We start from the raw sequence: 72,089 nt of genomic DNA on the forward strand, positions 1-72,089 counted from the left end.
GGTCTTCGCTATTCAAACTTGTTTGACCGCACAGTGTCGTATAATGGTGCATAGTTGCTCTATGCTTTCAACAACTCAGTATGGCATGTTAATGTTATACCCCGTCGAAAGTAGTAAATGGAATAGCATATGATTCTCCAGTTCATCAGTAGGATGTGCTATTTTGTTTTGAGTCATCTGGCAACATACTACTGTGGTGCTGTGGTGTGGAGACTCAGTGTGTACTAGGACTGTTAACAAGTACCTGCAAGCAAACAAAAAATTAAGTATGTAACTTTATTTTTTGGGATAATGCTTGAAACCTTATGACTAATCATTGTAAATGTTGTATATGAACTAAGTATATTCTAAACAAAAGAAAAAGATGCACCATGAAGGAATTACCTGAATGGGATGGAAATTGGTAGATGTGATGTAGGCGTAAACACAAAGAAATGATTACAATTTCAAGAAAGCTGTGTGATTTAGTCAAGAGAACGAGCTTCACAAATTGAGAAAGTCAATAACGTGTTGGTCCACCTTCGGCCCTTATGGAAGCAATTACTCACAATGGCATTGATTGATAGAGTTCTTGGATGTTCAACTGGTGTATTAGATTGTCAAAAATCCCAAGCTGGTTAGAGGGCCCTGGCCGTAATGCTCCAAACTTCTCAATTGCAGAGAGATCCAGCGACTTTGCTACCAAAGGTAGGGTTTAGCAAGCATGAAGACAAGCAGTAGGCGCACATGCTGTGTTTGGCTGTGCATTGTCTTGCTGGAGTCCAGGTATAGGATAACCTACCATGAAGGACAATAAAACAGAGCATAGAATATCATCGAAATACCACTGTGCTGTAAGGTTGCTGCAGATGACAGCCAATGGGTCCTGCCATGAAAAGAAAGGCACCATAGACCATCACTCCTGGTTGTCAGGCTGTGTGGTGGGCAACAGTTAAGTTGGTATCCATCACTGTCCACGTTGTCTCCAGACATGTCTTCACTGGCCATCAAGTCAAATTCAAAGTGGGATATCTGGTGAAAAAAATATAAATCGTTTTATTATTTTTGTTTTGTTGCCTATTTTTTCAATAGGTTCTTTTATTTATTAGTCCAAATTTTGTCACTGAACACAATTCTACTCCAGTCATTGAGAGTCCAGGCCAAATGTGGCTGACACTATTGCAAATGGGCTGGTTGGTGTACGGAGGACAACGGCAGTCACTGCCAGGGGCGATGTGAGCTCAACCCCCCTTTCTATGAGCCGCCTATTAATGGTCCCTGTAGTCACTGAAACACCACTTGCACATTGAATCGATGATAATGATAAATCTGAGGCTCTGACTGGCTCTGACCTCTCAGTCTTCACGTTCTCTCATCTCTCTAAGTTGACCATTTCCTTCTTCACACTATGTCTGACCATGATTCACCCATTCCTGTCAACATTGTCGAATAATGGCATTGCTCCTATTCAAATATCAATCAATTTCCCCATTATTTCACCCACATTCTCTGAGCGCGACTACACATCCACTCTCTAATACTGTCTGTAAGGCGTAGTTACCGTCCAAGTACACAGAACAAAATTTGCAAAGACTTTATGCTCTGGTACTGATATGTCCCCTGTTCACTAACCTGGCCATCTGTGTGGTGAAATCGCTCTGCATCATCACACATTCATCCATCGGCTGCCAGACTTTATAGTTGTGTGTTTTTCACTGATACCTGTATCAGTATCAATGTGTCACCCACTTGCATAACTCCTTCACAGTGCAACATTTTTTTGCCTTAGAGTGTATTACTGCTACTGTTGCTGCTACGATTTCTGGTGCTGGTGGTGGTGGTGCTGATGGTGGTGGTGGTGGTGGTGGTGGTTGTTCTCCAGGTGGTGGCTCCTGATGGTGGCTGCTATCTCTTCTACACCTGGAACACAACAGTAGTTGATTTTTTCAGCCACAGCTAATAGTCCATCACTTCCAGCCATCCTTCATCCCAGCATTACATGACATGTGATCAACAGGAAGAGCAGAGCATGTAAGGGAGGAACACTGAGCCACAGGACTTTGATTATTGGTGCATACTTCCTTGGCTGCCACATCCGCTAATTCATTTACCAGAATTCTCATATAGTGATATCCAGCACAGCACCACCTTCTTTTCCAGCCTTTGTCTATGGAGAAGTTATAGCTGTTCAGGTTTTACTTATGTGTTTGGTATGGTTATTCCATGGGTTTAAGAGCACATTGGGAGTCAAAGCAGATAAGGAATTTCTCAGCATATGTCCCATCCGCTCCAGAGCAATCAAGATTGCGTCCAATACTACGTCAAGTACAGTAAAGTTGGGATGTAAACGAATCCTGGAAACCACACAGTAGCCAAGATACTCATCTTACATAAACACACCTCTGCCTATTGCCATATAATTGTGGTGCCAATGTAAAATATCATTAATTATTGAGTTAAACATATACCCTGTCGTATTTCAATAACTTAAAATTACTCTGGGTCTCTTCGATAAATGGGGTGACAATCTACTATAGCCCTGAGAATTGTCAAATGCCATTCTACTAGGCCATGCTTTGTATGACTCCCAAATGGCCTCATTGCTGGGAATGATTTGTGGAAATTGCTTCCACAGCTTAGAGAGAAGCAGTTTCATATACCAGCAATTCTGAAACAGTGGAGAACCTAGATGCCTCATGCACCACACTGTTCCCATAACAAAGGTTACTATGTAGTGCGAGCTAACATCCCAAAGATGTTCGGGCTCACATGCGGTTCCTCTTCATCGAAATGTTTTGGCTCGAACTTGTCTAGGGGTTGCACCACATTTGCCGCATTACACGCCCTAAATTAGACACTGTGACCCTTTGATTAAATTGTCTGGCTGATGGCAAGTTTGCGAAATACAAAGTTAACACAACATATAATAACAGTAATAATAATATCGGGAACTAAATTAATGACCCATAAATGATGTAGGCCACACAGTTGTGATTTTGTTAGAATAATGTTTATTCAGAAAGCAAACTAATAGCAAAAGTGGTCATATTTAGGGTTACTCTTACACTCGAGTGCACAACCATTTGACATAGTTCAATCATTCACAATCTCATCGCAAAATACAAGTTAAACAAAAGTTAAGAGTTCACACCAGGCCTGCTCACCGCTCAGAGACTAGCCCCGCGATACCACACAACACGAAATTTTCTAAGTCGTTTAGCTTCCTAGCTGCCTAGAGACTGACTGTCCGCTTTCAGGTCTCAGTCTGAACTGTACCCTTTGGTGTCTCCATCCAAACCGTCTGCTTTTGCGTCTGCCCCAGCACTGTCCCTCCGCCCGTCCCCAGCCACGTTTCCGGTGTGCCGAGCATTGTCGCTCAACTGACTAGCACAGTTCCCTTTCCTTAAGCTGTCCATCTGATCGACTACAGCTTATTCTACATTATTTTACATTTTAACATATTTAAATAATCAAAGCTTGACCACTTTCATGTTGTAAATAAAGTAACAATAATATCCATTACATAATAAATGTTAAATTCTTTTACATAAACCCAATACAATTTCCTTCTTAGCTTTGAATGCCATGGCCAGTATCCTTGCACCAATGTGTTTTCTGATAAATAAATAAGGTACAAAAGTAGCTATTATGCACTAAACTTTACAACAAATATTCTATTACCTAATGATTCAATAAGGTGTCATGCCATCATCGTTAAATGTGTTTTGTGAGGAGGAAATGATGATCTGATGCTTAACTAAAATACTGATAATTTAAATTTACTATATATTTTAAACAAATAAAGTTACAGAGTTTATATTTACAACATTTGTCATTTTAATGATGCGCTTCTATATGAAATGTTGATCACTAAGATCGACCAAAGTGTTCACATTTTAGCATTTAGGTCTTTGTTAAAAAACTTGTTAATTTCACTTTAACAGTAAATCCTAAACAATTATAGATATGATCAATATTCAAGTTTTATTGGGATCACCATGAAATTTTATGAAGGATGGTAGATTAAAGTTACTGTGACTTCAGTCCCTGCACTACTACAGAATTAAATATGTTCCATAAATGTTTCCCTTTATGGGCGATCTTAGGTCCGCCATATTTAACACTGTTACACCTCCCTGGCCACAGACGCCTTCTATTGGGTTTCCATATGACGTAGATTCTTGTCTGTCTCACTCAAACACTACAGCGCTTAGGCCTCAATAGACAACAGACACCTGTGAGTTTCCCCATCTCGTGGTGAATCTGCACCCTTTGTGACACACGGTCCTGGACGACGGAGTTCATTTCACAATTACTTTAGGCTGATTCTTTTGGCCATATATATAAATGAGAGCGCACTGCTTGTTAACTAACAGTAGCCATCTCCAGCAGAGTCAGGTTGCCAATTACGAATCAACACCTACTGAATCCATGCTGCTAACAGCTAATGATCTCCCTGGTCTCTAGGTTTGAGACCAAGCACCAGCTAACTGTATGCTCCATGGACTTTCCATAAATAATTGAGGTAACACTTTGATAACTACTGGGGCATATTTGGTCCCTTTCTAGTTTGACGAGGAGGATCAAAACCGTCTCCATTGGAGATTTGTTCTATTGTCATACTCTATTAAAAATTCCAAGAAGAATTTCGTTTCATTTCTCTCCAAGTTGCCACCGGTTGTTATTAATTTCATCACGAACATGTGCACTATCACTAGTCTCAGATAGAACTAAACATACCTCCCACATAGAGAAGAGGCAGTTACTGCACTTGAAATTTAACCCATCCCTTTCCTTGATCCCGTAGGGTGACAGAATACCAGATTCAGCTTGGCAGTAGCAGCAGTCTAGGCAAACAGTGGTACCATTTAGTATGTGATGCCTGTGGTGTAATTTGGAAAAACCCCTCCTTCATTACATCTGCCAGAGATGACCTACCATACTTTCTAAAAATCCACATAATGGTTCACACAATTAAGACAATGTATTCTTGATATGATGTCTTTTAACTTTCCTTATAATACAGCATGATTTGATTGTTGCTACCTGAAAGACTATAAGGTTGTACATAGTAGATCAACAATTGCACAAAACAATTAACCTGATGCTGATTACTGATTGGCACTCCTCATTTCATCAAGGTACAAGCCACTTATTTAAATGGCTTGAAGACTTGCAATGAGTGCATTGACAGTTTCATATATCAGTATCCTAAACGGGTCCACCTGTTCCTGGATGGTCTCAATGTTCAAAAAGAGCCACCTGGCTCTACTGTGTCCTGTTAGCATTGCTGAGAATCCTCTTTGGTGTCTTACTTTCAGGAATTGCTTGGTCTGTCAGCTGTATCCAGACGATGAAATGGTGTCTGAAGTGCAAATTATGCTGAGTAGTGTACGTGAGTACAGGAGGGTTATTGGTTTAGAATGATCCTGCACTGAAATACATGCTCTGCTCTGTGTTAAGAAGCATAATACTTCTGAGGGTTTAAGGCTCTCAATAACTCAGCTTCTCAGGACAGGTAATGGTGGGACCCTATAGCATATTACAAACATTAAAGATCCCACATAGGAGGAATGGACTGGAGAGCTGTGCAGTAAGGTCCCTGAGAGCATGTTGAGTTAAATATTCATTAGAAGGCAGGTATAGGAAGCTGAATGGCCTGTCATGGACAGTCTATGGAGGTCTGAATTGGAAACTGCTTTATTACAGAGGGCGCAGTATCACATCATAAGTATGGCACATGAAGTGTTGCAGCAACTGCTTGCTGGTTGATGTTGATGAGGAGAGGCAAGGAGTGGAATTTGTCACAGACCAATATGTCCATGCTATCTTTATTTCTCATGACAGTGAGGTTGTTACTTTTGAGGGGGCTGTATTCCCTAGCAAAAGGTATACCAGTAACTGTAAATGTATCTCTTAGAGACATAGGCATGAAAACATTCCCTGTACTAATAGTTTCCGTTCTTTTACCTCTGTCTTCCACCCATTCAGATTCCACTGAAGTGCAGGAGCTATTTTATCTGTAAGACTTCCCTATATCAGTCTTTTTTTCTTGCTGCCAATATTACAGATATATGTAAATCAGGGCATTTGATTAAGAATTGGTTGGTTCTTTCCAGTATCCTTCATTTTCCAATACTTCTGTGAGTGGGTCCTCCACAGATTTCTATGTAAAACAGCTATGTGATGGAGTGATAATTTTCAGCTTGACCTTCACTGTTTTTGTTTATTCACATGTAGTTTACCTTTTGATGACTGTACTGCTCTGGACGAGTGTTTTGGGATCCTGCTTACTGTACTCCATGCCACAATTTTACGTGGTGCACCTTGCTTTGAAGTGTTCTTGGTACTTTTCATCACTGACTTAATTGTTATTGGAGCAAAATTATTAGTTGCTCTGCAACTACACTTGAAGGGACATGTGTTTCTGTGTCTGAGTAGACATAGCAAGTTCTGCAATTGAAATCATAGCCACTGTGGTGAAGGATCTCATAAATGGAGGTGGCTGAATTGATTTGCTTAATGTATTCATTTCAGTGTAAGGCATCCATTTGGTGACTAATCTCATGCATCCTCTTTCCCTCTTATAATATTTTGAAATTTCATTTCCATGTAATGTGCTCTTCCAAGCAACTGATGCACGATTCTAGAACTGAGCACATTACTTACACTTCCTGAACTGCCTTGCCACATCTACAACACATTTATTTTACAGAAAGTCCTTCTGCCTTGTGCAACCCTTGCTTCTACATGTTTTGCATCTTCCTTATTTAACTATTCTACTTCCCAGATAGCAAAATTCATTTGCCTCTTCCAGAATCTCTTATCCATGTTTCAGATTTTGCCATCCAACATGTGCACCCGCTTTATGTAAGTGCTTATATTTCTGTGGCCAGAGTTAACACAAAGATTCTCTGGCAGTAGACCTGTGTCACACTGTAAAATAACTGTCACTAGATGATGAAATGATACATAATCATAGTGCAAAACACAGTGCTCTAATGTTTAAAATCTGTAGAATTCAGAACAGTCTTACACTGCAATGTGTTTTTTTTTATTTTATGACCAGTTTTGATCTATGTGATCATCATAAGATATGTCTGTCTTTCTAAACTAGTAAATAAAACATAAAAAATTGTATCCAAAGGAGGCACAATCAAAACATATAAAAACATAATAAAACCAAGATAAACACAAATGACCTACAGTGTACCGTCACCATCAGTAAGTTACTAGTTTAGAAAACATACATATCTGATGATGATCACACAAATCAAAACCAGTCATAAAACAAAGGAAAAATATTTTGGGGTCAAAGACTGTACTGAAGTCTACAAATTTTGTCACTTGATGGATGTTTAAACTCATTGTATTTGCTTTCATTTTGTTTATCTACAATGAATGCTATCAATTTGGTTTTCTGTTCATAACAAACAACTTCCACTTCAAAAAATTCGTATACTAGCATTGTTGCAGTTTCACTACGTTGTATTAGAATGACCAAGGTGCCATTTCTTACCTATTTCACACATTTCAATGTTGCAACTGCACTCTAAAACAAAAAAATAAATGACAATGCACTTAAAAGGAATTATCCGAATGGGACGAGAATCAGTATGTGTACAGACAAACAAATGATTACAATTTCAGAAAGAAATTGGATGGTTTATTCAAAAGAAAGAGGTTCAAAACTTAGCAATTTATTAATGTGTTACTCTCACTCTGGTCCTTATGGAAGCAGTTATTTGGCTTGACATTGACTGATAGAGTTATTCAATGTCATCCTGAGGGATATCATGTCAAATTCTGTCCAGATGGTGTGTTAGATCATCAAACTCACAAGATTGTTGGAGGGTTCTGAACTGGGGAGAGACCCAGTGACCTTGCTGGCCAAGATAAGGTTTGGCAAGCATGAAGACAAGCAGTAAGAACTCTCCCCCTGTACGAGTAGGCATTATGTTACTGAAAAGGATGCCTATGATGACTTGTTATCAAGGGCAACAAAACAGGGCACAGAATATCACTGACGTACCACTGTGCTGTAGAGGGACTATGGATGATGTCCAAAGGGATGCTGCTATGAAAAGAAATGGCACTATAGACCATCACTCTGGGTTATCAGGCCATAGGTTGGGATACAGTCAGGCTGGTATCCCACCACTGACCAGCGCATCTCTAGACACATCTTCGCTGTTCATTAGGGCTCACTTGGATGTGGGACTCCTAACTGAAGACAACTGTACTCCAGTCAGTGAGGTTCCGGGCTGAAGATGTGGTTGCTGACGCCCTGGAGAGTAGTGGGACACCAACCTGATTGCCGCATGCCATATGGTCTACCAACCAATAGTGATGGTCTGGGGTGCCATTTCTTCTCATAGCAGTCCCCCTTTGGTGGTAATCCATGGCACACTTATAGCACAGTGGTACATCAATGATATTGTATGCCTCATTCTGTGCCCTTCATAACAAGCCATTCTGGGCTTATATTTTGGTAAGATAGTGCCCACCTGCACATGGCAATAGTTTCTACTGCTTGTCTTTGTGCTTGCCAAACCCTACTTTGACAAACAAGGTCACCAGATCTATCTCCAATTGAACACTTGTGCAACATTATGGGTAGGGCCCTCCAAATAACACAGGTTTATTACCATCTAATGTGCCAATTGGGCAAATTTGCCACGATAACCCTCAGGAGCACATCCAACAACTCAATCAACCCAAATAACTGCCAGCATATGAGCCAGAGGTGGACCAATGCATTATTGACTTGCTCAATTTGTGAAGTTCTTTCTCTTGTACAAATCATTTAGTTTTTCTAAAATTTAAGTCTTTTCTTTGTCTGTACACATAAATCACATTTACCAGTTTCCATTTCCTTTGGATAATTCCTTCACAGTATATCATATTCGTTTTCTTAAAGTGTATCTGTTCCAATGCTTTTTGAATATACAATAGACAGATAAATTCAAATGTGCTTTCCACTCACTCTTTTTGTTATAATAAACACGGGTTGTATAAAGGGACATATACTGAAAGCCGGTTTTTAATTTTAAAAAAAGTCATGGTATCATAAGAGGTCTCAAATGGACTGGCTAGTGTACTCCGTAAATGTTTTGTAAGAACCCCATGATACGGATGTTTAAGTGAAGATCTACATTCTCTGTTATACTCAAAGTGTTCCACCATTATTCCAGATTATGGTCACCATAGCAGGTGCACAATTAATGAGGGCTGGTGATGCTGACCTGCCCCGAATTCAGAAAAACCCAGTTCACTAGACCTGAAGCATGTGCCATAACGCATCTCTCAGGAGTCATGTGTAGCTTGCTCTGCTCTTCCTTCTAACCTTGATTCCACGGTCCTAATATTTTCATAGCACGAGTTATATTTTATGTTGGTTGGTTGGTTGATTGATTTGGGGGAGGGGACCAAATGGCGAGGTCATCAGTCCCATCACATTAGAGAAGGAAGTCAGCCATGCCCTTTCAAAGGAACCATCCCAGCAATTGCCTGAAGCAATTTAAGTGATTTAGAGAAATTATGGAAAGCCTAAATCAGGATGACTGGATACTGGTTTGAACCATTGTTCTACCAAATGTGAGTCCAGTGCGCTAACCACTGCACCACCTTGCTCGGTGGGATTTTATGTGCTTGGTATATTAGAACCCATATTGTTTGTCACAGGGTAAGTAACTCCATGCTATAATTTGATCATGTAATCTCTACTTTTCTTGCCTCTTATAATACTATTAAAAATATAACAACTTTGTATCTTATCGTGTTGTAAAAATAGTCTTACGTGCATCTTTAAATAGATACTGTGCACAAAATCACAGTTAATCTGCACTAAGCAATCATCAGGTAATGTTCATGAAGTGAATCTGCTTCCTAAATTCATTATATAAAGTTCCATGTCAGTCAGTCTAAGTGGCGCATTCACTGAGTTAGATTCAGTCAAGACAGTTTACATCCAGCTCTCATCATGTAAAATTTCATGTCAGTACTATCTCTAGTCCAAAGTATAGATTTCTTGTATTTATCATCACTTACCTAATTAATTTGTTGGATGATACTGATTGTATGCGAATGAAGTATTTATATTTATCCAGCACCTGTTGACCATGACGGAAAAGTTAGGAGGCAGTCAGGTATGGAGTCCCATGGTTTCAGGAGAGAGCTGTCATGTTTTCGGCTAGTACCATGAATACATGTCAGACGTCTCTCATTGCTATTGTATTTTCAATGCTCTGCAGTATCTAGACGGATATATCTGGCCCCCACAGCTCGAATGTCAACTCTGTCCCAGTGCCAGTATATCAGAGCCCGGTTACAACAGTTTTACACCAGCTTGCCTGAGAAGAGGATACAGCGGCTTTATGGCACACTTCCAAACTGAGTCAGTGCATGCATTCAGGCCAGATGGAGTGCCACATCAGTGAGCTCATACTGCCAAGCTCTCTATAAATTTGACTCAATTTCGTAATCACTGAAATAACATCAGTTACTCTCTCCACCTTTCCTCCTCCACTCCTGGGTACTTTACTTTTTTTGTTTGGCAGTGTACACTTGATATTGTGGTGATGAGTGAAGGTGACAACTACTTTCTTAAAATGGACACACGGCCACATAATGCAAGTAACAAAAATAACTATAACAAAAAATAAACCCTCCAACTGACAATAAATGTAACAAGTAAAAACCAGTCTAAAAATAAAATAAAACAAACTCTTTAACTTAATATGGGAATAAAATGAATTCTTCTTCTTTTATGCCTTATTCTCTGTCTCTCTTGGGGTCCATCCTCCTAGTCTTGTTATTCCATCCTGGTCGTATTTTCAATGTACAGTTACAATGTTTTCAGTTCGTTCTTTAGGTTCCTAATCCATGTACTCGGTGGATGTCTGGGGACTCTTTCCAGTTATTTTATGCCAAGCACTGTTCTTGTTATATGGTTAGGTTCACAGCGCATGATGTGTCTGCACCAGCATAGGCAGTAACCTAGTTCCTGTATTCAAGCATTGGTCTCCCACTATGATTTTTAGCCACCACACTTCTTGATATTACCAATTTGGTGATTCCTTAATGCCTAAGGATGTGTCCTATCAATCCATCCCTTGGAATTTCCTGGCAGATTAAAACCATTTGGTGGACTGCAACTCACACATGGGATCTTTGCCTTTCATGAGCAAGTGTTTTATTTACTGAGCTATGACCTGCTCTCACAGCTTTACTTCCACCAGTACCTCATTTCATATCTTCCGAAGAGTGTGGCTAAAGAATGTGTCTGCAATATCCTTTCTTCTACGAGTTCCAGTCCTGTTAGGTATGCAGGAGAACTTCTGTGACAGTATGGAAGGTAGCAGATGAAGTACTGGCCTCAGTAAAGCTGTGAGGGCAGGCTGTGAGTTATCCTTGTATAGCTCAATCAATAGAGCATTTGCCTGCAAAAATCAAGGCCCCATATTTGTGTCCTGGCCAGTTTTAATCTTCTAGGAAGTTTCAAATCAGAGCACACTCCACTGCAAAGTAAAAATTCATCCTGGACACCTATCCCTTGTTTTAGTCAAGTTCTGATAAAATGTTTCATTCTTCCCAATTTGATTTAGTAATCTCCATTAAATATTACTGAATATAAAACTGTACACTATTTGAATGAATGATTTATTTCACTGCAACTATTTTTGCGTGTATGCCCATTGTTAGATAGTAGTGCGGATTTCTTGGCTGAAGATGGCACTCAGCCCAAAATCAATGATAGTGAAATACATTACTCATTCAAAAAATGGGGCTGATAGTAGCTTTTTCTTTTTAGTGGAGGTTATGAAAACAGCTGTGATATTCCCAATCATCATGGACATTTTCATTAACTGATCTCCCCATATGGTTCTCGGCTTCTTCTATAAAATCTGATGGACAAACATAAACACAGTACAAGCGAGTTCACGTAAAAAAATATGGACCAAGTTTATAAACTATTCTCTGGGCTTTTAGTTTGTGATCTTGTATTTTTATTCGCTATAATTACACCTTGGTACAACATAAAAAGCAGTCACAACATACGGGGTAATAGTTTCTGTTTATGAAATTGTACGCTCCCCTCAATACTTTCAACTGGCTACTATTCGGTAGAGTTTACAGACAAATTTTATATAAACAAAGACAGTAAAATTACAGAAATGGTTAACAGTATTCTTCATCAGTCAGAAGCGTAACAGGGAATGGAACAATATCTTGCAGCACATACCCACCATCACATCATATTTTAACTTGCAGATGGTACACAAATTGAATGACTGACTAATTTTGAAGGGTTACTTAAAATGAGTGCATGGATATAAATTTTCACTAATTTGTAAAATACAGTTTCATATTTTGAAACAATTACTACTTTTCTGTGGTATGTATTTTCTCCTCCGTATTTTTTCCATGAAACTAATGTTTCCTAATGTGGTATGCTATGTATGTGTCTATAAATTGCTATCTGTAATTGCTTGTTTATCAGGTTGGGTGGAGAGGGGATCAAGCAGGAGTAGAGGTAGGAAATGTGCAGCAGACTTTTTGCTCATGAACACCAAACCTTGGAACATCACTAATGTTAGAAAGGAGAAAGTACTGTAGTCAAAAGAGAGGGGTAGGGCTCCACTTGCAGGAGAAGTTAAGGTGAGTATCAGCTCACCAGCTTTTTCAAGCTGGGTACAGAGCTCAGTCAAGTGACAGAATACTGACGGCCTCTGTGTGAAGATTTTACGACAGGTAATCATGTACTACTAGTGGGCGGGACAGGGAAAAGCTTGAAGATGGACAGTGCTCACAAACAGGTGTTGATCTAAATAAGATAGTCTCGTTAATTGAAATCACAAATGTTTGGCTTGAGCTGTTACAGTGCCCTGGTCATCATAGAAAATTTTTCATATTTTTCAATGAATATTTCTCAGGTACTGCAAAGAAGCTGCAAAAAAATCCCTAAAACAACTGTACCACCAACAATGAATTACACAGCCAGCACAATGATGCACAATAATGCATCCAGTAACAACAAAGCGTGGAGTCAAGAAGACAACACAGAAATTAGAAACATAAGAAGTTGCAGACCTAGATGAGGTGCTAATCAATGCACAAAACATGGATATTATTTTCAAACTGCACAAAAGGGTTTTAAGAATATTAGCTAAATGTAGCACTGACGTTTATTGTAAAGACATGTTTTAAAAATGGGTATCCTTACTGTACCAAGTGAGCTCAGTTACCAATCTGTTACGCACATCAGGAGAAACACTTGCAGCACTGTCACAAATAGTTCAGTATGTGATTATGCAGCAAGAGTCCATTTGGACTTACATTTACCAAAAGAAGAACAACCAAAAAACTCAATACAGCAGTTTCTATCTGGGATTAACATTGCACAATAATTTGCCCAAGATAATGACATAACTACAGAAAACCTGGAATAGAATAATAACAAAGAAAGTGTTGAGTGGTAAACAAGCAAATTACAAATATTCACATTACCAGTACCAGTTTCAGAATAATATTGCAATCTGCAGATCTGATAATAAATCCACAAACACTTTCATCATGGTGACCAAATTCTAGTTGTGTGTATACTGAACATTATAAAAAGCTATAAAATATGCATCATAGTGTCATAACAAAAGTATCTCCTTTACCTTGTAACATTACACTCCATATTTTGTTGGCATACTTTGTTTGTTTTTGCGTGTGTGTGTAATTCTATAGCTATCACTGTAAAATGATCTTTATACATTATTTAAGATACCACACTATATTCAGTGCTAATGATTCCTGCGGCAGGAAAAATTACTTAGTAAAGCTTCTTATTATTTAATATAGCTTCACTATTACTTAATATAGCTTAAGTTTTCCTTGATCTGCAGTCACAGAAGTTAACTTCAATAGTGAACATTGTTCTTTCCTCTTCAATGATGTTAAAACTAATTTTTACTTTATTTTTCATTATTTTTAGCTGCAGTACAGACTGTCTAATAAACAATTTAGTATTTTACAAGAAACTTGTTACTGTAGCTGCTAATCTGAATGTATGTGTTGTTCTTAATTAAATGGATCTGTTTAACTAAATTTTGGTTGAGTCTCAACACACATGAAGCTGCATTTTAAATAAATATGATTTAAATGTTTTAATGTTATGTTATAAGCTCACTCATTGCGTTTTGTTTTCCTGCATAAACACAGGTACCTTGAAAAATAAATTTCTTCAAAACTTTAGGAGCTGAGGAGGTAATGTTGCGTTAAAAATTTTCAGTAAATAAATTTTATGGATCACAAATATATTTTTAACAGTAGCTTCTAAATCACTACATTATATCTCATTGCTTTTATGATACACACACACACATATAGATATATATATATATATAATTTCACATTAAGAGCATCAACTATAACAATTTTTAAATTGTGTTACCATAACATATAGTGACTTTAGAAATACTTACAAACTGACAAAATAGTTAGCTTCGACAGTTTCTTGGAATACTGGTTACTCTAAACTAAGGTCACTAGCATTACCATCATCATCATCATCTTTCTGTTGCCTTATAATTGCAGGTACACATGATTTGTCAGGAAGCATGCCGTGCTGAAGAAGAAAACTCTCGACGTCTTCCATAAAAAAATCATCGCCTAACTCCTCACTGACACGCACAAAGTTTCCTACCAACTGGCCACCTTTATAAACCAATAATGCAGGCACTCCATTGATTTTGAAACGTTTGCTGACACCAGCAGCTGATCCAATAACTTTGCAAAATTTAACATTCGCATATTCCTGGCATAAATTCAAAAGACAGCCATTCATTGCTTCACATGCTGGTACGTGGTCTTCATATATATGGACGACGATAGTGACAGATTTATGTTCTTTATCTATTGCATCAAGGAATTCTTCTCCATTGGTCAAAGCTATAACTTTGCCAAATCTTGGAAGCGAACTTATCTGCTGCATCATTTCTTGCATCCTTTGTTTCTGATATTCAAGTAAAATGTTCTCGTCATTCAAAAGCTCTGCAAGTTCGGGATCTAGCTCCTCATTGTTTTTGTCTCTCTCTTCATCCAATGCTGATCTACACGTCAAGGAAAGTTTTTTTATCAGGTCCAACCGCTCCTTTTCTTGTTCGGCGCGCTTCTCTATCTCCAGTTGTTTATATCGCCGCCAATCCTGAACCACTCCTTTAGGGCCGGTGTTTGTGGAATATCCCTCCCATTTGTATGGGTCAGGCGGAGGTACATCCGATGACTTTCCTTCAGCGCCCGCTACGGCGTTAGGTGTTTCACTCTCATCTTCTGATTTCTCTTCATCACTTTCACTACTGCTGCAGTAGCAGTGAACTTTCTCACCCAGAATTTTGTCTTCTAGCGTAGTCATGACTGCTTTCAGTAACCGCGAAAATGCTAGTTGTTTACCTGTCAAAACGTTTGATACAACTCAAATAACATAGTGGAAAGATATGCAGTTGATTGCTTCTCGTGCAGTGTTGTTATTTGAGCCATGAGCTCCTTTATGTATTTAAGGACACGATCTAAATACTGTAAATAGTTTGGACATGGCGAGGAAAAAGTAATAAAAAGAGCGAATTCATACACACAAGTTATTTTTAAGTCCTAATACAATTTCAGATGACTGTAAACGTGAATGTTATGACTACACGCACTGTGATGAAATCATCTTTGAGCGGTTGCGTTAAGTTGATGGTTATGGGCTAGCGTGAAGAGATGGGTGTTTGAAACTTACAGGAAAAAGAAATTCCGGGAGAAGGTATTCGTGTAGACGGACCAGAGTCCGCGAATTCCTTATTTTCGGCGACCGGGACAAGTATGTCCTTAATTCAACATATATTACATTCAAAGTGGTCCTGGTGCTTATCGCTTCATCTGGGCGTTTCCTGCAGATATGTTGAAAAGCTGAAAGGAAAAATAAATGCATCTGTTTTCAGGTGAAGACCGAGCCAAACGAAATGGTGGAAAGACACAGCTTTGGAGTAAATCCCATAACGTGTCATGCTTGGAACAGAGACAGAACTCGTGAGTATAGCTTGATAGATAGATACACACGTCTTTATATGTTTTCTTGGTTTTTACTTGTGGGCAACAAACATTAGAAGTTGGTCCATCGGGTGCTACAGTGGTAAGTACTGGTCTTGAGGATGCGTGCTTTAAATGAAAGACGTGTTTTCCTTCTCGCGAACACTTAACCGCCGTCATTAACACACTACCGTGTGCCGACCGACCAGTAATCGGTTCTAAACTGACTGCCGACTGGGTACTCCTACTGTTTGTTCCTAATGTTTATTCTTAGAACTGATACGTGATCTTTGACTCATCCGATCGAAGTAGTTGTAATACTATTTTTACATTTACTATAATATTATTTTCCAACCATATTACCCTTCAGAAACGTATCCTTTGATACACATACATCAACATATTGAACTGCAAAAAATCTTGTAAAAAAAAAAGAGAAAACTTTTTTCTGATAATTATTCCCTGAAACAGCCCTCTATTGAATCTGAACCTGCCATAAAGCCCGCTCTTCCCATTAAATTATTTGCAATTTGAACATTATTTAGCAACCCATCACACCTTTGTGGTTACTGCAGTTTCAACAAAACATGAAAGATGAACACTTACTATTAATCAGTCATCTCAACAAAATAATAATCATGTGCAAGTCAGGTCTTAACTGGACAATGGAGGCGAAATAACCATTTGACAACACACTTTCTTTATGTTATGAATATTATTTAACTGTGCATTGTGATGTAGACATTCTGTAAAGCCCATCTGCCTTTCAAAAACATATTAGGCCCCACGTAAGTAAAACACATTAATGGAGGTGAAGGAGTTTGAGTGGATTCATTTGGAGGAGCTCAAAATCGTAACACCTAGGTTAGGTATCGTAATTGTTACTAGGACACCCCTATTTAAACAGTCTGACCCTTCGGTGCATATCAACAGAAATTACATGACTGCTGGGGAAAGGGCTTTTTGTAATTATTCTAGGACAGCTGCCACAATTCTCTCATCACCCTTCACACCAACTTCTGAGCAGTCACTGTTGCAATTCACGTTTATTTGGCACAGAATGAGCATTTCCATTGGTCAGCTCTTACTGAGTTAATACAACTACTTTCCCATCAAATTCCACTAAGAGATTTTAATACACATGGGATGATGGAATTTGTTCTTTGCACAACCTCTGCACTAGGGATATAATTCTTGATAATTCATTTTCACTCAGAATATCTACCACTCAGTAAGTACATTAGCGACATTTGAATGTGAAAATCACCTCAAAGGGATGACTCCACCATTGTATTACTGTTGTACATAAAGTTTTGTATGCAGCCACAGCTGTTATGTATAACAGTAATGTGCCCAGCCCAAAATTTGCTGGACACCCAATGATACAACTTGTGTCCTGTTTGAGTGACACATGTATTTCTCTGCCATTGGGAATGTGTAGGTGGCACTGCAGTGGTACGGACAGAATCTATTGACACAGGACAAATTAGCATTCTGTATTACAGGCACAAAGACGTTACAGATAATTGAGTAAAGCCAGAAACTGTTCGTTCCTTAATTCCATTAACTGTTCATCGCCACATTGTCATTTGATACAGAGTTACAGTAGATAACCACCTGTCACAGCTGCACTGAACAATCTATAACTGTTAATCACTCCAAGGAATTAAGGCCAGATCTCAGAGAACATCAAAGAAACTTTATTTCTAATGCAGGAGGAGGCTATAAATTGGGGTTGTCTTCAGCTCAAACATGGAAGTATATATCATTCTGCTCTGTGTGAGAAATTCAATTCAGTTTATCTGTGGCTAAAGATATACACTGCTAGTATCCAGTAACATTCAGTACTGCATGCTGATCCATCTCAGTTGTGCATCTGTTGACATCATCTTCAGCTTTATCAACCAGATTGACCAGTAGGTACTACATTCCGACTCATGAAATGAGGCTACGCTGATTCCCCTTCTAAAACTACACAAACCTAGCACATCACAAAAGTCTATCACAATGTTGCCTCAGCAGCTGCCTAGGAATGACTCCTGAAGGAACTGCACACTAGTGCCTCACTTGGATTCCTGAATCATGCAAACTTGGCCTTTGTTTCTAGTGTTAATTCATGAGGGATCACTCAAACTTTGATAGTCTGACCCTACTGGAACTGACCACGTAAATATCATAGGGTTGTGTTTCAACTTTATGAAAAGTCTGACATAACATCGTGGTACCCTTTACTGCAGACAAATTTTGTAGTAGAAATCACTGCCATATTTAAAGTCCCTTGTTGAACTGTCTCAAATGAAATGTAGTGTGTTAGTTTCTCAGGTTAAATAGGTGGATACGAAAAAGAAGAAATATTATGCAAAATTGTCCAGTCTGTATTTCAGGCATATACCAAGACACACAAAGCTTTCAACAAACAGAATACTGTCATTATGGAAAGATATTTTGCATAGCAATAAGCAGGAAAATGTTAACTGGTATGTTATGTTGCTAACTTGTCCTCGTATATGATAACATAGAATTAACGTCCCGCATTGGCTCTAAATCGAAGAACATTACTTCTGGTGACGGGTACTATGAAGTTGACAGAAATTTAGAAAGTAATTAGCAGAAATTTCTACTGTTAGTCCAAACCATATGCCTGAAAGAATTTGTGGTGATAGTATACTAGGCTAATAATTCATTATTAGCAGAAGGTGGATGATAATCAACAGCTGGTACTACTACCAGATAGGGACAGTAGGCATGCAGAGGTTTTCCTATGATTTAGTTACTGAATGACATTCCAGTCATTTACAGCTTCAGTGAAGAACATGAAAGCACTCATCTTAAGTTGGGACATTTTAGTATTACTGATATGAGTAAGGTGGGTTGGTTCTTCTGTTGTAGGCCTACTTATTTTATTGGTACGTGACTGTTTTCTGGCTTTTAGGCCATTTTCAAGTTATTTTTTGCAGTAGAAAAATTTGTTATGTGCATTAAAATGGAAGTGTCTTTAAATTTATATGTTCCTTTCATTTCATTCACACATGTTAAACAAGAATAATGGCCTCAAAGACAGAAACTAGTAACATAACAATAAATAAATAAAAATACATACAGAAGTGGAAAAATACCACCTTCTTTTAATAAATTTCTTGCAGTGGTACCTACATAGAAGAAAATATATTGGCAGTGTTGACTGGAATACATTCTTTGAAATTCTGAAGATAATGGAGAGAAAATAACAGGAGTGAAATGTTACCTTCAACTTGTACAGAAACCAAACTGCAGTTATCAGTCAGACATGACGGTGAAAAAGTGCTTGAGAAGAGAGGGAAACAGGGTTGTTGCTTATTCATGACTTTATTCAATCTAAACATTGAGCAAGAAGTAGAGTAGAAATTTGCAAAATATGATTAAGTTTAGGGAAAATAAATAAAAACTGAGGTTTGCCAGTGACAGCACAGCGTAAGACATGGAATGGGTAGAACTGGGAGTCAAACCCAGAATCTTTGCCATTTACAGTCAGATGCTGTACTGATTGAGCTATCTATGCATGACTCGTGTTCCTCTCACATCTTTATCTCCACCAGTTCATCCAAACTTAAGTTCTCCACATTTTGTGGGATATTACTGGAAGAAAGTAGTGAAAGTTACACTTTTTAGAGTATATACATTTTTTAGAAAAGGTTGCAAGTTGATCTGTTTCTGGAAACTTGTTCTTCTTACAGTTAGTGCTATGCAAGTTAGTGGGCTGAAATATGGTGCATTCTGCCCAGAGAAAGATGAAGCTAATATTTTGCAGTTTAGAAGCGTGCTGGTTTGTATCCATCACATTTTGTAACTGTTGTCTCCACTAGTAACTTCGTCAATGAACAGAACAAAGAGCATACTGGCAGTTGCAGAATATTTTCCACCTCACCCAGTGCAGACCAGATCATGCACTTGTCTTTGAACATTCACAGCACTCCAACAGCAGGAAGAATGTCTCCATAACTCATCTGTTTCTTAAGTGAATCCAAACCTCTTGCACTGCTAAGTACAGCCCTTAGTGTCTTGCCTTCAGAGATGAAGTACAGTTGCATGTTAAGTTATAGGAGTGTCAATAAACCAAAAGAACGGCCTATGCTATTTTATTCTCAACTCTGTGATTAACATAAGTGACCAAAGGGTGGTGATGAATAATGTTCAGATATGGTGGTGGCTACCTACACTATACACAGGGTGGTGGTAAATTCCTGTTACAAACTTCTAAGACATATAGAGGGTAGTGAGTACATAACATTTTGAATAGGAACCCATGTCTGGAAACGTATCATTTCCTTCCTACGACAATTTCAATGCAGATGATTATCTCATCCACACCCACATGAGGAATGTACTTAGGCGTGACCCAGTATAGTTGTTGCAATCCATTTGAAAAGAATACTGACTCGTTCCGTTATTACTCATGCATTTGCATTACAACTTACACCTTATGGTTTACATTAGTCAACAACAACAAGAACCCAGCATCTACAGCACCAGCCACAACGTACTGATGCATTACAACAGTGGCTCGATGTGGCGGCCACCAACATTGTTACACACATTGTACCGCCGAAGCATGTTCTGGTACACTCTCTCCATCCCACCTGGTGTCTCTTCAATGTCTTGTGCAGTGGCCAGAACTCGTGCCTGTAGATCTTCCTCTGTCTCTACAGGTGTCTCATAAATTAGGCTCTTCATATGACCCGACAAGTAGTCCATAGGGGTTAAATTCGGCTATCGTGGTGGCCAAGCAGTTCGACCACCACGGCCTATCCATCTTTCACCATACTGTCTGTTGAGATGTGTCCGGACAGCCAGTGAAAAGTGAGGTGGTACTCCATCATGCTGAAACCACATTTCCTGACGGACATTCAATGGCACAGCTTCCAAGGACGGGTCCATTACGTGTCGTAGGAAGACTAAGTATGCAGGACCTGTGAGCTTGGATGGAAGGAGGTATGGTCCTATCACATGACCATCCAGAATACCTGCCCATATGTTAATTCCAAATCTGCCTTGAAATCCCTGAACATGCGCAGCATGAGGGTTTTCGTTCACACAGACATGGCTATTTTGAGCATTCAGAACACAATCCCTTGTGAACATACATGCATCTGTGAAGAGAACTCGACATGGAAACAGGCGCGTCGATGCAACGGTGCAGGAACCATGTGCAGAAGACGACACATTGTGGAAAGTCTGCTGGACCCATAGGGTGTACCCTTTGTAAGTGGTACAGATGTAATTGTTGCTCATGCAGGATGTCTAAGACGGTACTGTGACTAACAGCCATTGCACACACAATTGTTCACGAACTCATTGACGGGCTATCTTCAATGCGACGCAGTACACCTTCAAATTCGGCAGTGCAGCATCGCCTTGGAATACCACAGTCCTGGCTCCTCATGGTGAAGGTACCTGTTTCTCGAAGCCTTTGTGTAACTTGGGCGAACAGTTTGTGTGATCGAGTGTGACGGTGTGGAAAACGTTTGTGATACAGCTGACTAGCAGCTCTTCCGTTAGCTCCAGCTTCGCCATACTCAAGGAGCATGTCTGTGTATTCCCCAAACATGTACTGCACCATGTTTCCTCTATCGGCGATGCACAGGTATTGACTTGGTCTCTCAGCAAAGTGGACAATAAGTGACATCTGGGGATCGTTTAACGTAGTACACGTCATTGTGTCTACCCTGTTGCATACCAGGACAGGGAACTCTTGAGACATTTCTCTTGCCCTAAGCAGACGTTGACGAGGTACACATCTGAATTGAAACTGATGTAGAACAGAAACGATACAATTCCAGACATGGGTTCCTATTCAAAATGTTCTGTACTCACTACCTCTACATGTCCTAGAAGTTTGTAACGGGAATTTCTGACCACCCTGCTGAGCTTAGCACCCAGCAGCTGCCACATTAATTTCTAGTTTAGTTCCTGATATCTTACCACTGACTACATAAAGTTACGAAGTTGTAATTTCTTAGAACTGACCTTAAGTAGTGCTCTGTTTGCAGCTGAATATGACTCTGTGAGTAATGTTTATGTTAATTTTAGTCCATTCTCCGACAATATACAGAATAAGTTCCGAGCCACTCGGAATGTTGATTGCTCCATGAATTTACAAACTGTGTGTCAGGTGAATGTTGCAATAGCTATGGTATCAACCTTTTTAGCTGTGTATTAGTTGGCATAGCAATTAGTAAAGCAGCTTAAGGCTGTTGAGGTACCTCCTGTTGTGATATTCAGTTTTCTGTATAATTCACAAGTGTCTGCTTTGCAAACACCGTATGTCTGTGAAAAGAGTAAAAGGTACAATCAACTTTTCACTCTAAGGATTTTCCAAAAATGTTCAAATGTGTGTGAAATCTTATGGGGCTTAACTGCTAACGTCATCAGTCCCTGAGCTTACACACTACTTAACCTAAATTATCCTAAGGACAAACACACACACCCATGCCCAAGGGAGGACTCGAACCTCCACCGGGACCAGTCGCACAGAAGGATTTTCCAAGATAAGCTGTTGAATAAAATTTAGTTTAATACGTACATGTTATAACTGTGAGACTGCTTAATTTCTTTGCAAATCCATTCAACCATCTCATAAGAGAACATGGTTTCTCTTTTACTATTTAATATGATCTGGAAAATATTTTATCAATCTGTTGTAGAATTACTTGTACAAGAATGCCAGGAGACTAAATTATGACTGTTTTGATTTCGCACACACAAACAAACTTAATAGAATTGAGAAAAATATTAATGTGAATGCTCCTGAACACTGGACTTGAGACTATAAGTGTGAGACATTTACCACTAGACCATTGGCCCATACAGCAACATGTGAATCAAATGGTAGAGAATGGCTTGTGTAGGCGTAAATGACTCGGTGTTGGCAGCTTGTGTAATGTATTGGGCGTCATAGTTGAACTGCTTATTGTAGAGATAGTGATTCATTCTGGTTTGTCACAGTTGTGACGAGGTGACTACCCAATTTCTTGTCAGAAACTGAGGTTAGATTCAACTGTCTGTTGCATAAAAATTAGAGAATAAATTGTGAGTGGCCAGTATGATAAGACCAATATCAACTTCGAAACTCCTGTATTTCAGTAGTTCCTGCTATAAAAAACCAAATGGAGTGCTGCAAACTTTTGCGACATTGATGTGTGCATCAATAAAATAGCAAAGGGACCCTGAAAGGCCCCCAATTTGGCAACACCCTCAGTGCCACCCACGTATGTTTGTTGAGCGCCTTTAAAATGTACTTGTCAGGTACTACTGGACCCATTCAGCTGAGTGGTGCCTTGCTGCTGTAGCACTAGAGGGGAGGAAAGCCCCCCCCCCCTCCCCCTACAGTAGTAGGGGTTGCCCACCCTCAGACACTATAGCAATCATGAGGCACCACTCAGCTGAATGGGTTTTGAAGTCTCTTCGAGGCACACTGCACTGCAAACTGTCGTTTCCAACTGTGAAAATTGTAGGGATCAAAGCCTCAGGGAAGGAGTGGTTTCATTGACTTCTTCGGCCACTCGTAAGAAAAGTGCACAATTTCAGTGCTGGATGTCGGGGCTATGACCTCTACTGGAGATGCGTCAAAAGAAGGGGTGAAATGTGGGTAAGAGGTGTGACAACCTTCCCATCATGCGGAAGGATTGTGGTGAAATTTGGTGATAATGTGACATTAAACCACCCTACGCCTCATACAGACTTCTGAATTGTGACCTTTCTTTGCACATGTTCACACGTTGCTGTCTGAAGTGTTGCTGAGCCTGAGGGTGACGCTGCAGGACACCCTGCTTTTGCATCATTATGAATGAAGATTGTAGGCACCCTTGAGCCAAATTTCAAAGTAATGTGATACAGTGGGAGACAATTGAAGGGTTTTGAAAATGTGAATATCTCTCTTCAGACAAACCCTTCTTCAGCAAAGGAAACACAAGTACATTCACACAAGTAACCACACATAATGCACACATTACTTCCAACTGGTCAGAGTTCCCAGTGGCAGTGGTCATGTGCGCATGAAATGTGCTTGCTCGTGTGAATGTGTGTGTTTCCTTTACTAAAGAAGGCTTTGGCTGAAATCTATAATATATAACAGGCATGTAGTTGTGCCTGTCTGCAACAGTGGGTCATCTTTACGGTGAGTATCAATCTATCCTTTTCCTAGTATTGTGGATATTTCAACCTAGAGTTTACATCGCTTTATAATAGTCTTGCATTTTTAAATTACAAGGTGTGTTTTTTAAATAAGTACCGTTTTGAAATTTTAAAAAAGACGTGCTAAGATATCTCAATAATTTTATTTTCACATGAAAGCCTGTACCTTAATCTACTTTTCTACATAATTGAGGCACTTGTCATAACATTGTACCAGTTTTTGAATACCCTCCTCATAGAAGTCTGCCGCCTGACTTGTTAACCACTGCATCACCACTGTTTTGACTACGTCATGAAGACGCTGACCGCCCAGGTGTTTCTTCAAGTGCAGGAACAGATGGTAGTCACTGGGCGCAAGATCAGGGCTGTACAGAGGATGATCTAGAGTTTCCCATCGAAAAGATGTGATGAGATCTTTGGTCTGATTCGCCACATGTGGACGGGCATTGTCTTGCAGCAAAATGATGCCCTTGCTCAACTTGCCATGTCTTTTCTTCTGAACTGAACAGTGCAGATTGTGCAATGTCTTACAGTAAGCTGCTGCATTGATTGTCTCATTATGAGACAGAAATTCCACAAGCAATACTCTTTTTTTCTGTCTCAAAAAACTGCACATGATTTTCTGGGCAGAAATTATTTGCTTGAACTCCACTTTTCTGGGTGAATCTGAAAGCCACCATTCCATGGACTGTTGCATTGTTTCTGGTGTGACATAGGCCACCCATGTTTCATCTTGAAGAAACACATGGGTGGTCAGTGTCTTCAAGACGATGACGAAGTCAAAAACAGTGGTGATGCAGTGGTTAACAAGTCAGGCGGCAGACTTCTATAAGGAGGGTATTCAAAAACTGGTACAACATTATGACAAGTGCCTCAATATTGGCGGAAATTATGTAGAAAAGTAGATTAAGGTACAGGCTTTCATGTAAAAATAAAATTATTGAGATATCGTAGCATCTCTCTATTTAATTTCAAAACAGTACTTACTTAAAAAACACGTCTCGTACCTTTACTGCAGCTGTTACTTTCATGTTACAATATGCAGTCTAATTCTTTATTTTTTTGTGCTTCTGATGCGTTTTTTCCATGTTGTGATGATTTTTGACATCAGAGTTCATTATAGAGGGGCGAGCACACAATTGATGTTAGAGTATCATTGAAGCATATGGTAGTTCCACTCCAGACTGTATAATTTGTTATGATATTTTTTGCAGAAGTGGCTTTGTCTCCTAACAACCATGAGGTTCACATTTATAAACGTCTAGATAATGACTGGAAGTTACTGGATGTGTTGAACCAGCATGATTTACGTGTGACTGGTATTGATTGGGCTCCTAAAACAAATAGGATTGTGACCTGTGCTGTGGTATGTTTAATATACTATTTAATCTTGTAATATTTTTATTTTGCTCTTTATATCTTCAGAGATCACAGAATTTCTGGATATTGACAGTCGTTTTATTTCATTACAATATTAACCTTTTTCGATTTGTATACCTATTAAGTACATTTTGAGAAAAATTTCTTTATTTTTAGGATCGAAATGCGTATGTGTGGACTCAGGGTGAAGATGGAAAGTGGAAACCAACACTTGTCTTGCTGCGCATCAATAGAGCAGCCACATGTGTGAAGTGGTCACCACTTGGTATGCTTAGAATCATACTTTTTGATGTTGTTTTAGTAGTTAATACTAGGAATATGTAATGGAGTGCTAAAATTTCATGGCTGTAAGTTTAATAATTGTACGTAAAAACTCCACATTGTGCTTTGAAAAATACTATAATGCATTGGCCCATAATGTATTTGTTGTTTCCGCTCTTTCGAAGTGGTCACTCCAACCCAGTACAATTGACTGTGTAAGAGTGGCAGAAGGAAGTTTCTTACATTATGTAACAAAAGCTTTCTGAAAAAGTGTGTGTGTGTGTGTGTGTGTGTGTGTGTGTGTGTGTGTGTGTGTGTGTTGGATCTGTATAGCTCATCCATAGTACAGGGGTGTTTTTTAAATAAGTATCGTTTTGAAATTTAAAAAAGACATACTAAGATATCTCAATAATTTTATTTTTACATGAAAGCCTGTACCTTAATCTACTTTTCTACATAATTTCCGTCAATATTGAGGCACTTGTCATAACGTTGTACCAGTTTTTGAATACCGTCCTCATAGAAGTCCGCCGCCTGACTTGTTAACCACTGCATCACCACTGTTTTGATTTTGTCATGAAGACGCTGACCGCCCAGGTGTTTCTTCAAGTGCAGGAACAGATGGTAGCCACTGGACACAAGATCAAGGCTGCACGGAGGATGATCTAGAGTTTTCCATCGAAAAGACGTGATGAGGTCTTTGGTCTGATTTACCACATGCGGACGGACATTGTCTTGCAGCAAAATAATGCCCTTGCTCAACTTCCATGGACTGTTGCTTTGATTCTGGTGTGACGTAGGCCACCCATGTTTCATCGCCCATAACAATTTGGCTTAAGAAATCATCACTGTCATTATGGTATCACTCAAGTAAAGTCAATGCACTGTCTAAACGTTTGGTTTTGTGCACATCCGTCAACATTTTCGGTACCCAACTTGTGCACAATTTTCAGTAATTCAAGTGCTCGGTCACAATGCCACATAAAGCACTACGAGAAACTTTAGGAAAGTCATCCCGCAAGGAGGAAATTGTAAAGCATCTGTTTTCTCTCACCTTATTGTCCACTTCCTGCACAAAACTTTCATTAACGACCAAAGGACGCCTACTCAGTTGTTCATCATGCACATTTGTGCAGCCATCTTTAAATGCTCTCACCCACTTTCTTACCATTCCATCACTCATAATGTTTTCTCCGTAAACTGCACAGATCTCACGATGAATATCTATCGCTTTTAGGCCTTTAGCACTAAGAAATCTTATAACAGCCCGTACTTCGCAGTCGGCGGACTCGCGATTATCAGAGGCATCTTAAACACTCAGTACACAACGTAAACAAGGAAGAATTGGACTGTAATGGCATCAGTGCATAGATTAAAGTACAGGCTTTCATGTAAAAATAAAATTATTGAGATATCTTAACATGTCTTTTTTTTAATTTCAAAACGATACTTACTTAAAAAAACACGCCTCGTAGTATTTTATGACAATTTCATACAGATTCTGTTCAATGCAATAATTCTTGCTCAGTTAGTGTGATTTATGATGTGCAGTCTCCTCATGAACCTTGATCAGTCATCTCAGTTATTTACCAAAATCATCAGTCAGTAATTAACTTTTCATACATTTTTTTGAGTTCCTATGTTTCTGTTGAAATTGCAGCACTGTAATTATACATTTGTGGCATAAACCACATTGCTATGAAATATTCAAATATGTTTTGGTTTAAAAAACAAGCATTAACAATGACACATTATTTTAAATGTGTAAAGGGAAATAGTTTCTAATCTAAAAGAATGTTGTTGTGAAATGGCAAAAGATACGTTTCATTATAGCTCGCCTGCTGATTTATGTATGATTAAGCACACTGGCTGATCACAATTCTCTGGACACCTATTAGGGGAAATTCATGTGGGTTGTATCCATCCTTTTTCATTATGATGGCATGGACTCTGCTGGGGTCACTCTCAGTATTGTGTGTGTGTGTGTGTGTGTGTGTGTGTGTGTGTGTGTGTGTGTGTGTGTGTGTGTGTGTGTGTGTGTGAGAGAGAGAGAGAGAGAGAGGGGGGGGGGGGGTAGCCCATTCTTCCTCAAGACCCAAAACCAGGGAAAGGTGGTGATGTTGGACACAGGGGTCTTGGGTCTTGAGCCAAGTCAGTGTTTTAACTTGTCCCAAAGGTGTTCCATTGGGCTCAGGTCGAGACTGGCGCGGCAGGCCACTCCATTTCAGGAATTTATTGTCCACCAAATATGGCTTTAATGCTTAGCATTGTCATGCTGAAACGAATAATTATCTCAAGACTGTTCCTCTACTGTTCACAGGTCACAGTGCTGTAAATAACGTGTTCATAAGCTTTCACATTTAGTATTTCCTTAAGCTCAATAAGACGACTACACCCCAACCAGGGAAAACACCCCAATGCCATATCACCATATCTTTGGTACTTCACTGTTGGCACTACACATGGTGGTACATAATGTTCTTCAGGCAATCACCAAGCCTAAACTCTTCCATCGGATTGCCACAGGTTATAGCTTGATTCATCACTTGTTTCTAGTCATTCACTGTCCAATGACATCTTTACACCACCTCAAGTCTCGCATAGCGTTGGCTGCAGAAATGTGTGCTCAACCTTTGTATCCCATTCATATTCAACTTCCTACGTACAGTCATTGTGCTAGCTGGACTGCTGATAGCACTTACGAGTGATACCTTGCACTAATTTCATGCAATAGTTTACAACCCTCCTCCACAATGCCGGTTCCTGTCTGTCAGTACACGAGGTCTGACAGAACTTGGTTGGCTATGCTTCCTTCCTTGATGTTTCCAATTAACATGTGCAGCATTATAAGGGTTGAAATATCTTTGATGAGTTTGTTACTCACGTGACATCCAATGTTCCAAATCAGTGAGATCACCTGACTGACTCATTTTGCTGTCACTACTTCTCTACTGACAACACAATACTCCCTACCCCCTTTGATACAGGCAATCTGCCTCTCGTGAAATCTAGTGGTCAGTTGCGAATTATATTGGATTTTTAATCAGTTACTGTATTTCATTGCAAGTTTGTATACAACAGATATTTTAAATAAAATTTACATATAATTTGAAGAAAAAGTGAATAAACAAATATGAAACCTAAAATTTCATTTAAAAATATGTGAGTTACCTCCAGACACTGAGATTGGCACCCGGTTCAAGATTAGTTATTTTGAGTTCTCATCCTGGAGAACTCTCTTCATTACAAGTATTGACCAAGAGGATGAAAGATGAACATTCTGGTTACTGAATTATTGTTTGGTTTCAGGTTCAATTCAGGGGTTCAGAGTTGTACACTATTGGGTATTGTTAGAATACATTTCATCTGTTAGCCCTATATTACAGTACATTATATATAAGTTTTTCAGTGATAAGATGAGATTGCATGAAATCCAGCGCACACAGAGGTATTTAGATAGTCATTCTTCCCTCACAGTCCATATGCAGATCAAACAGGAGGAAAGCCTGATACGTGGTGTAGTGGAAAGTACTTTGTCACACTTTTTACAGTTGTTTGCAGAGTATGAGTATAAATGTAAAAGTCGTATTATTTAATTTACTGCCACAATGAGAAATTGTCAAGTATGGATCCTCCTTGAGCTTGGATATTTGTGAAGGTGTTTTTTCATAAAAGCCTTCATTTGCCAAAAGGGCTTTAGAATGTAAATGTTTAGTATCACATGAAATAGTGACTTGCTATTGGTATTACATCATCCTTGGTGAGAAGTCATGTAATGACCTTAATTAAATCCTGTAGTATTCCTTATTATATCTTTGTTTGCTAGTAATTTGGACAAGTATCATAATTGCTGCATTATGTACACTGATGAATTCAAGTAGGGCCCACATCTTGTTTGTTCAAGAACCATCCTCAGGATTTTTATTACTAATACTTTTGTTGTTTTGTATTCCAAGTTATATATGAGCTTCAGAAGAAAAGAGAAAGAAGCTAGAGCTATTCATACACAAGCAACAGCCAGAAAATTTAGTAATAATAGCAATAATAATACAACAAATAAAAATTTCATGTACTTGCACAGTTTTTACTTGCACTTCTCTCCACACAAATGAAAGCCATTTTTTCAGAGCTTCAGTTAATAAATGTTACCCTATTGACTGTTTTTGAATCAAATGCTTTTGTCATTTGTGCTGCAGAAAACAAGTTTGCTGTTGGTTCCGGAGCACGACTGATTTCTGTGTGCTACTTTGAAAGTGAAAATGATTGGTGGGTTTCAAAACATATAAAGAAGCCCATCCGCTCCACTATCACAGCAATTGATTGGCATCCAAACAATGTGTTGCTCGTTGCCGGATCAACAGATTTTAAGGTGAGTATTTATATGTGAATGTAATAAAGAAGAAACTTGTTTTCCGTGTTTGTAGGTAAATCATTATTTTCAAAGTAGCTGCAAGTTTTAATAATGTTTACAACTTTAAATGTCAGTCATGTGCATTTCCCAAATTGCTTAAAAACAAATACAACATAGCTTTGAAGAGGGTGAGGCTTACCAGTTTTGTCCTTACTTGTGGAAAGGTAATGTGTTCACTCTCCATTCTTCCTTATTTTTTCTAAGATAGAAAGCATTCCAAACCTTTATAACGGTTCTTCTAATAGCATTGATCTGGTATATCATTTTAACTTCAGTAAGCGTGTGCAGATGCAGTTATCTGCTCTGCTGTGATGTCGTACAATTTTGAAGTATCGTACAATTTTGAAGTCATGTATATCACATGGTTTTGAAGTCTTGTGATGAAATTATTTACCTCTCGGAAAAAGTAAACATCACATGGTTAACAGAGAAGTACATTTGGGTTGTTCATCACACCCATCTCGTTCACATTGCATGTTGGTTGAGCATCCTCATATATGAAAGTCGTCTCATGGCATGTGATGTTGTTTCAGCCACCATATAAATTGAATATCAGGAAGAGTGTATTTTGCTGCACATGAGGTTTCACATTGTGAACCAGATAAGATTCATGCAGTTGGGAGGTAATTTTGCCATTTTAAGCATGTGGCAAAAAACGTTTCCAGATTGGCTCTGCAGAGCTTCAACTTCCTGAGAGACTTGTAGACTGAATTTTCTATTGTATTCTTGCTAACAAAAGAACACTGTCAGCATCAGTTTTTCAGATGCAGCAATGGAATATTGCATGGTGTAAGACAGTTCTCAGTACCAATTGAAACAAATGTTTTATTATTGCTTCAGTGTGTCAGCATATGTTTTATACTAACTGTACAAGAGGGTACAAAAAAAGGAATTATTTTTTAAAAGCTATATATTTTCAAGTTGTTTACAAAACAAACTTATCTTCTTTGAAATACTCTCCATTACAACTAATATATTTGTCCCACCAGTGCTCCGCTGCTTAAAATTTTTTTTTGTAGTCATCTTTAGAAATGGCTGACAGCTCCTCCCTTGTTTTTCTCTTGACTTCTCAAATTTTGTCAAATTGGTGTCCTTTCATGCCCCTTTTCGTGTGTGTAAATAAGAAAAAGTAACACATAGCCAGGTCGTGGGAGTAACATGTATCGGGCAGCAGAACCATGCCATTTGTAGCCAAAAACTAACAGAGATGGCTGTGTGTGCAGGTGCATTGTTGTGGTAGAAGAATCAGTCTTCTGTCTGCCACAAATTAGGTCTTTTTTGAAGAACACTGTTGCACAATCCTCTGAAAACTTCCAAATAAAAGGTTTGACTGACTGTCTTACATGGGGGAACAGACTCTGAATGAACTATGCCCTTGGCATTGTTTTGATGATGTTTGATTTGACTCAACATTTTTCTGGCAGGGTGACGATGACATCTTCCATTGGTTTCTGGGTCGTAACCATAGCACCATTACTCAGCACCGTAATGACCTTTGACACAAAATCTTGATGAGTTTCAAGCTGTTGCTTCAAAGCACGCAACTTGATGTTGCTTTGGATTATCAGTCAGAACCCGAGGAACAAACTCAGCAGCAAACCTTTTCATTCCCAGATCTTCTGTTAAATTCCGCTGAACTGAGCTCCAAGATAATCCACTAATTCCTGACAGTTGATCAGTTGTCTTTCAATGGTCTGTGAGCAACAAGCTCTCGAATTTTTTCAATACTTTTGTCGATTTGGGCAGTTGATGTACGTCCTGAACCAGGTTTGTCATCAATGGGCATATCACCATTTTTAAATCAAGAAAACCACTCATACACTTGAGATTTTTCCATGGCATCATCTTGGTAAGCTGTTTCCAACATTAAAATAGTTTCAACAGCATTTTTACTGAGTAGAAAACAAAATTTCACAGCTACACTTTGTTCACTTAAATTTGCCATCATAAAAAATGAAACAAGAATGAAGCAGCACTAGCAGAAACAATCACTACAGATGAACAGAACAAGCCAGGTCAACAATGCAGGCAGCACTGAACTGGCAATGAGTTGTGCTATACATGCCTAGCTACAGAAATGCATACTGCGCAAGCTCCGCCCACTTCAGTGTTATTCCAATATCTCTCTCTCTCTCTCTCTCTCTCTCTCTCTCTCTCTCTCTCTCTCTCGTAAATATTGTCATCCTGTGTGGTCAGTGTTTATTACAAAATCTCAGTCATAGGTTGCAATGGAGGCTTTGGCCTGTCGCTGAAAGAGCTTGACAGGATGACGATGACGACGACGACTCGGTGAACTGAACATCACTTGCCTGTGATTTAAACTGCATACTTGCTGCTATCGCCCAATGCTGAAGAGAAGCTGCTATGTGCTCTGCACCTTCTCTGGCTTCAGTGAATCTCTTGAATGCTCATTTATTGACAGCATTTAATTTACCAACTCAGTATACTCCGTTTTCGATGTCTGCTTCCCATCTCTTCACTAAGTTCTTTCTTATTAACCTTGAACTTACTTCCTTGGTCTGCAATGTTTTCATACTCCAATCAGGATGCTGTTTCGCCAATACAACTGCAGTTATTTTGACACTCAATGTTACTTACCCCAGGTCTTCTCTCTTGGATTTGGTTCATACACTGAATCTTTATATTTTCATCCTGATTTTACAGGTGATACGGTTGATGCACTTGAATCATCGGTGATATTAATACTGTCAACAAAATCTGGAAGAGCTTCAGTTTTATTTTCATAGACAACCTCTTCAACTTTTACAAAAGTCACTTCCTGGTGCATACCATATAATCCAAAACTGCGGATAAAACAAGATCTTTCAGAAATTGATGTGCTCACAGCTGGCAGTGCAAAGCTGTTGTCTCAAAATAAATTTGAGAACTTTTATCACGTCAGTGAGTGCTTGTTTGCTTTTTTCACTCTTGTTTTCAACAATACCTGCAACATCTTCAACGTTTTGAACTTCACATTCTGCCAGCAAACTTGTCGGAGGTTGTTGATTCTCTGAATTTGTGAACAACATTGACAGTTTAATGTGAACACAGACCACCAACCTCACTCTGCTAGATGCAGAGAATCACGGGTAATCAAGCTACAGCATAAAAACACAAAAAACATTAATAACTTGAACATAATTAACTAAGCACCTCATATTATATTAATAAAGGTTGTTTGTTTTTAGATGCTCTTTCTATGTATAGTATTGAATGTTCGATTTTTCATCATCGACTTTGACCTCATTTTTTCAAAAACTAACACTGAATTCATCTTTTTGAGGTTATCACGTACTTTGCCTCCTCAGTTATGTAGGTAAACCCCCACACATGCCAGCTATCACTTACATTGTTTGTTTGTATAACATCACAAAAAATACATAAGTAAATACTGCACCTGACAATGAGAATAAATTCTCGAAACACATTTCATCCAGCATAAAAAAAAAAATCATAATTATATGGCACTGTGTTTAAACCAACACGCAAGCAACACAAAGTGACTGAAGGTTTCAACTAGTGCTGCAGGCGGTCAAACGGTGAAACGCACTAAATATGATCCGACAAAGATGTAGCCTCGATCACAACAATCACGACATTGTGCAAGACTGTAGAAGCAGTTTGGAACTGGCTGTGATTCGTCATTATATCTTTATTCGAACTAACGTTGATGACCCAGAAGCGGTATTTGGACATCAGTTTACGAAATCCATTTTGGGAGCACCATATAAATGGGGTGCAATTACTCCCATCAGCCACCACACTGAGTAGAACTTCGCAGCAGCAGGAGATACGGCACAAATTGTTCCAACTTTTACATGTTTCCCACTCCAAATCCACTGAGCAGAGCGCCTAGCTGTCAAGAAACTTAATCACGTAATGTTTGTAAATACTACTTGATGGCAAACATCATTCCAGCGTCATTTTATGTAATTTTTTTTTCTTCGCAAATTTCTTTTATAAAGTTTAAGTCACGGGAAAATTATAAATATGCTGATGTAAAATTGGGTGCAAATTAACATTGTGGACATAGGATATTTCATGGGAGCGATAAAAAAGTGTTGTAAATGGCGGGAAAACATTAATTTGAAGAATATAAAAGTGGGGTTATACTGTAGAATGTCCTTGCTAAACCTGATAAATATTGGTGACCCACATGTCAGTCCCTCACCTTGTTAGTCCCTAGAACAGATTCCCTGCTGACAACCTAGATTATACATTGGACTGGACTACAGCTTTTCTTTCATTATTTTACACCACCTATTTGTTGACTTACATTTGCTCCTCACTTCTAGGTTTGAACTACACCCTTTCAGAATTTTTTCCTGAAATGCAGGTCATGCAGGGAAGGTCACTCAGTCCATGTGGAGATTTATCAGGTACTTGTACAGTGGTAGAACCTGAATGCACAGGGAATGCACTGTCAATACTAAAGCTGTCACCTCCCTGTTTGTCGAGGAGTAGGTGCCTGTCCGTTTGGGTGCACCATGACTATGGGCAATGGCCATTGAGCCAGACGGCTATTGCTCTGGCTGGGTGGCACCCATGGGAAGAGCCTTTGTTTGAAATAGGCAGCAACATGGTGGATAGCTGGCCAAAGTTATCATCTGGTGGTCACAGGGCTCTGGCAATCTTTCCACAGCAGTTATCAGGCACCATGAAAAGACATAAGCTTTCAGCTTGTTGCTGTGAAGCTGCAGCTGTGTTAAGACATATGAGAATACTTCTGTGTAGATTTTTACAAACATGTGACCTTTTTCTCCTTGGAAAAGTCTTAGGAGGCAAGCACAACAAAGTGACTTACTCCTCTTTGTTCCTGGATTGCATCCAGACAGATGGAGGAGGTCAAAATCATGGTTTACTGCTGTGATGTGAAGCTGTGTTTCCCTCACTCAATACCTCCTCTCTGTTACATAGGACATATTGGCCTCATCAGCTGACTGAGGAATTGGAGGCGTGCCCTGTCGCCCGCTCTGACTATGGGAGCACATAACTGACGTTGTTCGTTGGTCGGACCTGGCTCCTGTCCTCCCAACCTTTTCCATTGTTCTTATTCTTTTACATTGTTGTTGATTTACTGTCTCATCATTGTTGTTGCATTTCCTGAGATTCGATAAACTTGTCCACATTGCTAGTTTTCTTGTGGTAGTGAAGGGTGAGAGAATGAGTCAGATGCAGCAAGTGCATCTCCCATTGCATAATATGTCGTGGGGTTCTCCAGCTGCTTTCTGAGCTGAGCATTTTGCTCACCTACACCCTCTTAGCCCACTCTCACTTCTACTTGTGTCTGTCTCTTAATTTTATCGGTTCTTGGTTACAATCATATTGATCAGTATTTGTCTTCTGTATACATCCTCTCAGAAGACTCTTCCCGGCTTGATGCATATAGAGTGGAGCCAGTGATGATCACACCTAATGCAATGCTTTAAATGTCAGTGCGTCGGGCACATATTTACCCACTGTACTTACGACCTGATTTGTGAAGACTGCAGTTGACTACTGCATGAAAATGCACCATGTGAGCTGCCCCTTATCTGTGACAGTTGCATAAACAGCCAGCCTCACCAGCCCCCATAGTGTACTACATTATTTAAGAAATGCAAAATCCAAGCATTGAAGATAGCCAATCGCCTCTCAAATTTTTAAGAGTGGAAAAAATACTATTTGTTTATATTCTGTCTACATGATATCGACTTTTGCCACCACTTTAACCAGGTCGTCGGCAATACTTTGTATATTTACTCCCACATTGTTGACTTCTTGTGGTTCCTGCAGCACCATGTTCATGGACCTAAACTCCCTGTACCCAGTCAGAGAAGGAGCATCCTCCTCTGGTGTCTACCAGTGACAGGAACCCCTTTTGGAAACCCTGTTACCAGAAGTCTGCAGACCAGTTACCCAACACCAGCCAGTGCTGAGGAAGCCAAGACTATGGATCACAGGATTGGCCTCTCCTCTTCCATTCCCATGCACATTCAACTCGGTTCTTCAGAGGACCCGTCAACCTCTTTATATGACACAGTTCTAACACCTAAGTGTTTGGCCTACCGTTCAACTACCATGATGGTGTGGTTTTCTTTTTTGATTATCTTGAGGATTTGTGATTTAGGTTCTTCTTCTTTGCCTTTGCTGTTGGCTGTGGTTCTGGTAGCATGACTGTAGTCAGCCAGGATGATCAGTCCTGCAGCTCGCACCCGTGGGCACGCGGAGTAGCAAGTTAAACTGCTAGATGTTGAGCAGCTGGCAACTTGGCTGTACCCACAGCAGTGTCACAGACATCTAGAGCAGCAGGTTGTTTGACTATGTTCATCGTACGATCAAAGAGTATCAGGAGCAATGTGACAAAGCTGTCGATGTCTCCATTTCTAGCAGCATCAGTATAGTTGGTGCTGAGTGCCATGTTGTTGCAGTTGGTAGCTCCGTCATGGTCATGGCCGCTGCCACCTTCCGAGAACTGACATCTAACCTAGACATGCTGAGTGTTTTCTACCACAGTTTGTACACTTAAGTGCCTCTTCATGTGGAAGTGAGCAGATATAGACATCAGGCATAAAGCATTGGCGTACCCTGTGCCCGATGCACTGGCATCTGAAACATTGATGTTGTTGTTGCCTCACCTTCAAGTTCTGCACTGTGACTGGCATATTTGCCATTTTATTATAAACTTTCTTGGAGCACTGAATGTATGTAAATAATTACAACAGTATATTATCTAAGGTGCTTGTATTTTCAGGTGAGAATCTTTTCTGCCTTTATCAAAGACATAGAGGAAATGCCACAACCTTCTCCATGGGGAATGAAGATGACCTTGGGACAGTTACTTGCAGAGTTTCCAAATTCATCAGGAGGAGGTATGTCCATAAATATTCTGTATTTAGGTGAAACGGTTTCTCTGTAATCTATGAAAATTTTGCAAACCTTTTCCACTTTTTCTCATGTGAGATTTCCTATTTTATTTGCAGGAGGATGGGTGCGAGCTGTTGCCTTCTCAGGTGATGGGAACAGAGTTTGTTGGGTGGGGCATGACTCTTCCATATCTGTAGCTGATGCAAACAAACAAATGACAGTTAGCAAATTACGTACTGAGTTCCTGCCATTTCTGAGCTGTGCATGGGTTGGTCGAAACTCAGTAGTTGCAGCTGTAAGTAATTTTATGAAGTTTGTCAGAATATTTTGAAACTTACCAGTTGTCATTTAGTCAGTCATCTTTTGGATATATTCAGTAGTTGATTGGAGAACAAATGTTGGTGCGCTTATATGACCACGTTTGTTACCCACTTTTTGCAGGTGCGCAGACAAAAGAAGTCATGTGCTCACTACTCTTACCTCTTGTATTTGCCAATGAGATCAGTATGTTACATACAAGAAATTGATAAATGTGGCTGATATGATTAGTCCCATGAAGTTCGAAGTGAACAGTCGAACTGGTTGAAACTTACCAAGATAGTAATTAAAACTGTGTGCTGAACTTAGTCCCAAACCTTGACCCTTGCCTTTCGTGAAATGCTGTTTCTAGGAGAACTATTGAGACAGGCCATTTGATCCACCTTGCAGCTTCTACTTAGCAGTACCTCACTCCCACTTCATGAATTACACAGAGGGTCTAATATATACATCTTGCTGAACTAGTATCATTGGAAAAAGAATTGGAGAATTGCTTAGCTACAGTCTGTGTGTTGTTTCGAGAGTGAATGGCACAGTCTGAGAGAATACTTTGATTGTACATACATACATGCAGTTATTCTGTTAGGATGGCAGTTTTTCTTTTGTGGTTGTTATTATCTTATGAATAATGAGCATTGAAGAATGTTGATCTAAGCTTCTTTGTTCCAAATGGGAAAGCACACTTGTATGGTGAAGGTACAAACCAAGTATTTGAGTAACTGCAAGGGCAGAATATCCTTTGCAGCTCATTTCACAGAAAGATCATTGTTGAATAATTCAAATGATACTGCAATAATTATTTATGTTGACAGCATTTACATAGACATTACTGGGAAGTTTAGAAAACAAAAAGTGTGCACACTTTATTTGCTGATGCAAGTAAAGCTCCACCACCACCACCACCGCCACCAACCCTACTTCCGATGGGAAAAAAAATTGTGATGGCTTAATAAATTAGTAAATGTTGACTAAAGGTCCATTGTTCTAGATTCCAATCCCCAGTTAGTCCTAGTAGAATTTTTTGTCGTCCTTATTGTTTCTTCTGTTTGAATATGATGCTGGCAACAATCAGAGCAAAATGCCTCGGACCTCTGGAGGTGATGGAGTCCCACCTCTAATTGACAAACCAGGGACTCCTCAGATACGACTCGGCAAACGAATGGTAATGAGATGGGGAGCTATTAATATCAACGGGGCTACTCTGGGAAGAAGGTAGAGCTGGCAGAGGCTGCAAATAAGATGGGGTTGGACGTTTTAGCTGTTAGTGACATTCAGGTAAGGGGTGAGAAAGAAGAGGAAGTGGGAGAATACAAGGTCTACCTGTCAGGAGTCAAAGCAGGAATAGCACAATGGGGTGTAGGGCTTTACATCAGGAAAGAAATGGAACCCAGCGTAGTTGCAATAAGGTATGCAAATGAACGACTGATGTGGATAGATTTGAAAGTGTCTAGCAAGAAAATTAGGATTTTGTCAGTATATTCACATTGTGAAGGGACAGATCAAGATAAGATGGATAGTTTTTATGACGCACTCAGTGATGTAGTTGTTAGAGTAAAGGACAAGGATGGTGTTCTGCTCATGGGTGATTTTAATGCCAGGATTGGAAATCGAACAGAAGGGTATGAAATGGTTATGGGTAAATTTGGAGAGGATATGGAGGCCAACACAAATGGGAAACAACTCTTGGATTTCTGTGCCAGTATGGGTTTAGTAATCACAAACTCCTTTTTTAAACATAAGAACATTCACCGGTATACTTGGGAAGGCAGGGGAATCAGATCTGTCATTGATTATATAATAACAGATCAGGAATTCAGGAAGGCTATGAGGGACACACGGGTATTCAGGGGATTCTTTGATGACACTGATCACTATTTAATCTGCAGTGAAATTGGTATTGTGAGGCCGAAAGTGCAGGAGGTCATGTCCATGTGTAGGACGATAAGAGTGGAGAAACTTCAGGATAAGGAAATCAGACACAAGTACATAACAGTGATCTCAGAAAGGTACCAGTTACTTGAATGTAGTCAATTACAGTCATTGGAAAAGAAATGGACAAGGTACAGGGACACAGTACTTAGTTGTGACGGCAGATTCGATTGAAAGTTTACGAAGTAATATTTCAGAGCTAGATCAGAAATGTAAGGACTGTGGTATGAAGATTAGCATCTCCAAAATGAAAGTAATGTCAGTGGGAAAGAGATATAAACGGATTGAGTGCCAAATAGGAGGAACAAAGTTAGAACAGGTGGACGGTTTCAAGTACTTGGGATGCATATTCTCACAGGATGGCAACATAGTGAAAGAACTGGAAGTGAGGTGTAGCAAAGCTAATGCAGTGAGCGCTCAGCTACGATCTACTCTCTTTTGCAAGAAGGAAGTCAGTACCAAGACTAAGTTATCTGTGCACCGTTCAATCTTTTGACCATCTTTGTTGTATGGGAGCGAAAGCTGGGTGGATTCAGGTTACCTTATCAATAAAGTTGAGGTTGCGGATATGAAAGTAGCTAGGATGATTGGGAACAATGGCAGGAGGGTGTCCACACAATGAGGAAAAAAAAAACAATTGGGAATGAACTCTATAGATGTAGCAGTCAGGGCGAACAGGCTTAGATGGTGGGGTCATGTTACATGCATGGGAGAAGCAAGGTTACCCAAGAGACTCATGGGTTCAACAGTAGAGGGTAGGAGGAGTCGGGGTAGACCAAGGAGAAGGTACCTGGATTCGGTTAAGAATGATTTTGAAGTAATAGGCTTAACATCAGAAGAGGCACCAATGTTAGCACTGAATAGGGGATCATGGAAGAATTTTATAAGGGGGGCTATGCTCCACACTGAACGCTGAAAGGCGTAATCAGTCTTAAATGATGATAATGATGATATTGTTTCTTTCATCTGTGGCAACAAATTGTATAAGTGAAAAATGTCATGTTGTCCAATTGTCAAGAGTCCACATTAAAATAGTTTCCCCTATAACTAATGTTGTCATGAGATAAAGGTTACTCATAGGCAGTTAATAATAGTAATGGATCATTCTATAAGTTACATTTGGCATTGTAACTGTGAGAGTGCATGACAGAGTTCCATTCTGAGTCCTGAAGATGGCGTGATGTTGGTCTCATGTTGATTGTGTTCAGTAGAAATAGTAGTGCAGCTATTTATTATTTTACAAAGCAGTTTTTAACCTTCCTAAAAATGTTCATAAAAACAGAGAATGTGTGCTTACAATTTTATTTTTATTATTAACGCCACCATGCTGTATAGGCTGTACAATAATTTTGTGTTGCCTGGTGATCAGTTCAGTTGCAACAGTAACACACAAAGGTTTATATACTAAAATGTAGACTTTCATGGCCGGAAATGTCATGTTCATTATAATTATCCATGCTGTTTTGCTGTGGTCAACCGACCACAGCATAACAACCCGGATAATTATAATGGACATGAGATAAAGGTTTGTTTCATGAGCAGTTTTATAAAAATGACATTCTGTAAATAAATCGATCTCAGCTGTATTATCCTTATACTGTACAACATTTTTCATGCATCACACCTTTTTCAAGCATATGCCAGTATATAAGAGTAAGTTTAATGCAATGATGAGTTATGGTTCTGATGTTCTCAACAAAGTAACATTATATGCCTACCTGTTCTGGCAATTGCCTGAAAATTGGTGTGGCGTCCTAAACCTGTGTGCATAGCCTAACAACAAAGAGAGTTGTATACCTTAGGTTGAATTATGTTCTTGTTTCACATGTCATTCACATATTTGTTGCACCACTTTGTTCAAATGGTTCAAATGGCTTTGAGCACTATCGGACTCAACTGCTGTGGTTATCAGTCCCCTAGAACTTAGAACTACTTAAACCTAACTAACCTAACGACATCACACACATCCATGCCCGAGGCAGGATTTGAACCAGCGACCGTAGCAGTCGCACGGTTCCGGACTGCGCGCCTAGAACCGCAAGACCACCGCGGCCGGCCACTTTGTTCACCCAGTAAAATGTTAATAGTACTGTACAAAAAAGTGGACACTTATCCAGCTGACTATTTGCTTCGCATTATGATGTTTGGCATTATCAGATAGAATTCTCTCACTTGTTTTAAACTATAACTGCACATATTTCCACAAGCTACCATCTGGTGCCTTATGCCTTACACGGTCATTACTCATTTCATTGAAAGCAGGGAAAGAATGTGCTTTTTGTATGTCTCTGTACATGCTAAAATCCTTTTAGTGTGTCTAAAGTACCGAGTCTTCATTTATTTTTCTGGGTTACAAACCATAGTAGCCAGTTACTAAACATAGTAGCCTTTTTTAAATTTGAAGTTACATGCATCGTGCATCAACTGTTGTCAGGATTAGCATCTATTTTTTCGCAGATTTAACACCACCAGTTGTCTATTGGTGCATTGTTAGTGGTTTCAAATTGATGGAAAACAGTAAAAGAATAAGTAAAAATTATTGGTGATCAGGGAAAATAATAATGAGAGGGAATAAATTGTTTTTATTCTTTATAATAAGAGGTTTCTGACTGGAATGTTTACTTCTGCAAAACCTTCAACAGTTTCTTTCCCAAAATGGTCCGTGCTTGTTTTCTTCTTTTGGCTCTATGTAAGCTTTCAACAAATGATTGTTTCAGTTGAGAAGCAGCAGCATTTTCCCACTGATGAGTAGTGTATTTCCCTAAGTTAAAGTGTTTTCAACATTATCTTTCTTTTCCATCCAGTTCAATAATTAACAAAAAAAATACAGAACACTGATTTCAAATTTATAGTGTATGAGCCCTGATTAGCATATTGCACAGCCCTTCTATGGGCATGTACAGCCTTGAGGTCCATAACTGCCAGTGTTACAGGCAGAACTGACAAGGTACTTAGACTACAGGTAGAACCAAAAATAGTTACTTGTGCTTTACAGGTAAACTCTGTGTGGTCAAAATATGTTGACCGATGTTTTGCTGTAGTGTGGTCGTGTGGTCACTCGTGGCAGTCTGCTACAAGCAAGAACTTAGACCCCTTCTATTCCATAGATGAATATCTTAAGAGACTGTTAAGCCAGCTTAAGTAAATGTATCTATTAGATTTCAATTTTGACAACACTTGGTCACAACAGTCAAGATTAGGTATTTTGTGTATGATAAATTTATTAATAGTGCATAACAGTGTTTCATTCTGACAGTGTGTTAATTCTGTTCCAGTTTACTGCATTGTATTAATCTATTTTGACTATCTACTGACAAAGGGTCAGGGTAGTAAGTATTATATTCAAATGATTTATGTTTTATGTTATACTTTCCGACATGTTCCTCACTCATGAGAATCATCTCATTTTTTGAGTCTGCAGAACGAAAACTGAATCTAATCTAATCACATGTGATGATAATATTGCCAATCCCTTCTGATGTGGGAGCCTTACCCCTACCCCGTGATGGACCAGTGTTAGTCTCATCACTCATTTTAAAGTAAGAAAAGAACTAGCAAAGTGTCGTGTGCACTGAACTTGATGTGGTTGGCATCATCATAAATGAGATAGTTTAGGATGCACCTCCATCCCATCTAAAACTTCCGTATTTAAAGTTTCAACATACTAGCAACTTCAACTAGCAGAAAAATGTACTTGTTTCTTTGTTCTAAAATGCTAGGTCCCACATCTGAGTCCAATGTTGCCATTCTTATGGAGACCATTCAGCTGCCCACAGTTGACCAGGCACTAGAGCATAGCTTGAGAGTGCACTGATACATTGTTGCATTTATGCACAGTTGCATTGTTTATGTTTCAGGCGTGTTCTTATGCACTTCTTTTTTTAAACTGGGCATTCCCAGATAATGTGCAATACGAGAAACTGAAAATGGGTTAATTTCTTTTGATATTTATATGCAGAAAATAAAGGTATTTCAAACTGTCCCTGATCAAATAGCTCATTTGGATAAAGTTTGCTGTGAAATGGCATTTATTAGGTAATTTCCTATTTTGGCCTCAAAATGGGAAATTACCTAATAAATTCCATTTATCATAAAAGTGAATTTTTTAAGTCCCTAGATATTAAATTTAATAGTGAGAAATTTTCCCCCATATCTCTGTTTGAAGATTTATATAAAATATTTGAAGTGGCCTGGAATGCCAAGGCCTTCAGTTTTAATGTTACAGTAAAAATATGATATTTCGTGGTTCTACAGCGGATTATCCAGAAGTAGTGACCATCAGACACTGCGCTATTCTGCCAGTAGCTCCAACATTACATATATATTTTATTTTTTTAAATATAGAGTGATGACAGCTGGCATCTGTGTGTCGGAAATCATTGTATTAGCGATGAATGACTTGCCTTTTCAGAGTTTTCCTCAGCCAAATTATATATTCTTACAAGGGAACCTCCCCATCGCACCTCCCCCCCCCCTCCCCCCGATTTACTTATAAGTTGGCACAGTGGATAGGCCTTGAAAAACTGAACACAGATCAATCGAGTAAACAGGAAGAAGTTGTGTGGAACTATGAAAAAAAAATAAGAAAATATACAAACTGAGTAGTCCATGCGCAAGATAGGCAACATCAAGGAGATAGTCAGCTCAGGAGCCCCTTGGTCCCATGGTTAGCGTGAGCAGCTGCGGAACGAGGGGTCCTTGGTTCAAGTCTTCCCTCGAGTGAAAAGTTTATTTTATTTATTTTCGCAAAGTTATGATCTGTCCGTTCGTTCATTGACGTCCCTGTTCACTGTAATAAGTTAAGTGTCTGTGTTTTGCTGCCACACCGCAAAACCGTGCGATTAGTAGATGAAAGGACGTGCCTCTCCAATGGGAACCGAAAACATTTGATCGCAAGGTCATAGGTCAACCGATTCCTCCACAGGAAAACACGTCTGATATATTCTATACGACACTGGTGACGGCATGTGCGTTACATGACAGGAATATGTTGTCGACCCACCTAACTAGTAAACTTGGCGAATGGGTAAAAAGATTCTTCTACCTTGCCCGATTTAGGTTTTCTTGTGGATTTGATAATCACTCCCAAAAAAGTGATGAAAACATAAGAGTTTGTCACATAAACTGCAACAAATGAATGCAACAGTTTCACAGTCGCACAGTTTTCCCTGTGCTCTGTCAAAACATATGTTTTTAATGTTTGCAAATTTTTCCGTGCGTAGACCGTCAAATGCTGCATATGTCCAAGCAAATCTGAACATGTCCTGGAATTTTGGTGAGCGAAGTTGATTATATAAAAAATTAAACTTCTCACTCGATTGAAGATTTGAACCAAGGACCTCCAGTTCCGCAGCTGCTCACGCTAACCCCAGGACGATGGCACTCCTAAGCCCACATTACCCTCAATGTTGCTTATATTGCGCATGGACTACTCAGTTTGTATATTTTGCTTATTTTTTTCATAGTTCCACACAACTTCTTGTTTTCTCGATTGATCTGTGTTCAGTTTTTCAAGGCCTATCCACTGTGCCAACTTATAACTAAATATGAAGGGGGTGCGATGGGGAGGTTCCCTTGTTAGTTAGTTATAGTTACTACAATATAATACATTCCAATAATGTAATATCACTTGAATGAAAACTGCAACAGACTTTTTACTAAACAGATATTTTCCCAGTCTTTTTGAGAGAGTGTTTAGCTGTGGTCATAGCAATTGGATGATAGCAGTTTGTTGTATTTTTGGTAACTGTCAAGAAGTTTGCTTCACTTTACTGCCAGGAGAACTCACAGTGATGTAGCATTTGGGTGTATGGTGACTTCCCAAAGCAATCTATATTATTTACCCCAAACTGTTTTTCTTTACTGATGCCAGTGAAAACATGGGATCTTCCTATGTAATGGTTCACACTGATTGAAATTTTGTAATATGTGCCACTATTATTGGTTGATTTTTGTGCAAATTGATGTACTACTACCTATAGTGCCAAAATTATTTTCAGGCCGCTAGTGGACAGGTATTTGCTACGTGAATGTTGGAATACTGCAGATTGTTACTTCTTGGCTGATACTGTTTAATAAGGCTCTAACTAAACAAAAAGTCACACTCATGTCTGAAATGGAAGAGTGAGTAGCAGTCTTCATTGCTGCTGACATTTTACTGTTATGACACATCCTTGTAGTCTTACTTTTGAAATGTGACACTTAGCACTCTGTTTTCATTAGCTCAGTTCTTTGCATTTTTCATCAAAGGAGATGGTGCACTAGTAAGGAAGTGGAATCACCTTAGAGATAATGGTGACTCAAATCTCCATATGGCTTCAATCTTTAAGTTTGTTCCAGTTTCAGTAAATCACCAAAGGCAAATTCTAGAATGATTTCCTTAAAAAGGACACAACCGATTTCCTTCCACATTTGATCTTGTGCTCCTTCTGTAATGACTTTGTTATTGACAGGGCGTAAAACTCTACTCTTACTATTTGTTGTTTTTTTTCTTACATATTTTAATTTATTTTTAATGTTTATGAAGATATCTCTCATATTTATAAACTTAAATTTTTTTGTGTGTATTTACCATAGTTACTCTTCACTGCTTCTGGATCCTGTAACAGTTATTTAATTTGATCTTTTTACGGAAGCTCTGTTTGCTGATATAATTTGAATTATCCTTAAAGTGGTTGAGATACCTGATAATATTTTAAATACAGAACTATCCAGTGATTCTTATGCTTTCAGGGTCACAGTTGTTGCCCAATGTTGTACACAGTAAATGATGCTGGGCAGATATATTTAAACTGTAAACTTGATCAGTCACAGAAGAAAGAAGCAGGGGGCTTAAGGTAAGTGTAGATGATAAACTAGTTTACACAAGATAGATGCAGATAGGAGCCAAAAGCTTGTATGAGGACTCTCTGGAGCTAAAGAAATTTCCAAGACTATCTTTTCCAAATATCCTGTGTTAGCATGGTCTGTAATACACACAGGAGATCTGATGGAGCTCCATGTAGGCAAACAAGGTTTTACCAAATGTCAGCCCACGTTTGCTACGATAGAAAGCAAAATAATAACTGATATTGGGAATATTGAAAGACTGCTTTCTGTGAGGATGGTCTCTTGGCAGTTTGAGTTGTTGGAATTTTGTTAACAGCCCAAGAAATATAGTTCCTTATTTTTCACAGTCATTTTCAAATTTCAATTTGTTATTAGCTATCTCTACCTCTCTGCTCAATGTCACTCCTCCGTCCAATCCGCTCCCCTGCTCTTTGTATTTATCCCAGTACCTTCTATATAAGGTAACACAAATTTAATAAATGCAGTTTAACGAGTGGCACCACATGAATGAAGTTAGGTTTTCATAGTTGAAGCTTGTACTCATTTCTGCTACAGTAGCTCCACTCCTCTTGTGAATTGTTAGAACTGAAAAAAGAATATGAATGCATATCTACGAGTAATTAGAATTTTTGCTGGTACTAATTCTAGTATAGTAATTGACAAGTTTCTTATTAATAGTTATTAACATTAATGAAATTCCACAGCATCTTAGATTGTATTCATTGAAAGTTGTTGGATGACACAGACTAATTAACATGTTGCCTGGAAACTGGAAAAAAAAATGTTCTGTGCATCAACACAGAGTATCTTCAGTGAAACAGCAAAAATAGCACACACACAATTTTCAGCAACATACTGTGAATTCTGTTGGAATTATACTGGTAATAAGAGAGCATCTGAATGGGTCAGTATATTGGTTCATATATATGTTGTCAAGTGAGTGGATTCCCTCCATAACACACTGAAAGGAACAGCAGGGTGAGTTTTAACAACTCCAACAGTCGCCATTTGTAATACTTGTTTAAACCAGTCCGTGCAACTGCGTAGATTAGATTAGATTAGATTAGATTAATACTAGTTCCATGGATCATGAATACGATATTTCGTAATGATGTGGAACGAGTCGAATTTTCCAATACATGACATAATTAGGTTAATTTAACAACATACTTAAGTTAATATAACAACTTTATTTTTTTGTGTTTTTTGTTTTTCTTTATTTTTTATTTTTATTTTTTAATATTTTTTTTCTTTTTTTTTCTTAATTTATATCTAAAAATTCCTCTATGGAGTAGAAGGAGTTGTCATTCAGAAATTCTTTTAATTTCTTCTTAAATACTTGTTGGTTATCTGTCAGACTTTTGATACTATTTGGTAAGTGACCAAAGGCTTTAGTGCCAGTATAATTCACCCCTTTCTGTGCCAAAGTTAGATTTAATCTTGAATAGTGAAGATCATCCTTTCTCCTAGTATTGTAGTTATGCACACTGCTATTACTTTTGAATTGGGTTTGGTTGTTAATAACAAATTTCATAAGAGAGTATATATACTGAGAAGCTACTGTGAATATCCCTAGATCCTTAAATAAATGTCTGCAGGATGATCTTGGGTGGACTCCAGCTATTATTCTGATTACACGCTTTTGTGCAATAAATACTTTATTCCTCAGTGATGAATTACCCCAAAATATGATGCCATATGAAAGCAATGAGTGAAAATAGGCGTAGTAAGCTAATTTACTAAGATGTTTATCACCAAAATTTGCAATGACCCTTATTGCATAAGTAGCTGAACTCAAACGTTTCAGCAGATCATCAATGTGTTTCTTCCAATTTAATCTCTCATCAATGGACACACCTAAAAATTTGGAATATTCTACCTTAGCTATATGCTTCTGATTAAGGTCTATATTTATTAATGGCGTCATACCATTCACTGTACGGAACTGTATGTACTGTGTCTTATCAAAATTCAGTGAGAGTCCGTTTACAAGGAACCACTTAGTAATTTTCTGAAAGACAGTATTGACAATTTCATCAGTTAATTCTTGTTTGTCAGGTGTGATTACTATACTTGTATCATCAGCAAAGAGAACTAACTTTGCCTCTTCATGAATATAGAATGGCAAGTCATTAATATATAATAAGAACAACAAAGGACCCAAGACTGACCCTTGTGGAACCCCATTCTTGATAGTTCCCCAGTTTGAGGAATGTGCTGATCTTTGCATGTTACGAGAACTACTTATTTCAACTTTCTGCACTCTTCCAGTTAGGTACGAATTAAACCATTTGTGCACTGTCCCACTCATGCCACAATACTTGAGCTTGTCTAGCAGAATTTCATGATTTACACAATCAAAAGCCTTTGAGAGATCACAAAAAATCCCAATGGGTGGTGTTCGGTTATTCAGATCATTCAAAATTTTACTGGTGAAAGCATATATGGCATTTTCTGTTGAAAAACCTTTCTGAAAACCAAACTGACATTTTGTTAGTACTTCATTTTTACAGATATGTGAAGCTACTCTTGAATACATTACTTTCTCAAAAATTTTGGATAAAGCTGTTAGAAGGGAGATTGGACGGTAATTGTTGACATCAGATCTATCCCCCTTTTTATGCAAAGGTATAACAATAGCATATTTCAGTCTATCAGGGAAAATGCTCTGTTCCAGAGAGCTATTACACAGGTGGCTGAGAATCTTACTTATCTGTTGAGAACAAGCTTTTAGTATTTTGCTGGAAATGCCATCAATTCCATGTGAGTTTTTGCTTTTAAGCAAGTTTATTATTTTCCTAATTTCAAAGGGAGAAGTGGGTGAGATTTCAATTGTATCAAATTGCATAGGTATGGCCTCTTCCATTAACAGCCTAGCATCTTCTAATGAACACCTGGATCCTACTATATCCACAACATTTAGAAAATGATTATTAAAAATATTTTCAACTTCTGACTTTTTGTTCGTAAAGTTTTCATTCAATTTGATGGTAATACTGTCTTCCTCTGCTCTTGGTTGACCTGTTTCTCTTTTAATAATATTCCAAATTGTTTTAATTTTATTATCAGAGTTGCTGATTTCAGACATGATACACATACTCCTGGATTTTTTAATAACTTTTCTTAATATAACACAGTAGTTTTTATAATTTTTGATAGTTTCTGGGTCACTACTCTTTCTTGCTGTCAGATACATTTCCCTTTTGCGGTTACAAGATATTTTTATACCCTTAGTAAGCCATGGTTTCTTACAAGGTTTCTTACGAGTATATTTAACTATTTTCTTGGGGAAGCAGTTTTCAAATGCATTTACAAAAATGTCATGAAATAAATTATATTTTAAATTGGCATCAGGTTCACGGTACACCTCATCCCAGTCTAACTGCTGTAGGCTTTCCCTGAAATTTGCAATTGTTAAATCGTTGACTGAACGTACCACTTTGGAGGACTGTTTAGTATTGCTGAATGGAGCTATGTCATATATTGTAACTAGCTGTGCACCATGATCAGAAAGACCATTCTCAACAGGCTGAGCATTTATCTGGTTAAACTTATCTTGGTCTATAAAGAAGTTATCTATCAGTGAGCTGCTATCCTTTACCACCCGAGTAGGAAAATCAATAACGGGTGTCAAATTGAAAGAACCGAGTAATACTTCAAGGTCATTTTTCCTATTACCCTCTTTCAGAGAATCTACATTGAAGTCCCCACAAATAATAATTTGCTTCCCCCTGTCTGACAGATAGCACAACAAGGAGTCCAAATTTTTCAGATATAGATGAAAATTTCCTGATGGGGACCTATATACAGTTACAATTATAAATGTGCCTTTATTTAATTTAAGCTCACAGGCACATGCTTCTATATGTTTCTCTACACAAAACTTTTTTGTTTCTATACTTTTTGCACAATGATAACTTTTGACATATATGGCAACTCCTCCTTTCTCCATATTTTCTCTCATTACATGTGCAGAGAGCTTATATCCACTTACATTTACCTTATCCATATCAGTAACAATGTGATGCTCAGACAGGCATAGTATATCTATTTCATTCTCAGCTTCTAAATCTTCTAAACAAACCAGAAGCTCATCTACTTTATTCTTTAAACTCCCAATATTTTGATGAAATATACTTACATTATTTTTAATTATACCTTTATGAGAACCTTTCCTTATTCTAACATTTGCAGTACTCTCCTGTCTGAGTTTCTCATTGTGCTTAGGCCTAGTTCCTATACCAGTGGTCACACGGTGTTCAGAGAGGCAGATTATGTCAACTGGGTTGGGTGACTTTAATTCATCAATGCAATTACCTAGGACTGAGCTACAACTTGGTGGAAATAAAATTTCTGGTGATTGGTGAAAATTTATAATTGATAGCTGTGATTGGTGATCCAATGTACTAGAATTGTGCTGTTTAATTTCTTTCCTAAACTGAAGATTTGTTTCAATCCTGACCTCTCGTAGAACTTGACATCTTTCTGTCTTACCTATCCTAAAAAAGGTGCTGCTCCAACACCTGTAACCACTGGTATTTTACCATTCATGGCAGTGCCTCCCCCCCCTTAAATTTCCTGCTATTACCCCAGCCAGTTTCCCCTTCCCTTTCCTGTTGAGATGTAGGCCGTGCCTGGTATAGTCCCACCTACTGAGATAATCAACAGGAACCACACCAATATGAGCCCCCGCACCCGACCCAAGCAGCCGTTCCAACTCCAAATTAACTCTCCCAACAGAAGAGTCCAAATGAGGCCGGTCATGACGTCTCAGGACAGATACAAATTCAACATTGGTGTGTCTCGATGCCGACGCAATCTTTACCAGGTCACACTCTATACTGTACCCAGGATCTCTGTCAATGCTGTTCCCTGGCCCTCCCACAATAACCACGGTGTCTTCCCTGGTAAATCCTTTACAGAGTGAACCTAAATCCTCTGTCACCTGATCCAGACTAGCACTTGGTTTGAAAAAATTTGTGACCTGGTATTCTGGTCCTAATTCCTCCTGCAGAAGTTGGCCTACACCTCTGGCATGAGAACTGCCTAACAACAAAACTTTCTTCCTTTTCGATAACTTTCCTACATTCTTTTTCAATTTCCTATTGAAAGTTTGTTGTGTCCTGTCTACACCTACCTCTGCTTGAGGCTCATCAGTTTCTAACTGAAGCAACAGGTCAAACTTATTTTTGACATTCACCACAAAACTGTCAGACTTAGTTCTAGGCCTGTTCCTTCTGCTACCTGTTGCCACTTCCCACCTCTCTTTGCCCTTCTCCCTCCTTAACCTGTCCAGATCTTCCCTAGCCTGATCTAGCTCAGCCTGAAGGGCAGCAATTTTCCCCTCCTGTTCCACTATCTTCCTATCTCTGCTGCAAATCCTACATAACCACTGATGAGCCTGATCCACTTTCCCAACACCCACGCCACTGCAGTCCCCCCAGTGAAAAAAACTACTACATCCATCACACCAAACCCCGGAACTAACAATTCTACGGCAAGTCAGGCACTTCTCACTCATGGCAAAAATAATACTTTAGCTAGAATAAATCAATTAAATTACCGAAAATCAAAAAAGACGTTACAAGAATTAAGCCTATTCACAAATGTATATAAGCAAGTTTCTGATTTAAAATTCCGCTGTTTTTCTGAGATCTGTATTAAAACAATGAAGGTATACGCTATTTATTATATATTTCACTCGATGGAATGAAAAAAAGGACAATTAAACGAGATACTTTAACTTTGATTCTCCAAAAACGTTACGAGAATTAGGCCTATAAACAAATGTATATAGGCAAGTTTCTGATATAAAGTTACGCTGTTTTTCTGAAATCTGTATTAAAACAATGAAGTTATACGCTATTTGCGGTAGTTTACTTATTTGTTACCGAGAAACTAGTTAAATTACCGTGAAACAAGAAACAAACACGTTTACAAAATTTAAGCCTAAGCGCGACTTCGCGAAGTTACGATCTTTTTGTGTTTTCTGAAAAAATACGCAAAGAAAAGTGAAACCTTTAATGGCAAGACTAAACGATACACTAATGCACGTATTTAATTTGTTGTCGGCGTTAAACTAAATTATATTACTGTCTAAATCACTTATCTTTCTGGAAATGGTTTCTGGCGTCACTTACTCGGCGGCCATCTTGAACTTTCAAATGGCCACCCTAATCCAAAAACACCCTCATAACCTTCCTGCTGCATATGGATTTCAATGCACACCATCCCCTTAGAAGTAGTGCCACATAGTCTTGTAGGGGCCTGTGCCACCCGTGGCATCTTTTCAGCTATTGGCCTTGCAGTATCTTCTCTCACACTCACAACTTCACTGCAGTGGTAACTATACAATGACCCATATGACACTGACCACTTTCCGGTGATTATGTCACTTCTTTCTCACCATGTGACTGACCTGTTACGATTTTGGACTCTCTGAAGAGCCATTTGTTAGTTGTATACCTCTTCTGCTCTCATCTCAGATTGCATCAGTAAGGTCGTTGGAAACATCTCCAAAACAGTCACCTGTGCCACTGGAATTGCTATCCCATTTTCTAAGGGCACCCTCTGCCCCTGTCCAATGCCATAGCGGACCAGAGTTGTTGCAACAGCTATCCAGGGTCACCAAAGGGCTCTGCAATGACTCAAGCAGCCTCCTTTGCAGACCACCCTCATCACTTTTAAGTTACTCCATGCAAAGGCTCACCATCTAATTAAATCTATGAGAAGAAATGCTGGAAGCACTACATCTCATCCTCAGAAGTGTATGCCACTTCATCCCCAGTCTGCTGGGCAACCAGAGATCAGCAACTGTTCCAGATCTCTTCTTTCATAGTGGTATTTCTATTGATGCTTCTGTTCTTGCTAAACACCTCGTGACCCAGTTTGTGACTGTGTTGGAGTTCTCTTCTTACCTGGCAATGTTTTGAATGCATGAAAGACAAGTTGAAAACAACTCCTTATCCTTTACCTCCTGTCATGCTAAATTGTGTAATGAATCTTTCACTGACTGACCGGAAACTCCTTCGTCCCATGCCCCAGACCTTGATTAGATTCATAATCAGATGGCCCAACATCTGGATGTTACAGCCTATTAGCCTCACCAGTGTGCTCTGCAAACTGCTTGCAAAGATGGTAGCCCAATGGTTATGCACCCACAATCGACCATCTGGTTAGGTTGGAAGCAACAATCCAACAATCTTTTTCTGAATGCCAACATCTCATTGCAGTTTTTTTACGTTCATAAGACATACAACACGTCTTGGCACCATTACATTTTATTTACCCTCTGTGACTAGGGCTCCCTACAGATTTTTATTTATCAGTTTATATTCCACCGGTTGTTTTGGGTTAGAGTTGATACTTACTCAGCCATTTCCACAGGTTCAGTAGAACTGTGTTCCACAGGCCTCTGTGTTGAGTGTCTCTATCTTCCTCATGGCCGTCAGTGGGCTAGTTACCTCTGTTGGACCGGTGGACACCCTCACAAAGTATCTCAGCGATATTTGCATTTGATCTGATTCCCATTTTGTAGGTCTGCCTTCTTGCCAGTTCCAGGGTGCCATCAAAAGCATGTCCATTTGGACCTTTTTCTGATGGCTGATAATGGATGCTGTTCCCAATCATTAACATTTGGACTAAGAGTGGGGGTGGGACAGCTGTGGGAGGGCAGCCATTGTTGCATGCAGGCCCTTGGAGCCCCTCTCCTGGCCCTATCCACCTGGTAACATAGTTATTTCTGTCACCTTATCTTACTACTGTCGATCCAAGTGATGTTAGTTATGTATTTTGTGTTCTCGCCCTTACTATTACAAATCTTCTGGCTAAAAGGTGTTCATTCCTACGTAAGTGAGTTAGCTCTTAATCAGGTTGGTAGGGGAGGGCGACGGTTGCAGATGCGGGTGAGGTGTCTCTCACCAGTGATGAGTCCTAGGGGAGTTCTTGTTTGCTCTCAGACCTGTGTAAGGGTCCAGCCTATTTACTTTTTTGTATCTTTAAATTATTTCTCAGCTCTACCATCAATATCTTGTTCAATACCTCAGTTTTACTAATCCTAGACAATTTCATAATTTGATCAACTTTCTGGCTGATGTCACAAATTGCAGATGACCTACCTCTTGACTGAGAGACTGGTGACCTTATCTTTTTGTCCCTCAACCTCCCGGTCAACCAGAAACATAACACTGTGTGATGCCTGTTCAGAAAGCAAACTATTACTTTTTATCCCAGGAACTAAAGTGGAAGGAAAGCTAGAAACGCATGTCCAAAATAAACACCATGAAGTGTAAGTTTTAAGGAAATTAGTGTGCCAAAAGAAGACATGACTAACAGAAATTTTTGTTTCTAAATATTTAAACTGTTAGGCAAAGTTCAGATATAATGCGTGTTGACGCATGGTAACGTGTGATCAGATAATGAATGGTAGAGCACATTAGTCGCTGCATTTCCTCTCAGTCATAATGTGTTTCACACTTTTTGCAAGAAGTTGTTCAGTTGCAGAGCTATATTATTCATATAAATTTGGAAAGTTGTCTGTCTAGGATAATTCATCAAGTATGCAAATTTCTTTAGATGGAATTTAGGGGAGGTTTACTATCTTTGGCCTGAAAAAAGCATGTTCTTTGAGAATTTTTTTCTCAGGGTGTGTTCTAGACATCATTTTCAAATTTGGTCAAAATATTTATTGATATTTCCTATACAAACCGGAATTTTTTTCAACCGGAAATGTCGAAGAGCAAAGGCGGAAGTGCTGTCGGGACAAAACAAAATTTTGATGTAGACCTCCACGCGTGGTATGTCACAGGTCAGCTGGCTCGTCTGGAATCAAAATTGAGTTGACGTTAGCCAAGTATATAAGATTCTTTAGGAGTTTTACCTCGCTTAAGTTATTTGGACCATAGGAAACAAAATGGCGGCCATTTGAAAAAAAACTAAGATTTTTTTTCATCGAATTTTCAACTTTGTTGGCCTAGTAAAAATATTTATATTTGATGGAACGGAATAAAAGTGGTGCAACTCTTAGACAATTTAGTTAGCTTCGTCGGAAACAAAGAATCATGCCAATCGCTTCAGTAGATTTGAAATTATCATAACGCGCGATAAAAAAAAGTCATTTCGAGAAAATTGCATTTGAAGTTTTGACTACATATAAATGCAATATTATGCAACTTACATTCAATCTGCTATTCCGAGTCCATAAACTAGTCCTTCCTCTTCCTCATAGAGGGCGTTCTGCTCCATCTGGTCCATCCTGCGCTGCTCCAGAGCCGCTCATATGGCTGGTGACAGCGGTTTTCGGCCACTTGAATCCGGTGCTCATCCGAATGCTTGGTGAACTGCGTCGAATAGAGTCCCAGGGTGACGTCCATCGTTGTCGTGGTCTTCAGAATTGCTGAATACCCTTCGTTGAAGCTGCTCACTGCCATGCTAGTCGCAATCTCCACAGTCTTCGCACCAGAATGCAAATGCTTGGGGGCTAACATCCAAACACATGTGTTCAAACTTTCATTTGAATTTTGTGTGTTTCCTCCCAAGCACCGGTACAATAACTCATCCTCCAAAAGAAAAAAAGTGTAAAAGGCCGATTTCAGGCAGTTGTATTTTTTTGTTCAACCACGAATAACAAACATTTCTGTTCCGTATTCGGAAAAACCGTTTCAGGGGTGGATTCTAAACACTTTTATGGATCCAAAAATGCAATTTTTAAAAAATCTGTTATTTGAACCAAAATATAGTAAACCTCCCCTTAAGTTAAGAGGTCATTTGCCTGTATTATTATTTATCTCAACATATTTTGAGTGACTTCTTGACTTACAAACTTCATAACACTTTCAGCTTGTCAGACAGGTGTATGTATCTCACTATAAACATATTTCTTGGTAAGTCATTTTATATTCACTCAGCTCACATAATATATCTTCTATGTGTATGCTATTTAATTTTTTCACTGTATTTTGTGGTCTATTGACTGCACAGTCATGTGGGCATCTGGGGATGGAGTTATATTATTCTGAAAGCGATAGCAGATTGCTCGTATGTGCACACCGGTGGTAGCAATTTATATTACCCCTACCGTTTTCTTAGTAAGTAATCTTTTGATTAGGCCTATCTTCCGTGCTAATCTTGATCTGCTATCCACTTTATCTTTGTGTTTGTCTGCTGTACAGCATATTGTTAACTTGAGTGTATTTTGCTCTGATTAACATAGCATTTAAAATTTTGAATCATATTGAGAGCTTCAGTTAAGACGTCAGTTGTACATAATGTATTGAGTTTCACTATGAGAACTGTTTCTGTAAAATATTTCCTTGTCACTTGTTTGATTATGATTATACATAAATCAAGCACCATAATACTTAGTTACTAAATTAACACTTTCACTTTTGCAGTGCAATGAAGAAATTTCAGTCTCTAGATCGGCAGGCCCGAGTAGAGGCAAATGATACTACTCTTGAAACGGTTCATCAGAATGCAATAACATGTTTGTGCCTTTACACTGGAGAGAAGGGTGCTGCCACAAAAGTCAGCACAAGTGGACTAGATGGTCAGCTTGTTATCTGGGATTTACAGGTATTTAAACCCATGCAAGTTTTTGCCAAATGGGAGCTTTAGCTTGTTCTGTACCATAGTAAGTTCTGTGACACAAAAGTAATTTTATGCGATGTGTCTTGTTGTCTTCGTGAAGCATGCATGTTTTGTCTTCTTCACATTAAATTACTGTACTATGTGAATTCATGTACTTTCTTTTCTTACTCATTGTGGTACTGGTTCATTGCTGTGTTCATTCCCTTCACGCACATCCCTGATGCTTCCCCTTCCCCCCCCCCCCCCTTTGCTGCCCCCATAATCTGCGGGAACCGATGCATTTGGTGTGTGCATGTGAAGAAATTATGATACTATGTAAAATATGTTCAGCATGTCTTCTTTAATACAGTTCTTTGGTTATATGCTGAGTGGAAATGTCAACTGATTATTACTTTTTTCAGTCGCTGGAGAATGCCATCCAAGGAATGAAGATAGTTTAACTGGTAAAAACATTTGCAGATATTGAATTAGGATACAATTATTCTTATGTAATATGCCAACAGAGTCGTCATGGCTGCAATAGTGCAGATAAAAGTACTACTGCTGTTTTAGTAATGTAAAAGTAATATGATTTTTTAGCTGTTAATGACATAGCACAAACATTTTTCTTTTTGTTTTGTACTATGAAACATGCTTTATGATTGTACACTGCCATTTCTTTAAATATTAAAAAGAAAATGATTCTTTTAAGTTGCATTTTATTACTTTTAATTGCTATTCATACACAATTCAAACTCATTACAAACTACATTAAATATTTATTTCTAAGATTGTATCCAGCTCACTTTTCTGTCTGTCAATCTTAACAGCTACATTATCAGAGTAGTAGTAATTTCCAGCTGGGTTTTAAAGTTCATAGAAAAGGTGAATCAATTGACTACTCTAACCATTCCATGTAAGTGTGTTATGTGAAACTAAAATTCTTATAGAATAAAACATAAAAGACAGGAGGAGGGATACTGACTGTTCTGAGAGTGATTTCAGTAAAATTATTTGTTTATCATTTCACAAGAATATCAAAACCAGAAGATAAACTGAAGTGTCTAGTAATAGCATTTCTCAGTTACGTCTGGGCAGTGACCTGGAGTCCACTATTACCATGGTGTGCTGTAGTCCCAAAATAGAACACAAAGATCCTGTGAGCCGTAATGTGTTGATAAATCTATCATGATGTATAAAAAAGAATACTGACAGATGCCTGATGTAAATAAAATACGTTTGTCCAATATATCTGTATATCTCATTTGTTGTGATGAATGAATGAAGCTTCATTTTTAAATAAAAAATTAAAATTAATATTTTGGATTAATTATTTGCCTACTTTATATATTACTGTATAGAAAAATTGTTTCTTCCAGCTGGCAGCTAATATCAGATAATGTAAATAGTGGAGACAAGAAGTTCCTTTGTCTAGAAAAGAGAAAGTCCAACGGCATCAGAAATTTAACACAAAAGTAGTCCGCTTCCCACTCTCTCTCTCTCTCTCTCTCTCTCTCTCTCTCTCTCTCTCTCTCTCTCTCTCTCTCTCTGGAATTCCATACCTGTTGCACTTGGCCAGTCAATATAAGGATGGTTAATGCTGGTTGTGGATGACACTGGAGTTGCCATTCAATGATCTCCCATATGTGCTCAATTGGAGACTGATCTGGTGATCAAACAGGCCAAGGCAACATGTTGACACTCCATAGCGCATGTTGGGTTATAACAGTGGTATGTGGGCAAGCATTATACTGTTGGAAAACACCCCATGGAGTACTGTTCATAAATGGCAGTGCAACAGGTAAAATCAGCAGGCTGATGTACAAATTTGCAGACTGGATGCATGGGATAACCCTGAGAGAGCTGCTGCTGTCGCAGAAAATTGCATCCCAGATCATAACTCCAGATCTGACTAACACAGAGACAGATTATTACAAGCCCTCAACTGGCCTCCTCCATATCAACACGTGACCATCACTGAGCACTAATGCAGAACCAACTTTCATCAGAAAACACAATAGGCCTCCACCCTGCCATCCAATGAGTTCTCGCTTGACACCACTGAAGTCACAAATGGCAGTGGTGTGGGTTCAGTGGAATGCACATTACAGGGCATCCTTGCTCAGAGCCAGAGCCATACACTGAACATGATGATTTTCCCTCTCAGTAGTGCCATGTGGTCGTCCAGAGCCTGCCTTCTTGCAACCGTACATTCTCGTGGTCACCACTGTCACCTCTAATGTATAGTGGCTACACTCCTGCAAAGTTTTTCTGCATTATTGCAGAAGAAATATCCAGCTTCTCATAGCCTTACTACATGACCTCATTCGAAGTCAGTAAGGTGTTGATAATGGATTCTTAGTTGCCTTAAAGGCATTCTTGGCTAACATCAACTCACCATGTCCAATCTCAACGGTAACTAACAATCACGACCATCACAGCTTAATGTGCATTTTCATAGTGTCACAACTAGCGCTACTCTTACGTGACTGATGTGATGTGAAATTTGAATAGATGGCATCTTTCATATGTAGAAACACGCCTACCAACTTTCGTTTAGGCTGCATAACTCCTACTTGGTGTTGCAACACCATCTATTAATGTTCAGAAAGTAGATGTACTAGATTTTATATTTTTTTCAGACAAGATGTATTCAAAAAAAAAACACAGGATATTGTTGATATACTTGTTGAAACTTTTTTCCACATAATTGTCTTCTCATTCAATGCATGTGGTGAGCTGTGGCACCCTCCTGAAAGAACTTTCCCTTCAGCTGCCCCCCCCCCCCCCCCCTTCCACCGCTTCAGAACTTCTCTGCACCTGCTTCTTGGTTGAAAATTTAATTCCATTCATGCGTGCCTTCAGGGAAGTGAAAAGATGATAGTGTGAAGGCACCAAGTCCAGGAAATATGGGGGTTCAAAACATCCCAACCAAATGATTTCAAGAGCACGTTGGTGGCTAAGGTTGTGTGAGGACCCCCATTGTCACACAGCAAGCACACGTCTCGTCAGCATTCCCGTCCCTTGGTTTTGAATGCAGCATTGCTGGCCTCCCCCTGAGGTAGAAATTCAATCAAGATGATGTCTTTTCAGCCCCAAAACACTAAGACCAAGATTTTTTTGGCCTGAAATTGTGGGTTTTTTTTTCACATAATAAATCAGTGTGATGCTACTGATGACTCTCTTTTTGTCTCAGGCGTGTAACGAGCTGCCCCCCGTTTCATCTCCAGTCAGAGTAGAGCTCAGAAAATCATTGCCTTCCAATTCAAGTTGCTCAAGAATCTTGCAAGTGCTATTGACCTTATTTTTCTTGTGCTGCTCTGTCAGCTGTTTTGGTACCCATCTTGTGCACAGTTTCTGGTATCCCAGCATTTCTGTGAGTGTCTTGTTTAACAGATTTCTAGAAAGTCGTGGAAAATCACAGAAATTTCATCCACTGTCAATTGGCAGTCTTCGTGAAGAGTTTCCTCTTCCCCCACCCCCACCCCCCACCAACTTGTCAATCAAAATAGGTCTTCCACTCCTCGGTTCATTAACATTTTTTCTGCTTCCAGGAAACTCTTTACACAACTTAAACACACTCATTGTTTGCACCACCTTTGCTGTAAATCTTTTTGATTAGTGAAAAAATTTCAGTAGGTTTTACTCCTTCCACAAGAAGGAAGCGGGTCACAGCACATTTCTCACACTTGGAGGGATTTCTTACCAACATCTTTTACACAACTGGACATTACAATGTGAGTTTACATACTACAGTGTTCCTGCGATGCTCACTCTGGTCAGGAGATCCCCTTAGCCCATTATGGTCATAGGACACTTACTTTCTGAACATGCCTTGTAAACACCTATACTTACAAATGGCCAATGTACAACTTACACACACAGCATACACCAACAAAAGGTTGGACCATACACCTGATGCAAAATGCATACAATAAAAAATGTTATGTATACAACACCAAAAAAGTGTTTTCTTTTTATTATTATTAAAAAAACACAGCATACCAGATAGACAAATTGCCCTGTGATAACGAACCAGTATGTGATTTGCAGTGCAGTGTCTGAGAACTTCTTTGGCGATACTACTCAGTAAATGTCAGAAGATGGTCCCCCCACGGGGGAAGGGGTTTATTAGTTATTGGGAGCTCCAACGTTAGGCGGGTGATGGAGCCCTTTAGGGAAATAGCGGAAAGGTCGGAGAAGAAGGCCAGTGTTCACTCTGTCTGCTTACCGGGGTGGTCTCATCGGAGATGTGGAGGAGGCCCTGCCGGCAGCGATAGAGAGCACTGGGTGCACCCGACTGCAAATTGTTGCTCATGTCGGCACCAATGACTGCTGCCGTCTGGGTTCAGAGGTCATCCTCAGTTCGTAAGGCGGAATTGGTGAAGGCGGAAATCCTCGCTCGCGGGGTGGAATCTGAGCTAACTATTTGTAGTATCGTTCCCAGAACCAATCGCGGTCCTCTGGTATGGAGCCAAGTAGAAGGCTTAAACCAGAGGCTCAGACGATTCTGCGGAGATCTGGGGTGCAAATTTCTCGACCTCCACTATCGGATGGAGAAATGTAGGGTCCCCCTGAATAGGTCAGGCGTGCACTACACGCCGGAAGCGGCTACAAGGGTAGCAGAGTACATGTGGATTTTTTAGGTTAGAGAATTCCCTCCCTAGGCCCGACAAGACGCCTCCTGAGACGCGGCAAGGTAGGAGTAGGCAAAATGCAACAGGGAATAACAATATTAATGTGCTAATAGTACACTGCAGGAGCATCTATAAAAAGGTCCCAGAACTGCTCTCATTAATAAACGGTCACAATGCCCATATAGTAATAGGGACAGGAAGTTGGCTGAAACCAGACATAAACAGTAATGAAATCCTAAACTCAGATTGGAATGTACAGGGTTATTACAAATGATTGAAGCGATTTCACAGCTCTACAATAACTTTATTATTTGAGATATTTTCACAATGCTTTGCACACACATACAAAAACTCAAAAAGTTTTTTTTAGGCATTCACAAATGTTCGATATGTGCCCCTTTAGTGATTCGGCAGACATCAAGCCGATAATCAAGTTCCTCCCACACTCGGCGCAGCATGTCCCCATCAATGAGTTCGAAAGCACTGTTGATGCGAGCTCGCAGTTCTGGCACGTTTCTTGGTAGAGGAGGTTTAAACACTGAATCTTTCACATCACTATGCGTGAAACTTGCCCGCACGCATTCAACCGTTTCTTCGCTCACTGCAGGCCGACCTGTTGATTTCCCCTTACAGAGGCTTCCAGAAGCTTTAAACTGCGCATACCGTCGCCGAATGGAGTTAGCAGTTGGTGGATCTTTGTTGAACTTCGTCCTGAAGTGTCGTTGCACTGTTATGACTGACTGATGTGAGTGCATTTCAAGCACGACATACGCTTTCTCGGCTCGAATCGCCATTTTGTCTCACTGCGCTCTCGAGCGCTCTGGCGGCAGAAACCTGAAGTGCAGCTTCAGCCGAACAAAACTTTGAGTTTTTCTACGTATCTGTAGTGTGTCGTGACCATATGTCAATGAATGGAGCTACAGTGAATTTATGAAATCGCTTCAATCATTTGTAATAGCCCTGTATACTGCAGAGACAGGCTGGACAGTGAAGGGGGAGGCGTGTTTATAGCGATAAGAAATGCAATAGTATCGAAGGAAATTGACAGAGATCCAAAATGTGAAATAATTTGGGTGAAGGTCACGGTTAAAGCAGGCTCAGACATGGTAATTGGATGTCTCTATAGGTGCCCTGGCTCAGCAGCTGCTGTGGCTGAGCACCTGAAGGATAATTCAGAAAATATTTCGAGTAGATTTCCCCATCATGTTATAGCTCTGGGTGGAGATTTTAATTTGCCGGATATAGACTGGGAGACTCAAACGTTCATAAAGGGTGGCAGGGACAAAGACTCCAGTGAAATTTTAATAAGTGCTTTATCTGAAAACTACCTTGAGCAGTTAAACAGAGAACCGACTCGTGGCGATAACATATTAGACCTTCTGGTGACAAACAGACCCGAACTATTTGAAACAGTTAACGCAGAACAGGGAATCAGCGATCATAAAGCGGTTACTGCATTGATGATTTCAGCCATAAATGGAAATATTAAAAAAGGTAGGAAGATTTTTCTGTTTAGCAAAAGTGACAAAAAACAGATTACAGAGTACCTGACGGCTCAACACAAAAGTTTTGTGTCAAGTACAGGTAGTGTTGAGGATCAGTGGACAAAGTTCAAAACCATCGCACAATATGCGTTAGATGAGTATGTGCCAAGCAAGATCGTAAGAGATGGAAAAGAGCCACCGTGGTACAACAACAGAGTTAGAAAACTGCTGCAGAAGCAAATGGAACTTCACAGCAAACATAAACATAGCCAAAGCCTTGCAGACAAACAAAAATTACGCGAAGCGAAATGTAGTGTGATGAGGGCTATGCGAGAGGCGTTCAATGAATTCGAAAGTAAAGTTCTATGTACTGACTTGGCAGAAAATCCTAAGAAATTTTGGTCTTATGTCAAAGCGGTAGGTGGATCAAAACAAAATGTCCAGACACTCTGTGACCAAAATGGTACTGAAACAGAGGATGACAGACTAAAGGCTGAAATACTAAATGTTTTTTTCCAAAGCTGTTTCACAGAGGAAGAATGCACTGTAGTTCCTTCTCTAGATTGTCGTACAGATGACAAAATGGTAGATATCGAAATAGACGACAGAGGGATAGAGAAACAATTAAAATCGCTCAAAACAGGAAAGGCCGCTGGACCTGATGGGATACCAGTTCGATCTTACACGGAGTACACGAAGGAACTTGCCCCCCTTCTTGCAGCGGTGTAGATTAGTTCTCTAGAAGAGCGTAGCGTTCCAAAGGGTTGGAAAAGGGCACAGGTCATAACAGTTTTCAAGAAGGGACGTCGAACAGATGTGCAAAACTATAGACCTATATCTCTAACGTCGATCAGTTGTAGAATTTTGGAACACGTATTATGTTCGAGTATAATGACTTTTCTGGAGACTAGAAATCTACTCTGTAGGAATCAGCATGGGTTTCGAAAAAGACGGTCCTGTGAAACCCAGCTCGCACTATTCGTCCATGAGACTCAGAGGGCCATAGACACGGGTTCACAGGTAGATGCCGTGTTTCTTGACATCCGCAAGGTGTTCGATACAGTTCCCCACAGTTGTTTAATGAACAAAGTAAGAGCATATGGACTACCAGACCAATTGTGTGATTGGATTGAAGAGTTCCTAGATAACAGAACACAGCATGTCATTCTCAATGGAGAGAAGTCTTCTGTAGTGAGAGTGATTTCGGGTGTGCTACAGGGGACTGTCATAGGACCGTTGCTATTCACAATATACATAAATGACCTTGTGGATGACATCGGAAGTTCACTGATGCTTTTTGCAGGTGATGCTGTGGTGTATCGAGAGGTTGTAACAATGAGAAATTGTACTGAAATGCAGGAGGATCTGCAGTGAATTTACACATGATGCAGGGAATGGCAATTGAATCTCAATGTAGACAAGTGTAATGTGGTGCGAATACATAGAAAGATAGATCTCTTATCATTTAGCTACAAAATAGCAGGTCAGCAACTGGAAGCAGTTAATTCCATAAATTATCTGGGAGTACACATTAGGAGTGATTTAAAATGGAATGATCATATAAAGTTGATCGTTGGTAAAGCAGATGCCAGACTGAGATTCATTCGAAGAATCCTAAGGAAATGCAATCCGAAAATAAAGGAAGTAGGTTACAGTGCACTTGTTCGCCCACTGCTTGAATACTGCTCAGCAGTGTGGGATCCGTACCAGACAGGGTTGATAGAAGAGATAGAGAAGATCCAACGGAGAGCAGCACGCTTCGTTACAGGATCATTTAGTAATCGCGAAAGCGTTACGGAGATGACAGATAAACTCCAGTGGAAGACTCTGCAGGAGAGACGCTCAGTAGCTCGGTACGGGCTTTTGTTAAAGTTTCGAGAACATACCTTCACCGAAGAGTCAAGCAGTATAATGCTCCCTCCTATGTATATCTCGTGAAGAGACCATGAGGATAAAAGCAGAGAGATTAGAGCCCACACAGAGGCATACCGACAATCCTTCTTTCCACGAACAGTACGAGACTGGAATAGAAGGGAGAACCGATATAGGTACTCAAGGTACCCTCCGCCACACGCCATCAGGTGGCTTCCGGAGTATGGATGTAGATGTAAGCCAAAAACGGGTTAACAATTAAAGTAATATTGTAGAACAAAAGCAAACTGGTCCGTTTCATTTATTATAATGTTGTTCTACCAAGAACCGACAGAAGATTCTCTTAACAAGTTAAAAGTTCTCATGAACACCACCAAGGTGACAGATCGTTAATGAAGTTGGCGGTTCAGTTACAACCTATAATGAGAGACATTAAATGCTTCAGTAACTAATACTTAAGCTAGAGAAGAAAATAATGCAAAAGATCATATGTTCCAGAAGTACTTTATCAGTTAAAGTTAGTGTTAGTTAATTAAAAAGAACAGAAGGGAGTGTGGACAGGGTCTCTTACTGTTCTATATAGTTACAGTTCTACAGAAACATTTCGTCCACTTTCTGTTTAACATCTTTGCAGTTTGTAACTCTTCAGGCTTTCCCGGCGAGATCTTGACATGTGGAACAATCAGGTCTACTGCCGGATGTTTGTGTCGCTCTGGCACAATATTTCGGCCACGTAATTCATTGCCTTCTTCAGGTGCTACCTGAGACTGCCGTGTTGGAGGATCTTGTCCAGTATTTATGCCCAGAGGGCGCTGGGTGCTCTCTTTGCTGTCCGCACCTGCCTGGCGCTGCTTGTAATGTGTTCTCTCTTCCCTGGTGCTCCCTCGGACGACCGCGCCCAACTTGGGCGCCATCTGTGGCAGCGCTCTAAGGCCTGTCTTGTCTCGGGCATTCCGTTCGCGGTCCGCGCCCACCAGGTGCTGCTCCTGAGGTTTTTACCCCTCCCTGGTGCTCCCACGGACGTCCGCACCTGACTAGTCCACCATTTGTGGTCGTGGCAGTTGTCTGGGGCCGGACCCGCATGTGGCATTCCGTTCGTGGTCCGCGCCTGCTTGGCACTGCTCCCGAGGTGTTGGCACTTCCCTGGTGCTCCGACGGACGTCCGCGCCCGCCTAGTCCACCATCTGCAGTTGTGGCAGCTGTTTGAGGCCCGTCTCTTGTCGGGGGCTCTGTTCGCGGTCTGCACCCGTCTGGCGCTGCTTGTAATCACACCTTACAAGCAGCGCCAGACAGGCGCGGACCGGGAACAGGGCCCCCGACAAGAGACGGGCCTCAGACAGCTGCCACAACTGCAGATGGTGGACTAGGCGGGCGCGGACGTCCGTCGGAGCACCAGGGAAGTGCCAACACCTCGGGAGCAGTGCCAAGCGGGCGCGGACCACGAACGGAACGCCACATGCGGGTCCGGCCCCAGACAACTGCCACGACCACAGATGGTGGACGAGCTGGGCACGGACGTCCGTGGGAGCACCAGGGAGGGGTAAAAACCTCAGGAGCAGCACCTAGAGGGCGCGGACCGCGAATGGAACGCCCGACACAGGACAGGCCTCAGAGAGCTGCCACAGATGGCGCCCAAGTCGGGCGCGGACGTCCGAGGGAACACCGGGGAAGAGACAACACATTACAAGCAGCGCCAGTGGGCGCGGACAGCAAAGAGAGCACCCAGCACCCTCTGGGCATAAATACTGGACAAGATCCTCCAACACGGCAGTCTCAGGTAGCACCTGAAAAAGGCAATGAGTTACGTGGCCGAAATATTGTGCCAGAGCGACACAAACATCCGGCAGTAGACCCGATTGGTCCACATGTCATCTTTGTAGTTATTGAATTTAGAGAGGCACCTTCAACAGCTCACCCCTTACTCTCTAGGTGTTCCCAACTAAGCTGGAGGGAAGAAAGTTTAAAAGGGAATGGAATCTGTGATGTTAATGATCGGTTTGGGGGATATACTCCATGCTTTTTATGCAAAGTTACTCATAATTATCAAACACTATAAGATAGTGAAATGAAATAATGAATGAAAGCTGTGGACATTTAGAAACATACTCCCAGAAGAATTTGGTTTTATAGGGGAAGTTTTTCAAGGCGCTGGTGTTATGCTGCCTCTGTGCAATGGTTGCAAATGACAGTTGTCTTTGCCCAAAAATCAACACTCGTGTTATTGTAGGCACAAATGTTATGAGTTGGGATAAATTCTTGGAAAAGACTGTGAGTGTGCCAATCAACTGTTTTCTACAACCTTCCTTAGCAGAGTAGACATCCAGCTGCGTGGTCCATACTATGTTCCATCCAATCTGGTTAACTTCTGCCTTCTTAAAAGGATATATTTAGCATATTCTGTTCCATCCTTCTGCCCCCACTCCCTTCCATAGCAAGGAACATTCTGATCAGTGGCTTTTCACACTGCTCATTTCATTTAATATATTAATCCCTTGTGTGGTTCACACCCTGATAAAAATTTAAAATTTGACTGCTTTATTAAAATAACATTATAATCTTTTCTAGTTATAATTACCAGCAGTGCAAAGGTTAAATACAATAAAGACAGGTTTGCAGTTTAAAATTTGCTCCCGAGTGATCTCAGAATTATTCTCTAAAATACAGTATTATGTTCAGTGACTTCTTATTAAACAGTTTTGTCGGTTTTCCTTTCTTGAAAAGCATCCACTACATGCTGTGTAGACCTTTCCCTGTGTTCTGTTTCAGAGGATCATCTATTTTGAAATCTGTCTTTTCCATATTCACAACAGTAAATCTTTTGGAAGCTTTAGCATCTACCTGTTGTCATTGTTCTGGTACAAAATTTTCTCACAGTAGCAGGTTACTGGACCATTAGGATAAAGGGTGGAGCAATTGAGAAGAGATGAAGAATTTCAGATTTTGCATAACCACATTTACTGAAAACTTAAATAAAATTTAACATGACCATTATCCAAGAGCATGAAATTCAATTCGACATGGACTTGCCGCCCAGTGTAAGGAAGAATGAACTTAATAAGTGACCAGTGTTCCAATGACAACAGTGATTATTAAGAAACATCAATCCTGCAGTTATTGAAATAAGTTGACAACTAACATTGAGTTAAAAAAACATTAGTCTCTAATTATTCAACAACTCGATACATAACATCCCATTAGAGCAGACCTTTCAGTTATTCAAACAGGTTTGCCAGCAACACTTAATTCAGAAAACAATTATGCTTTTACTTGTTTAAAACAGGCTGGCGCGTAACACTTAATTAAAAACAGCCAAAATATCCTGCAACTGTTCTAGCTACACTTACTTGAGAACAGCTTTGTTTCAGTTCTTTAAATTAGACTGGCCAGTAACACTTAATTCAAACTTTTCAAAAAATACATCCTTTAGTTATTCCTATAGGTTTGCCAGCATCAAACTGAGGAAAATGTATACTTTAGTTATTTAATATAGGCTGGCAAGTACCACTTCACTGGAAAAGGTTACCTTCAAAAACTAGCGCATATTCAGAGTACAATTATGATCAATAAGGAAGAACTTAATCATATAGCTGCCTGGGATATATAGGAATGTTCCACACTTGTTGTCGATTTTGAACAGTGACATAGGAAACGTGACAAACATTGTAAACAGTATAGCGACTATAAAATGGTGTTACTGGCGATTTTTTGAAATGGACTAAGCTACAGATCAGTCTGTCACCAGAACCAGGTTTTTTAGTATCACATCCCTTAGATTTGCTAACTCATACCAAACTGTTACCTTCCAACCTAACATGTATCACAGGCAAAGGGAGAGGGAGACGATAGGGGATGAAGTTGCTTGTTGACTTGAGGTAATCATAAAAAAAAAAAAAAAAAAAAAAAAAAAAGCTGTCTTACCAACACTTCCAACTAACGCGAGTAAAATACTACTCTAAGGGATACAATGCACTTAGGGTCAGAGACATGGCAGATTTAACAGCCAAGAGGGAGGCAATGGGGGTGGCAGCATATATACACACAAATTTGTTACCAAAAGTCAAGCTTCTGTCTAAAAATGCAGACAAAGAGGCCAAATACATCTTCATGGAAGTTAAACCTCCCAACAGTAAGTGTCTCATTGTGTAATATACAACCCATTTAAAGGTAGACAGCGCTTTAGCTTTGAATCTGCATTCTCCAATCTTGAATCTTTCTATGAACACATAATTGTAGCCAGAGACAAGAACATAAATTTTCTAAACAACAGTCCTTCCATAGCAAAATTATGCATGAACTTGACTGCTCAAACCTTAATTGATTCCACTATGCCCTAGTTATCATACAACTGACTCTCATATATTCCCCCCCTGTGGGTTCGGGGGTAAGAATAGGCCCGCAGTATTCCTACCTGTGGTAAGAGGTGACTAAAAGGAGTCTCAACTGTTTCGGCCTTTAATGTGATGGTCCCCTCAGGGGTTTGACCACTCCATTTCTAAATTTTTCCGTTAGTGTGTACCATTTGGGGAAGGACACCTTACGTGGTGCATCTTAAATCCATCTTGCCCTAAGATCTGGCACACCTGATTTTTCATGGAGTTGGACTTACATCGAGCTTCCGGCCACATCCACTGAAGTGTGTTCCGGGTGGCATACATTCCCTCCAATGTGCACTTCCATCTTTGCCCTCATGATGTACATGGATATTTCGACACCCGACATCCAGCACGGTAGCCAATCCATTGTGGTGGGGTCGTCATGTACCCTCTTGGTGGTAGCCGCCTGACTACACAGGGATCGCACTGCTGATGCCTGAGCTGCTACCTCCCCACGCATGCCGAGGAGTAGATGCCTATCCCTCTGGGGCATCGGGACTCCCGGCAAAGGCCATCCTGCCAGGTGGTCTTTGCTGTGGCGCCCGTGGGGAGAGCCCCTGGTCGGAGTGGGTGGCATCAGGGCGGATGACCCGCAATGAAGCGTGGTACATCATCTCTCTCTGGTGGGCCTCCACCAGCAGTCTCTAAGTGATCGAGGTCTAACCTCAACGGGAAGACATTTGATCAGAGATCGTTTCCCTCCCTGGCCACTCCATGGGAGGAACGTCTGGCTAAAGAAGGCGGTGGAGAATATTCACCCCGGTTCCCCGTGTGTACGTGGGTTGATGGGGAATCGTTTATGTCTACCAAGCCCCAGTTTTTTGTGGAGCATTTAGAGGACAAGTTCGGGGAGGTGGAGGGCTTATCCGAAATGCGCTCTGGTTCTGTGCTCATCAAAACGGCATCCTCTGCCCAGTCATGGATGTTGCTCAATTGTGGCAAGTTGGGGGATGTTTCAGTTAGCATCACGCCGCATAAGAGTCTCAACATGGTCCAGGGTATTATATTCCACAGGGATCTTCTTCTGCAGTCTGACGATGAATTATGCACCAACTTCGAACGACGGGGTGTTCACTTCATCCGGCGCGTCCATCGGGGTCCGAGGGATAATCAGGTAGCCACCGGTGCCTTCATCTTGGCCTTCGAGGGTGATGTCTTACCCGAAAAGGTTAAAGTGATGGTTTACCGTTGTGATGTGAAGCCATATATCCCTCCTCCGATGCGGTGTTTTAAGTGCTGGAAGTTCGGGCACATGTCATCTCGCTGAACTTCCAGCATCACGTGTCGAGATTGTGGCCGTCCTTCCCATCCCGATGCTCCATGTGCCCCACCTCCTATCTGTGTTAACTGCGGAGAACACCATTCCCCCTGCTCACCGGACTGTCGGATCTTCCAGAAAGAAAGGAAGATAATGGAATATAAGACTCTGGACCACCTGACCTACACCAAGGCAAGGCGGAAATATGAGCGGCTCCATCCTGTGCCCATGACATCCACCTATGCCGCTGCTGCAACACCGGTTCGATCCTCTCCCATGTCGTCACGTACTGTTGCCTCTCAGCTATGTCAGAATGAACCGGCCCCCTTGGTTGTGGGGGCACTTCCCCCTCTGTTGCTCCTGCTCCATCTACTTCAGGAGCAACACCACCCCAACCATCGGGGACATTCGTTCACCCTTCCCAGCCAGAGAAGCGTGAGACTTCTTCGGCTACTCTAGCCAGGAAGGGGTCCCTTGGGGCCCTCCCATCCCAGGCTTTGGCCAGTGCCACAGCAGACACCCGCAAATTTTTGAAACAACAACCGGTTGCTGGTCATAGGGCTTCACGGTCGTCGTCTGTCCCTGAGACTGACCCAGTGGGGCCCTCCCAGCCAGACCCTCCAAAGGCACAGCGTGCAAAGCAGTTGAAGAAAAAGGCTCCCAAGCATCCTGACATTGCAGTGGCACCTGTTCCACCGCAACCTTCCAACTCTGCGTCTGAGGATGAGGTGGAGATTCTGGCGTCCGCTGAGGACCTCGATCTCGCTGGTCCCTCTGACGCCATAGAAAGCACTAGCACAGGTGCTCAATTGGAGGCAGCAGGTGACCCAGTGACATAATCTGCCTTCCCAGTCCCGTCACGCCTTTCCCATCCATGGACAATATCATCCTCCAGTGGAACTGCAGCGGTTTCTTCCACCATCTAGCTGAGCTCCGCCAACTTCTCAGCCTTCACCCTTTCTTCTGCATTGCTATTCAGGAAACTTGGTTTCCAGCAATGCGAACCCCCGCCCTCCGTGGCTATCGGGGTTATTATAAGAACCGGGCATCTTATGAAAGGGTGTCTCGTGGCGTCTGCATATATGTCCTTAACTCTCTTCATAGCGAGTCTGTACCTCTACAAACAGCTTTAGAGGCTGTAGCTGTTCGGGTGTGGACGCCACAGGCTGTTACCGTCTGCAGTCTTTACCTTCCACCGGATGGTGCTGTCGCGCAGCATGTCCTGGCTGCTCTGATAGCCCAATTGCCGCCACCTTTCTTGTTACTGGGCGACTCAACGCCCATAACCCTCTGTGGTGTTAGTCGGTGGCGACAGGTCGAGGCGCCACCATTGAGCATTTATTGGCACAGCTCGATCTTTCTCTTTTAAATGATGGTTCCTTCACACACTTCAGCGTGGCGCATGGCACATACTCCGCCATCGACCTTTCGATCTGCAGCCCTAGCCTCTTACCGTCTGTCGACTGGAGCGTGCATGACGACCTGTGTGGTAGTGACCACTTTCCGATCTTTCTGTCACTGCCACAGCGTCAGTCTTCTCTGCGCCGTTGCAGGTGGGCTATTAATAAGGCTGACTGGGACTTGTTTTCCTCCACTGCCGCTATTGCGCCTCTCTCTAGTGATGACATTGATGCGGTGGTTCAATCGGTCACCACCGCCATCGTTACTGCCGCCGAATCTGCCATTACCCGTTCTTCTGGGTACCCTCGGCGGAGGACT

At 40.1% G+C, this 72,089-nt stretch overlaps 2 protein-coding genes across 2 annotated transcripts; one reads left to right on the forward strand and one right to left on the reverse strand.

Annotated features, from left to right (window-relative positions):
• Positions 1–14,322: 14,322 nt before the first annotated feature.
• On the reverse strand, positions 14,323–15,464 carry LOC126253662 (phosducin-like protein). Its single transcript, XM_049955180.1, has one exon. It carries the CDS (start codon positions 15,380–15,382, stop codon positions 14,498–14,500), a length of 885 nt encoding a protein of 294 aa, XP_049811137.1. The 5' UTR covers positions 15,383–15,464; the 3' UTR covers positions 14,323–14,497.
• Positions 15,465–15,668: 204 nt separating this feature from the next.
• Positions 15,669–58,063, forward strand: LOC126253661 (actin-related protein 2/3 complex subunit 1A-B). The gene is made up of 10 exons (XM_049955179.1): positions 15,669–15,829; positions 15,951–16,038; positions 25,422–25,573; positions 25,744–25,852; positions 30,045–30,217; positions 36,993–37,110; positions 37,222–37,400; positions 46,085–46,188; positions 56,572–56,752; positions 57,169–58,063. The coding sequence occupies exons 2-10, from the start codon at positions 15,972–15,974 to the stop codon at positions 57,205–57,207; spliced, it is 1,122 nt and encodes a 373-aa protein (XP_049811136.1). The 5' UTR covers positions 15,669–15,829; positions 15,951–15,971; the 3' UTR covers positions 57,208–58,063.
• Positions 58,064–72,089: the final 14,026 nt, after the last annotated feature.

Source organism: Schistocerca nitens, chromosome 4, assembly GCF_023898315.1.
Source record: "Schistocerca nitens isolate TAMUIC-IGC-003100 chromosome 4, iqSchNite1.1, whole genome shotgun sequence".
Taxonomy (NCBI): domain Eukaryota; kingdom Metazoa; phylum Arthropoda; class Insecta; order Orthoptera; family Acrididae; genus Schistocerca; species Schistocerca nitens.

Bases quoted from the DNA above. Each gene is read 5' to 3' on its own strand.
- LOC126253661 (XM_049955179.1), top strand. From the start codon at position 15,972: ATGGTGGAAAGACACAGCTTTGGAGTAAATCCCATAACGTGTCATGCT. The intron at 25,574-25,743 runs GTATGTTTAATA...CTTTATTTTTAG, and splicing joins GGATTGTGACCTGTGCTGTG to GATCGAAATGCGTATGTGTG. The intron at 37,111-37,221 runs GTATGTCCATAA...TTTTATTTGCAG, and splicing joins TCCAAATTCATCAGGAGGAG to GAGGATGGGTGCGAGCTGTT.
- LOC126253662 (XM_049955180.1), bottom strand. From the start codon at position 15,382: ATGACTACGCTAGAAGACAAAATTCTGGGTGAGAAAGTTCACTGCTAC.